Source organism: Hibiscus syriacus, unplaced genomic scaffold (assembly GCF_006381635.1).
Source record: "Hibiscus syriacus cultivar Baekdansim isolate YM2019G1 unplaced genomic scaffold, ASM638163v2 tig00116971_pilon, whole genome shotgun sequence".
In the NCBI taxonomy this organism is placed as follows: domain Eukaryota; kingdom Viridiplantae; phylum Streptophyta; class Magnoliopsida; order Malvales; family Malvaceae; genus Hibiscus; species Hibiscus syriacus.
Genome location: NW_024063495.1, coordinates 2,534,734 through 2,593,314, shown reverse-complemented (window position 1 = coordinate 2,593,314; position 58,581 = coordinate 2,534,734). Strand labels below are relative to the sequence as shown.

Below are 58,581 nucleotides of genomic sequence, written 5' to 3'. Positions count from 1 at the left end.
GCATAATCAATCCCAAAACTCAAATGAGTCCTCAATAATTCAAGGTTCTCTAAACCATATCCTAATGGGCATGTTTTGAAAACTATTAAATAATATTTGATAATCATAATATAGTTTTCATGAAAACAACATAATTAAATCAAAAATATTACTAATTTTCGAAATCAATATATTTTTTATTTTATGTATTTTATCAGTTAATTCAATTTAAGTGGTAAGTGTTATTTGAACATAATGTAAAGTAATAAAATACATGTATATAATTTTAAGGGTAAAATATATAAATAGTCCCCGAATTTTTAGGCACTTATATTTTGGTCATCTAACTTTTGAAATTTACAATACAATCATTGAACTTTTAGTTCATTTTCAAAATAGTCCATATCGTTATCTCCCACGTGACACATTAACTCCATTAAAACAACACCCCCACACGTCTTCTTCTTCTTCCTTCTTTCTTCTTTTTTATTTTTAATTTTTTATTTCTTATTTCTTTCTTCTTCATTCTTCCTTCTTCTTTCTTCTTTCCTCCTCCTCCTCCTCCTCATTCTTCTTGGAAAATAAATCTCTTGACTCTTCTGTAACAATGCTTGTAATCTCTTTGCATTGCTGCATCGAAGCCTTCATGACGATCGAGTAAGCCGTTACCTTCCATCGCCTTTCGACGAATTTGAAGATTCCGACCGACTACCGAGGTTAGCTATCGACATTACCAACATGCATGAAAATGGATAAGCTTGGAATAGTTTTAGAAGAGTATGTTCAGATAGAGAACGATTCATCCCGCTATGAAGAAAACTACGAAAATATGGACGCAAAATAGCACAACAGCTGCCTCCTTTCCACAGCCTCTTAAATTTGCGACGGTACCTGTTCATACGAGTAAAAAGGTTAGACGATTCATACGAGTAAACATTGATTATACCCGAAGTCGAGTTTATACCAGAAAGAACAGATGTTGGCATCGAGTGCTGAAGGAGTAGGACAAATCTAAACATACTGTCAACAGGAGGAAGGAAATCGATCGAGCTTATCAGCCAGCATTACGATTCCGAGTCCTGTCGGAGGCACCAAGACTAGGCGCTCAAAAATAATAACAGCAAGTGTTCTTACACCGATTCTTGAACTTCCAGGCCCATGTCCTGCAAATCAAACATGGTAAACCAGACCATGTCAAAATTCTTCCCTAAGAACATTATATGGATGCTTCAATGGCCCGGAAAATAAGCACGGAGACGTTTTACTTGTTGAAAGTTGGTGCAACTTGCACCGAAAGGTGCGATTCAATAATCAAGTTTGATTTTGTTGACATTTAGAAAGGGAAAAATACAAACTTTAGTCATTATAATTTAAGGTATTTACAAATTAGTCCTTAAACTTTAACTATAAATACTATAGCTCATTTAGCTTCAAAATCATCCCAAAACATTCTAGCTTTCTTACAATACTAGAGAGAATTTAAAGAGTTTCTTGAGAGTTATTTTCTCCTTTTTATCAAGAGAGAATTATCATTGTTTTCTCCTTGGTAGATTGAGAGAAGTTGTAATTCCTATTTTCTCATAGTGAAATTCTTCTACGGTTGCCTGTGGTTTTTACCCTATATTATTTAGGGGTTTTTGATAACTCTGTAAAAGGTCACATTTTTGTACCTTTTTACTTAAGTTATTGAATGTCTAAAAGACCATTTAGAATCATATAGATGCATTTAGAAGCATTTAGTTGCATGTGGTGGATTTCAGTTTGCCGTGGCATTTTATTTTTACAGCGGTGCTGCTTTATGGGAAAGGTACTTGTCTGATGATGTGCAGGTGTTGAAAGCAAGGAAAAGAGGATTTAAAATACCATGACATAATGATATTGCTGAGCTAAATAAAAATGCCAAGTTCGACTGGCATTTCGAAAGCGTACAAGGAGAAAGAAGATATTTTTTGCTAGCTGTCCCGAATTTTCTGCGTGCTCTGCCCTAGATACCCACCTCGAAGATATGGCGCTTCAACCACCGGTTCTGCTGGTGACGTTGCCTAGTCTGACCCTACAGATCTTGTCTGTCCTAGAGCGCCTGCAGCATGATTATGCCGGTCACGTGCTAGCTATCTAGGCTGAATCATTGCCTAGTCTGCTCGACTCCCAAGCAACTTAACCATGGTTTTGGGGTTTCCTATGATGGTTAACACCAAACCTTAGGATTTATTTTCCCCCTATAAATAGAGGAGGAAGCCATATGGAAGAGGACTTTTAGTTCCAGCCACATTTGATCTTAAAAAGTTAGAGAGAGAAAGTCTCATCTTTTTCCGTCAATCCCACTTGCCGTGGCATTTCTCCTTGACTAGCAGAAGGGAGTGGCGTTCTGAGCATCCGAGAGGAGCTAGTCCGCTGGTAGCAGCCCTTGGTGGCCGAGGAAGGCATTTGGCAGTGCACGTCGAAAGCTTTCTCTCCTCCCCTTAGTCCTTGCTTTTATATTTTGTTGTTGGGTTGTAAGGAACGAATGAATCTTGCTTTGTGCTTGTTGATTTCGAGCCCCACCATGAACTAATCCTATTTGGTGGGAGTTCGCATGGTTATTTAAGTTGTTATTTTAATGAATGGTTGTTGTTTCATGCTCTATTCTGTTTTGTTTATGATGCTTAAAGCCTTGAGGTTGTAGGAGCTACGAGAGTAGCCTTTCCTTAGGAGGGTTCATGAGGTTTGAGAGAATGCCTTGGCAATTTATCTTTAGTCTTCGAGAGAAGCTAGGGAGGAACTACATAAACAACGGGTTCTAAATAGTAACTAGGCCAAATCCACCTTAGAGATAAGGATAGGATTTCATTCGACTAAAAGGAGTTGTGTATAAACGATAGGTTAGATGTTAATGCTGCCACAAAAAGGTATTGTCGAGACATATTCTATTAGCTGTGTCAATAGGATCACTGCTTGGGCTTACGCCAATCGGTTTTGCCAGTGCATCTTTAGTTTGTCGATTCCCTTACTAGAGATTGCATAGGGCACATCAGTAGACTCTGTCGGGCAGGGTAAGCATAGAAGAAGCACCATTCAGAGAAATAAACTTAAGTTTTCCTTGTGTCTCCCATCACTCATTTCCATTGCTGCTTGTCTTGTGAGAAAGCTAAAGTCCTATATATATTAAATCTAATATTTGCATTTTTATTTTGCCTTGACATTTCCATTTGTTTTCACGTATCACAATTTAATTTGCCACGACATATCCATCTGCTACCACACTATCACCACTCTATTTCCACTACGTCCATTCCATTTTGCCACTGCATTCTCATCTGTATATACCATAACTAACTTTACTTAGGTGACAAAGTAAAGTGCCTTGACAAACCTATTTGATTTCCCCAATTCCCTGTGGAGACGATACTCTACTTATCACTTTATTACTTGTTCGATTGTGTATACTTGCACACATATCCGCATCATATTTTAGTACTCACAAACAGCGGACAATTTTCCACGTAAATTTTGTGTCTCTTTTATCTTAATTTTTATTTTCTCAAATTATCAGTTGTGATTTTGCTCTATCCGATAGCCGTCTTCCGCAACAATTGGTATCAGAGCTAGATTTGAGTGTGTATTATCTACTTATTGTCTTTGTGGTTGCCACCTAAAGATGGATCCTCCAACATAAGAAAGTAAGAATGTATTACCCATTCTTTGAAGGTTCCAGAGAACTATTCACGATAGTGAAATAGTGGAAGCTATCCGTAATATAAGCTATGGCAACGAAATTTGATATTGAAAAATTCAATGGGAGAAATTTCTCATTGTGGAAATTGAAGATGAAGGCTATCCCGAGAAAAGACAGTTGTCTAGCAGCTATCAGTGAAAGGCCGATAGATTTCACAGATGACAACAAATGGAACGAGATGGACGGGAATGCTATGGCAAACTTTTATCTAGCATTAGCAGATGAAGTATTGTCAAGCATCGAGGAGAAGAAGACAACTAAGGAGATATGAGATCATCTCACCAAATTGTACAAGGCCACATCGTTAAACAATAAAATTTTCCTTAAGAAGAAATTGTATATTCTCCGGATGTCAGAATCTACTTCAGTGATGGAACACTTAAACACACTGAACACGTTATTTTCTCAGCTTACATCCTTAAGATGTACAATAAGAGAACAAGAACATGCTGAACTTCTACTTCAAAGTCTGCCTGATTCGTATGATCAACTCATCATCAACTTGACAAACAATAATGTCACCAATCTAGTCTTCGATGACATTGCAGTTGTTGTTCTACAAGAAGAAAATCAGCGCAAGAACAAGGAATACAAACAAGTAAATCTGCAACAAGCAGAAGCGTTGACAATGATGAGAGGGATATCAACAGAACGTGACCAAAACAGCAGTCACAAACATCGTAGATCAAAATCGAGAAGCAAGAAGAATTTAAAGTGCTACAACTGTGGAAAGAAGGGTAACTTGAAGAAGGATTGTTGGAGTCTAAATAAAAACTCCAATCCATAAGGCAATACCGCAAACACTTCAGATGATAGAGATACTCTATGTTGTGAAGCGTTAACCACCGTGGAAGGAAGAAAGAGATATGCAGATATATGGCTCATTGATTCGGGAGCAACATATCACATGGCCTCAAGAAGAGAATGGTTTCATCATTATGAACCTGTCTCAGGATGATATGTGTATAGTTGCAATGATCATGCCTTAGAGATCATTGGCGTTGGAACCATCAAATTGAATATGTACGATGGAACAATTAAAGTTGTTCGAGATGTGCGGTACGTGAAAGGTCTGAAGAAAAATTTATTATCCTACGGATTGTTGGATAATAATGCAAGCAAGATTGAAACACAAAAAGGAATCATGAAGGTGTTCCGTGGAGCGCTTGTGGTGCTGAAAGGCAAAAAGATAGCAACAAACTTGTATATACTAAAGGGAGAGACTTTGCTAGAAGCAGAAGCCTTTGTTGCCTCATGTAGTTCAGATTCTGCAATGCTATGACATCAAAAACTTGGACACATGTCACAACAAGGAATGAAAGTTCTTGTGGAGCAAAAGCTACTTTTGAGCTTAACGAATGTATCACTTACTTTGTGTGAGCATTGCATAACAAGTAAACAACACCGGTTGAAATTCAACACATCAAATTCCAGAGGCAATAGTGTTCTAGAATTGGTTCACTCTGACATATGGCAAGCACCAGTTACATCTCTAGACGGAGCAAAGTACTTTGTCTCATTTATTGATGACTACTCCAGGAGATATTGGGTGTACCCTATTAAGAAGAAGTCAGATGTGTTTTCAACTTTAAAAAACTTCAAAGTGCGGGTGGAACTTGATTCTGGAAATAAGATCAAGTGTTTCAGAATAGATAATGGAGGAGAATACACAAGCGAAGAATTTGATGACTTTTGCAGGAAAGAATGCATCAAAAGACAGTTCACAGTGGCAAACACTCCTCAACAAAATGGAGTGGCAGAGCGAATGAACAGAACTTTGTTAGAAAGAACAAGAGCAATATTGAGGGATGCAGGCCTAGAAAAATCATTCCGGGCAGAAGCAGTCAATACCGCCTGTTATTTGGTGAATCGAGCTCCATCAACTACAATAGAGCTAAAGACACCAATGAAGATGTGGACTGTAAAACCAGCTGATTATTCAAACCTCCATGTATTTGGAAGTATTGTGTACGTAATGTACAACTCCCAAGAAATCTCAAAGCTGGATCGAAAATCTAGGAAATGCAAATTCTTGGGGTATGCTGATGGAGTCAAGGGGTATCACTTGTGGGATCCCACTGCCTGCAAAGTGATCACCAGCAGGGATGTTATCTTTGTAGAAGATAAACTACAAAGAAAAGAAGACGATGATAGCGCTGAAAAGTCAGAGACTACACAGATACATGTGGAAAAGGAGGTTGAATAATGAGATTCTTCTAAAGTAGAACCATCACATGATGAACAAGAACCAAAGAGTTCTGAAGCACCGACAACTCATCAATCAGATAGTGTGAGAAGACGTCCCAATTGGCACTCAGATTATGTTATAGAAGGTAATATTGCATAATGCCTTTTAACAGAGGACGGTGAGCCATCAACATACCAGGAGGCAATAAACAACTCAAATGCTTCATTATGGATGATGGCGATGCAATAAGAAATTGAAGCCCTTCATAAAAATAATACATGTGACCTTGTGCCACTACCATAAGGAAGGAAGCCAATTGGAAACAAATGGATCTTCAAAATCAAACGAAATTGTGCTGATCAAGTTGAGAGGTATCGTGCAAGACTGGTGGTCAAAGGATATGCTCAAAAAGAAGGTATTGATTTCAATGAAATTTTTTCTCATGTGGTTCGACTAACAATGGTTTGAGTAGTTTTGGCAATGTGTGCTACATTGAACTTACATCTAGAGCAGTTAGATGTTAAAACAGCTTTTCTTCATGGAAATCTTGAAGAAGAGATTTACATGCTCCAGCCTGAAGGTTTTGGAAAAAAAAAAGAAAATAAGAACTTGGTTTGCAGGTTGAACAAATCTTTGTACGGTCTAAAGCAGGCGCCAAAGTGTTGGTATAAGAGATTTGATTCCTTCATTATGTGCATTGGATACAACAGACTTAATGCAGACCCTTGTGCTTATTTCAAGAGGTCTGATGATAACGATTTTGTTATATTGCTGTTGTATGTGGATGACATGTTAGTTGCAGGACCCAACAAAGATCATATTGAAGAATTGAAGGCACAACTGGCTAGGGAATTTGAAATGGATGACTTGGGATCAACAAACAAGATTCTAGGGATGCAAATTCATCGAGACAGAAGTAATAGGAAGATTTGGCTTTCACAAAAGAATTACTTGAAGAAAATCTTGTCACGATTCAACATGTAAGATTGTAAGCCAATTTCTACCCCTCTTCCTATTAACTTCAAATTATCCTCCAGTATAAGTCCTAACAGTGAAAAAGAAAGGATGGAGATGTCTCGAGTACCGTATGCATCAGCGGTGGGAAGTTTAATGTTTGCAATGATATGCACAAGACCAGACATTGCACAAGCAGTGGGAATGGTTAGTCGGTACATGGTGAATCCAGGCAAAGAGCATTGGAATACATTAAATAGGATCCTGAGATACATCAAAGGGACCTCAAATGTTGCATTATGTTACGGAGGATCAAACTTACTAATCAATGTGTATGTAGATTCTGACTATGCAGGGGATTTGGATAAAAGCAAATATACTACAAGATATGTGTTCAAAATTGCTGGTAGAGCTGTAAGCTGGGTTTCAAAATTGTAGTCAGTTGTGGCTACGTCCACAATAGAGGCAGAATATGTAGCAGCTACACAAGCCAGTAAAAAAGCAATTTGGTTGAAGATGCTATTGGAGGAGCTTGGGCACAATCAAGAGTATGTCTCTATGTTTTGTGATAGTCAAAACGCCTTGCATTTAGCAAGGAATCCATCATTTCATTCAAGGACAAAGCACATATGAGTTCAATACTATTTCATTCGTGAAAAGGTGGAAGAAGGGACGGTAGATATGCAGAAGATCCATACCAAAGACAACATAGCAGATTTCATGACGAAGCACTGATAAATTTACTTGGAGTCGATCCTCTTGTGGCCTATCAGAGACATAAGCAACATGATGGTACAATGTAGAAAGAATTGTGTGAAGATATGATTGTTCCAATCAAATCTTCAAGTGGGAGATTGTTGAAAGTTGGTACAACTTGCACCGAAAGTTGCAAGTATTAATGCACCGAAAGGTGCACTTCAATAATCAAGCTTGATTTTGTTGACATTTCGAAAAGGAAAAATACAAACTTTAGTCATTATAATTTAGGGTATTTATAAATTAGTCCTTAAACTTCAACTATAAATACACTAGCTCATTTAACTTCAAAATCATCCCAAAGCATTCTAGCTTTCTTATAATACTAGAGAGAATTTAGAGAGTTTCTTGAGAGTTGTTTTCTCCTTTTTTATCAAGAGAGAATTATCTTTGTTTTCTCCTTGGTAGATTGAGAGAAGTTGTAATTCCTATTTTCTCATAGTGAAATTCTTCTACCGTTGCCAGTGGTTTTTACCCTATATTATTTAGGGGTTTTCCACATAAATTTTATGTCTCTTTTATCTTCATTTTTATTTTCTCAAATTATCAGTTGCGATTTTGCTCTATCCGATAGCCGTCTTCCGCAACATTACTTGTCATCAACAAGGTTGCCTCATAATGCCAACAAAATGCATGGGATCATGGCTTCCCTGTTAACATGAAACATCATTAACAAATCACAAATTCGAATGCCAAGATACAAACATTAATCGAAAGCATCATTTTAGGCCTACAGAACAAGAAGCAAATTGTGTTCAATGAGACCATGCAAAATATACCCAAGAATAATGCAACTATCTGTGAAGAAATAAAGCGGAGCATCACTTGTAAATATTAATCTCTTTAGAAATGGAACCACGCCGAGAACCATGGCTAGGATCTGCAGAAAGTGCGCAACTACGATTCGTTACGATAGGGAAGAAAAAACAATATTCGGTTCACCTAAATAGATATGGAATAAACTAAAGACACTGAAACTTACTGAAGCAATAATAGGGGGTTGAAGAATTTTCTTTAGTTTTAACTTCTCATAAATAAGTACTAGAAAATCTTTAATCTACACAACAAATCACTGATATTCAATCAGAAATAAGATAATTGTAGAGCAAATACTGAGCAAATTCAAATAAACATTATCCTAACCTTTCCCTTAGTATTCTAATCATCTGAATCTGTCAGTACATCCGCTTGCTAAAGCAATGGAGCATACTCAGAAAAGGCATCCATCTGAGGCATCTTACAGGGAAGACTTGCTTCTTCAAGGTCAAAGGTTCCTTCCACAGGAGGAACAAACATACGAAATATGTATGTATATAGAATTATTGCGCCGACCTGGTATATATTGTCGATCAGATCTCATTCATACAAAGCCTATTACATAAAGAAACTAAGGGTACCATGTTTCCATAAAAGGTAAAAATCCAGAGGATCAGTTTGAAAAGGAAAACTTCAGTGCAACAAAGATCATTCATAACAATCAAAATAACAAAATAAAGTACCGAAACTAAATCCGTCGCATAAGATCAATCGATTAAAGTAAACATACCCATTGTCCGAATGAAACATATGATGTTCCCTGAGTGCTACATGTGTCCAAGTCACCAAAAGGATTGGATGCATTCCTACATAATGCTACAATCAGAACAAGTGGTACATTCCCAATGTTCCCTTCATCGAGTGTCGAATAATTCATCATATCAAGAATGGTTAATTGATAACATATACAAAAATGCACAAAGCTTTAGCAAATCATACACTAACTGCATACAAATTCAGAATAGTACATATAAAGTGAAAAGAGAAAGAAGAAGGAAGAAGGAAGAAGGAAGAAGAAAGAAGAAAGAAAGAAGAAAGGAGAAGGGAGAAGGGAGAAGGATAAAGAAAGAAAGAAAGAAGGAAGAAGAAGAAGAAGACCCGGGGTGTTGTTTTAACGGAGTTAATGTACCACGTCAGCAAAAGCTGACGGGAGGTAACAGCAGGGACTATTTTGAAAATGAATTAAAAATTCAATAATTGTATTGCAAGTTTCAAAAGGACGGGTAATCAAAATGCAAGTGCCCTAAAAATTCGGGGACTATTTATATACTTTACCCTAGTTTTAAACATATTCTGTATATGTTGCATGAATACTTTGAATATGATTTTTTCTAAATGACTTTTTTTAAAATTTTAATATATTACAGTATTTTAATATATAGGATTTAAATTATTAATATAATAAATATAATATATATTATATTTAAATTCACATTTAATACTCACATTAATATTAAACTAGTAAAAAGAATTAACAATTGCAACGATGCTGAAATTTCATATTTTTTTTTGTGAAAGTGATTTTAATTATTTTATTAAAGTATTTTTTTTAATTTATAGATTAAATTTTATATTTAGTATATATTTTTTGATAATGGACGTTAGAGAGTAGGATTTATATAATACTTTCTGCACGCAACCGCAGAGGATCTTTTATTTTCTTGGTCTTTTAAACCTTTCTATTCTCTTCATGCCTGTCTCTCTGTTGTTCCAAACTCTCCGGTCAGTTCATTTACTTTTCAAAGGCTTTTTTTTTTTAAAATTTTTCAATTTCTAATAACCCTTCATTCCAAAAAATTTATCTTCATCTTCATTCATTTCATTTTAGAACTCATTTTCATAGTCAATTGGTACTAAATTAGGTAAGTTTGAGATTTTTGTTTTTTTTGGGTTTGAATGATTAGTTCGATTTGAGATCGTAGCGAAATAGCCAGAAATCAAGTAGTTTTCTTAGTATTAGCTCTAGTTTTTTTTATTTTAATATATATTTTTTCACAAATTTATTATTGAACCTTTTAGATCTCAGGAACAAAGAGGAAAGCTGAATTTTGTGATCTAGATTTAGGAGACTTCTTATATTCATATGTCATCGATTGTTTGCTTCAATGTAATTGACTTTTCATCCATAGGGAGTTGATTTCTCTTTCGATTTGAATGTACCTATTGGTTATTTCCACAATTTGTTCACGTAAATTGGAAATTTGATTCTTTCCCCTTTTTGGGTTTAATTTTGTTTTAGCAGGTTATTTTCAGGAAGTTTTTAGTTAGTAGTTCCATTCCTAGCGCATGGAATCACCAGGTGATCAGATCTTGCATTTATTTTCTTTGGGTTAACTATTGTTTTTAATGTTTGGTTAAGTTTAGTTTACTGCTTTATCTGATTATATCCGGTTATACTTGTAGGTGGTGGCTCAAGAAGCACATCTGTTGTTGTGGTTACATTGGATACGGGTGAAGTTTATATTGTTGTTACCTTGTCTACTAGGAGTGACACACAGGTTATTTATGTCGATCCAACAACTGGGGTGCTCCGCTATCATGGGAAGTTTGGTCTTGATGTTTTTAGGTCTGAAAATGAAGCATTGGATAATGTTACCAATGGATCACCCTGGTTGTGTAAGAGTAAAATTCATGCCAGGGCAATATTGGGTTATGCCACCTTGGGAAGCTATGGGTTACTTCTTGTTGCTACAAAGTTAGTTGCTACCGTTCCCCATTTGCCTGGTGGGGGATGTGTGTTTACAGTCGGAGAGTCAATGGATCAAACTACCACTTCAAAATCCTCAACCCCAGGATAAAGGAGAAATAAAGAACATACAAGAATTAACCGAGCTCGACATTGATGGGAAGCACTACTTCTGTGAGACAAGAGATATAACCCGTCCTTCTCCGAGTCGCATGCCCCTGCTCAGTCCTGATGATGAATTTGTTTGGAATGGATGGCTTTCAATGCCATTTAAAAACATTGGGTTGACACAACATTGTGTCATTCTTCTGCAGGTATTTTCAATTTAATGCTCATCCCATTTTTTTTGATGAAATTTCTTTATAGATAGAAGAATTGCTGGTTTACTATCCTTTTGCGGTATTAAAATGTTCTACTTGTGCTTGGCATGATGTTGACTGTTTTTCTATGACATTCTCCTCATGTTTATGCTTGTTGTTGTATCCTGTATGCACATAGAGGTATTGCATGAATTTGATATTTTAATTCTTCTTTCTTACCTGCCATTTTTGTATAGGGGTTTGCAGAAAGTCGAAGTTTTGGTAGTTCAGGTCAGGTAGAAGGGATTGTTGCTCTCATAGCTCGTCGAAGTAGGCTGCATCCTGGTACTCGATACTTGGCTAGGGGTATAAATTCATGTTTTAGCACAGGTAAGATAATCTATGTCTGTCTTCATCTTTAGTTTTTTTTTTGCATGTTACTTTGATGGGATTATTGTTTCTTCCCTCACAATTACTTAGATACGGTTACAAACCCATTTTTTATTATAGCTACTCTTTTCATTTTTTGTTTTAATTTTTCGTTCACATTTTTTCCTTTTCAATTCAATGCCTTGTGGTGAATTGACTTTTCTATATTTCTGATGAGAGGTGATTGAAAATAGCTTATGGTGCATGGTTATATTGTTTCTTTAAGCTACAGTGATGACTGGTCTTTCACTTAAGAGTTAAGATACATGTGTATTAGGTGGCATGGGAGGTGGTTTTAGAGTTTTACTATGAGTTTGGTGCAGCATAATTGGTTTGACAATTTCTTGATGACACTTTGCTTAATCTCTGCTAAAGTATTTTGAGCAACCAGAATGAAAACAATGAATTTATTTAAGATGTGTACCCTGAATTGATTTAGATTCAAAATAAGTAATCGAACCTTTTTCAAGTGTTTCCACCTACTATTGCACGTCATGTCATGTAGATGCAAGTTTCTTTATTCTCTTTTAAATTATTATTATTTATTTCATTTTGCATCAATATCCATTTTGTCCTGGCTTTCATTACACTGTTTGTTATTGCATGCATTTTCTTGTAACTTATAAAGAACATTTATATTCACAGGGAATGAAGTAGAGTGTGAACAACTTGTATGGGTGCCTAAAAGGGCAGGTCAAAGTGTACCTTTTAATACATACATTTGGCGAAGGGGCACAATTCCAATCTGGTGGGGCGCTGAACTAAAGATGACTGCTGCTGAAGCAGAAATTTATGTTTCTGATCTTGAACCTTATAGAGGAAGTTCACAGTATTACCAGAGATTAAATAATCGATACGATTCTCGTAACTTAGATGTTGGTGTTGGGCAAAATCAGAAGCCGAAGCCTTTTGTTCCAATTGTATGTGTCAACTTGCTTAGAAACGGAGAAGGAAAATCTGAGTGCATTTTAGTTCACCATTTTGCGGAATCATTAAACCATATTAAATCCACCGGAAAACTTCCTTTTACTCGAATTCATTTAATAAATTATGACTGGCATGCCCGGATAAAGCTACAAGGTGAACAAGAAACAATTGAGGAATTGTGGAAACTTCTAAAAGATCACACTCTGGCTATAGGCATTTCTGTAGGCGATTATTTGCCTTCGCGACAGCGACTTAAGGATTGCAGTGGTGAAACCATCTACAATGATGACTTTGAAGGGGCCTTCTGCTTAAGATCCCATCAAAATGGCGTGTTACGTTTCAATTGTGCAGATTCTTTGGATAGAACCAATGCTGCTAGTTTCTTTGGGGCACTGCAAGTGTTCGTTGAGCAGTGTAGGCGGCTTGGGATATCTCTCGATAGTGATCTGACATATGGTTACCAGGCAGTTAATAACTATGGTGGGTATTCTGCTCCACTCCCACCTGGCTGGGAGAAACGATCAGATCAAGTAACAGGGAAAACTTATTATATTGATCACAATACAAGGACCACAACATGGAATCATCCATGCCCAGATAAACCATGGAAGAGATTTGACATGACATTTGACGAGTTCAAGAGATCAACGATTTTATCTCCTGTATCTCAGCTAGCAGATATCTTCCTGCTTGCTGGTGATATCCATGCAACACTGTACACGGGTTCCAAAGCCATGCATAGCCAAATCCTAAGCATATTTAATGAAGAAACAGGAAAGTTCAAACAGTTTTCTGCTGCACAAAATCTGAAAATCACGCTTGAGAGGAGATATAAAAATGCACTTGTGGATAGTTCCCGTCAAAAGCAGTTAGAGATGTTCCTTGGAATAAGGCTTATCAAGCATCTCCCATCTGTTCCAGTTCAACCTCTGCATGTATGTAATTCCAGTGTCTCTAGATTTAAGATTTTTTACTATGGACTCTGGCTTGGTAGTAAATATTTGATTTCCCTCAACCTTTTTTTTGACTTTAAATGTTCTTGTGTTTTAGACAATTTAGCATTAAATTTCATATGAAAAAGAAACTCTCTCAAACAAATTGAACCTGACCTTGGATGGTAAACAATGTTGCTGAAGCTGAACACATGCTTTCTTGTGGCTACTTCAGGTGATGGTTATAAGAAGACCATAAAAAGTTAGTAAATGGATCAGTATTGATTCTTAATACATATACTGTTGAAAACACATGAGTTTGTTATTTGGATAACCATGACACATTCTTTGGATGGTTTAATTTTTGACTTATTTATTGGAATTTTTGTTTTAAGTTAACATTCTTTTTCCACACAAGGGTGTATATTCTTGTCTAAAAACAGTACTTAATTTGAAAAGTATAGTTGATTTTGCTTTTTATATGTATCAGTCTACATACTCTTATAATACTGTTCGTCACAGGTACTTTCTCGACCATCTGGGTTCCTTCTGAAGCCTATAGGCAGTATGTTCCCAACCTCCAATGGTGGAGCTAGTCTACTGAGTATCAAGAAAAAGGATCTAATCTGGGTACTAATGGTTTTCTCTTCATCATTTAGGAAAACCATATTAACTTAGCAATTGTTCATTGCCCTTCTCTATTTTGTTTTATTTAATATTTGTTGGAATGCATGCATCTACCCGTTTCTTGCAGGTTTGTCCCCAAGCTGCGGATGTTGTTGAATTATTTATCTATCTTGGAGAACCCTGCCATGTTTGTCAGCTGCTACTCACAATTTCCCATGGTGCTGATGATTCAATTATCCTTCAACTGTTGATGTAAGGACAGGCCGTAACCTAGATGGGCTTAAACTGGTTGTCGAGGTTTGTTCTTTCATATCGTCTCTTTCCTTAGGTTGTGAGGTGTAAGCCAGTTTCTCTTATGTGATTGTAGTTAATCTGTCTAGCTTGAACTTTTTATGGAACTTTTTCGTTTTGCTTGGTAGGGTGGAAAGAAAATTGAGAATACGAGAAAATGGGAGGAGAAAAGTGAAAAGATAGAGAACATATCTTTATTTACACTGGGGTGCTTGGTAGGAAAGATGGAAATCTGAAAAGAAAAAGTAACTTTCTTTCCACCCTTTGCTTGATAGAGATGAAAAATGAGACAAGAAAATGAAAATTACATTTATATTACCATTATATCCTTTATAAATTAAAATCAAAAGATAAATTTTAAAAAGGATGGATATTCTTGTAAATATGCATTCTACATCTCTCTCATCTTATCTTATTATTCCAATTTGGAATGATTTTTTTTATGCATTAGGGTAATCCTTCCTACTTTCGTTAGTCTTACTTTTCATTCCTACCAAGCACACCCACCCTTCTCTTTCTATCCTTCTAGTTTCCCACAAACATATCCTTAAATTCCTCTCTCTAAGCTTCCCCCTAAAATAGCATGGTTTTTCCATCTGTGCTGGTTTATTTGAGTTTGAGTAGTCTCCTAATCCTATTTTGGATTGTATCAACAGGGAGCTTCCATACCCCAGTGTGGAAATGGGACAAATCTTCTGATTCCTTTATCAGGTCCAATTAGCACCGAGGACATGGCTGTTACTGGAGCTGGAGCACGCTTTCATGAGCAAGTTACATCTTCTCTGTCATTATTGTATGATTTTGAAGAACTAGAGGGAGAATTGGACTTTCTCACTCGTGTAGTGGCACTTACTTTTTATCCTGCTGAATCTGGAAGTCCTATGACTCTAGGAGAGGTAAAGGCATTTGTCAGAAATTGTTGCTCGACTATTCTGTATATCTTTTATCCAAATTTGCCTCTCTATTGATCAATTATCGTGTAGGAATAAGTTTCATGTGCTTTATTGAGTATTCAAAGTAGAGGCTTAGTGATAGAAAGAAATACGGAACCACCAGAAAGAGATTGTATGGTGATTACTTTTTCTTTCTCTCCTCTCTCTGTATCTTTATTTTTGTATTTTTTCATTGGGGGGGGGTGTTGGAGAGAAATTAGTGCTGTTAAAGTAAGGTATAAGAAGTTCTCTCTTCTCAGAAATGTGTTGCCTGATTTACTGTCTTTCTTTTATTCTAAATTTGCCTTTTTGCTGCACCATTAATGTGTTACGCTGGGCTAGGCGTCATGGGCATGTAATGGTTATTTGAAGTAGAAGTTTCGTGATAGATGAGTAAAAGGAAGAAATAGATTGCATGTTATTAGTTTTGCTCTGTATTATTATTATTTTTATGTGAGATCTGAAGGAGGTTGTAGGGAAATTAGAGCTGTTAAGGAGTAAGATCATTCAGGTAAAGCAACTGTGTTATTGTGGTAATGGATAATAGCTTTATACTTTTCTTAAACATGGGAAATGCGGTTAAATATACTGTGTCATTTTCTTCTCTTAGATACAATGTTTCTCTCCATTCATCTGCAATTGCTTTGACAATTTTCAATATTAAGTCTAATTTCCTTTCCTACCCATTTTTTTATTTTGTTTCAGCCTTCATTTTATTTTGATTTACACAGTGGGGTTTTCTAATTCTGCCAAATGATTCTATAAGTATTAAAAAATTTTATAGGTAGAAATCCTTGGAGTTTCTCTCCCCTGGAATGGTGTATTTGCTAATGAAGGTACTGGTGCTAGACTAAATGAGCTTGCAAATAAGTCTCATAAGGACAGCAACTCTTTTTTTTCTGGTTCGGACACAAACCATTTTCTGGCACTTCTCTATCCAATCATGCTGTGTCAACATCACCAAAACAGGATTCTGCAAATGATTTGGTTGATCTATTAACTGGAGGTGACATTCTCTCTGAATCTGTTTCTGCGCCAGTTACAGAAAATGTTACTTATGGGGGAGGTGACTTGCTTGATTTTCTGGACGAATCTGTTGTGGACTATCATGGTCCTGAAACTGATCATAAATCTACACCACAGGATGAAAGTACTCAGGATAGTGGTACACAGAAATACATAAACTGTGTAAAACTTCTGGCAGGGCCACTAATGGTATGTTATTACTTCGTACTTGTATGTCTCTTCTACCTCACATGTTTGGGGAAAACTAATGAAGTCCTAATCAGTCTCTCCATTGATTACTCTCGTCCTCCAGGAGTTGTTTTCCGGGTATTTCTACAATAAGGAACTTAAAATAAGGGAAATCACATAAAATGCTATCAAATTACATAAATTGTTACAACTTTGTAACATTTTTGTCTAATTATACAAAATCTTACAAATTGGGTACTATTTTGTGTAATTACATAAACATTGGAGAGCTTTAACAATTTATTTAATTTGATAACATTTTGTGTAATTGAATATAAAAAAAAAGTTACAAAGTTTTAACAACTTATGTAATTTTCTCTTAAATTTATTTACCTTATATTAAGGTCCTTATGCTAGAATTTCCCATTGTTTTCCCATGAGTCAATTGAACTGAATGCTACTTATGATTCCTTGTTGTCTTCATATATAATATTTTTAGCTTTTGTTTTACATTTCTTGATCAGGTGATTACTTCTTTTATTATTATGAGTTTACAGATGCTTCTTTATTTTTCATCATCATATGTAACAAATAGAAGATAAATAGGAATTGGTCATAGAAAGAGCGTCCAGGGATGGTATTCTCAGTGGTATCGAATCTGTAGTGTTACTGGTGTACATTCTTATTTGCTCACTGGCTTTTTAGTTCAAATTATACATGTATGCTTATGAGGGAGTGAGAATTTAGAGATTTCTATTTGTTCTCGGATTTTTTTTATATCTTTTACAGGATCTCTAAAGCCTCCTTTATTCAATGTGAATTTGCTATTTTTGTTGTTCCTCCCCTGTCCCCATCCCCAGCAATCTTTTGCCCAATTAAAATCCTAGAATATCTCGCTTTCTGTGAGAGATATTCTGAACATTTTATTGTTATAGGTAATTTGAACTTTTCCTAACTTTTTAGCATTTAGCTAAAAGCTCCAAACTTGTCCAAAGTATAACCCTTCTAATACCAAAATTGAGAATAAATTCCTGGGAACATTATGACGAGCAGAAGATGATATATCTAAGGGCTTCAGTTCTCATGTTAATCTGGATTGCAGCGTCTCGTCTTGATTAAGGAGAAAAATGTTATGACTATCTGCCTATTCTTCTTATTTTCTCTGGAAAATGCTTACCACATTGACTTTTGGATTTTTCCCCCCCTTTGTGGGCATGGCATCATCTGAATGCATGTAAGGGCTATGGAGAATATATATTTCTACTCGTTACAGGAGGTTGCAATAGATAAATATAAAAAATTTTAGGTGGTAAGTTCCAACCTGATAGAGCATTGAACATGGCCATTTGATTTAATCAATTTTGCAGGACAGAAGGCTAAACTACCTTGAAGCAATGAAGCTGGAAATTGAACGCCTTCGTCTGAATCTTTCTGCAGCTGAAAGAGATAGAGCTTTGTTGTGTATTGGAATTGATCCGGCAACTGTAAATCCAAATTTTTTGCTTGATGAATCATACGTAGGAAGACTATGCAAGGTGGCAAGCACCCTTGCATTGCTTGGGCAAGTTGCTCTTGAGGATAAGATTAATGGTTCTATTGGTCTTGGGAAGATTGAGGATAATGTTATAGATTACTGGAACATCAGTGGAATTGGGGAGAGCTGTTCTGGTGGCAAGTGTGAAGTGCGGGCTGAGACTAAGGCAACTCTATCTGATTCCTCATTATTGTCATCTACAGAAGGTTCGAAATCTTTCTTCTTTTGTTCTCAATGTCGGAGAAAGGCTTGTCGAGTTTGTTCTGCTGGGAGAGGAGCCCTTCTTCTGCCAAATTATACAAGGGAGGCGACAAATTACAATGGCTTGTCTAGTCAGGGTGGATCAAGTTATAGTAGCCAAGTTGATCTCACTACAAACCGCTCAGTGGCACTGGACAGTGTTATTTGCAAAAAGTGCTGTCATGAGATAATTCTTGATGCATTGCTCTTGGACTATGTTAAGGTCTTGATCAGCTCACGAAGAAAAGCCCGTGCTGATAGTGCAGCATATAAAGCTCTGGATGAGGTTACAGGATCTTCATTCCTAGATAGCCTTTCTAAAAGGAGTCAGTCCTCTGGTAATCAGAGAGCTGTTAAACTTTTGAAACAATTACTTATCAGAGAAGAATCACTAGCAGAGTTTCCCTTTGCCAGCTTTCTACATTCGGTATATAATCTTGGCTTCTATTTTAAAATATTGATTACATTGTTTTTTATTGATGCTATGTCTGGATTACTTGAATGGTTATATGAAATATGTGGTTTACTAGGTATTGGCATGATAAGAGTCTGCTACTAGTTGTCCTTTTAAGTTTAGCCTAGATCAATAAGGATATGAGGATTCTATCTTCTTCAACTGCTTTATGCTTCTTGTCTACCATCAACATTCCAAGCTATGAAACACATTGTATCTTTGTCATATGCTAATGACCTGTTTCCTTATTAAAAATGTGAACCTATTTGTACTTCTTTATGAGGTTAATGATGTATTTGATACTTGAACTATATAGTCAAATGTTCTATTTGATACCTTAAGTAAAAAAATGCATGATTAGGTGCCTGAACTTAGATGAAGCATATTTCACATTCATGAAGTGTGATGCTTCTCCAACGGCCAAAAAACCCTGACAGCTGGTACATTTTGATAGGCTATTGGTGACATGCCAGGCTTCCTTCTAATGGGGTTAGAGAAATGTGAAATGTGTTTAAGCCAAAGTAAATTAGTGTGCCCTAATTGTTCATTTTCAAACTTTAGGTACCAAAATATCATACATATGACTATAATTGGGTTATCAAATGTGTTTACATATTTTTTATAAGTGATTGGTCTTTCTTCTTGGCAGCTGAATCAATTAGAAAACCTGTTCTTTTTCCTCGAAAGATTAGGAATGCATATTAAATGCATTGCCCCAATTCCCTATCGTTATTTGTGTTTTGTAGGAAAACAACTTTTAAAATGAGCATATTAAGTGCTTTGTCAAATTGAATGTGGATGCAGCTACAAGTTGTGATTGGAAGAGCAGTGGAGTTGCGGGTATTCTAAGAGATGAGGAAGGTTTTCTCTTACGCTCTTTTAAGGAGGCTACTGGTCCGGGTCCACCTATTTTGATGGAATTAAAGGTTGTTCAGAAGGGATTATATTTCTTTGATTTAGTGAGAGGAGGTATTAAGGGTCGGTTGATTATAGAATCAGATTGTAAAATGGTAGTAGAATGGGTTAAGAATGGAACTTTGTGTCCTCATCTATATGCCTTTATTGTCAGGGATATAGCGTTTAAGCTTAAAGGAATGGAGGGTGTTATTAGATGGGTCCCTAGGACAGTCAATATAGAGGCTGATGGGTTGGCTAAGTCTGGTATTGGCTAATTTCAGTGTGTTTTAAGGGTATTTTATTTTGGGTTCTTAGGATTGTTTGTAAGGGTTTTATCTTGATGTTGTAAATCTTATGTATCTTCTATTAATGAAGTATAAGGCACTCTTTTCCTCCTTCCTCTAATTAAGGAATTCATTCTGAGTTCCTTAATCATGAAGGGGTTTTTTAACGAGGCCTTCAATTCCTATAAAAAAAAATGAGCATATGATATTATTACTAAATTCAGTATATGGGGGAAAATGATAAACCAAAACTTCTATGCTTTTTACCAATTTCAATCTTATCTAGTGTTTCTAATAATAGACATGTCTAGAAAGTCAGGTTGGTCATATGGAAAAAGTGCGACTCTTCATTGTCTGTAAAGGATGATTAAGGAATGTCTTTTCGTACTGCTATGTAATCTTCATGCTACAAGTTTTACTCTTCATAATTTTTGTTGGGAAAAATACACTTGAGATGCTTTGATTTAGTGTTATTGCATCTAATCACCTACAATGAAACTGTAGGTTGAGACAGCCACAGATTCAGCACCACTTCTGTCGTTGCTCACTCCACTTTATTCTGGATCGCCACATTCATATTGGAAGGCTCCCCCTGATACTACCTCTGTGGAATTTGTTATTGTTCTTGGCACACTTTCAGATGTCAGTGGAGTAGTATTGCTTGTTAGTCCATGTGGTTATTCTGAAGCTGATGCTCCCATTGTAAGTATACCCATCTTCCTGCTTAATTATCTTATTAAAGTAAATTGGCAAAGCCTATCGGTGTCAGTGGCTTTATGAATGTATCATTCTTAGAAGCAACTTTACGTTAATATCTCAATTTTGCATCAGTCGCATATAGCAAATGTTGAACGTCTGTTGTAGTTTTAAGTTAGTGTATATTCCTGGTTATGTTTTACTTTAGAATATGTTGTACTTTAGTTACACAAAGATCCCTTTTGACGTGCTTCTAAACCAAAACATGTTTCTTGATGTCATTGCAGTATAAAAATAATACATTAGAATGTTTGGCTTCTACTCCATGACAGTTATGTTGCTCAGGCTCAGGCTCAGGCATAGTTACGTGTCCAACATGGATGTTTTCTCTCTACATATTTTTTAATTTTTTTCTTTACACTTGGGAAGTTAAATCTCAGCAACCATGACACCTTTCCTTGTATAGATGTTTGGCATGGTAGAACTTCATGAAAATGAAGAGTTGGGCAGTTTAGCTTAACAGAAATAAAACAACTGATTTAGAATGGAACCCAGTTTTGTTAACTAATGATTAATGAATGCTTCCAAGATGAAACTACAACAAGCTTCAAGCAGTGAATATTTAAACTACAACAAATAAATTTGCAAACCTACTATGAAATAACAGAATGTTAGCTTTAAATGATTAGGAATTAATAAAAAGTTATCAAAACCCGAATCAGCTCTTAGATCATCATTTTTTTCCTCCAAGCGCCAGGTTTTCACTATCATCGTGTTGACTCTATCGCCAGCTATCTTCTGTAATTTCTTAAAATACTGCAAACATCTTATTTGAGTGAGAATTGTAGCAGTGGAACTTGCCTTCATGTCATGAATCTCGCTAGCCAGATAAGCACACTAGGATAGTCTTGGAACATCTGTAACTAGTGCTTTCCCATTAAGATCAACTCCCTAGCTGCCTTTGAATGCCATTCAACTAAATCTGCTTTGAGAAGCTGCAAAATGACAATAAATGAGCTCTAGTCTCTGCAATCATCACAAAAAACAATTAGCATTAATAAGAGATAAATGTATCAATTAATCTCCCCAACCCAATGCTTTGATAAAATAAAGATCAGTGGTCCTCAACTTAGTTTCCTCCAGCCTCGGCTATGATAATGGGAAGGTTGAATCTGTCACAAGGAAATGTTCTTAGAAATTTCTATATTAATCATGCTGTCTTGTGCCATCAGCCTAGTGTGATATGGATATATTTTGTAAGACCCATGTATGCCTCCCTATTATGTCTCTATGTTATCTGTGTTCTTTCTTTGAATTTTAGCGAATTAGTACTTATGCGGTACTTTAGAATGTCTCCGACAGACTACTAAATTAAGTGTACTAGTATTGATTGGATATATTTGCTTGTCGTGTTACATAATTATGAATATTGTTTGGATATGTCTTAATACTTGAGATGTATTTATTACGCACTTGTTACTTCTGCAATTAATACTATATTCTTTGATATTGTTTAGCTACAGAAGTGTATTTATTACGCACTTGTTACTTCTGCAATTAAGTGTACTAGTATTGATTGGATATATTTGCTTGTCGTGTTACATAATTATGAATATTGTTTGGATATGTCTTAATACTTGAGATGTATTTATTACGCACTTGTTACTTCTGCAATTAATACTATATTCTTTGATATTGTTTAGCTACAGAAGTTAATATTCTTGTATTAATCATGCACTATCATTCGTGTGTTTTTTGTATTATCCTTTCTGTATCATGTTGTTTCATTGCTCCGTGCATCATAGGTCTCGAGTGTCTTTTCTTCTTGTCTGGCAATTTTATTTCAGGTTTCATTTCTGCCAAAAAAGGTAGTCTTATAACTTTTCTCAATGTTATGATTTTTTAACAGTTTCTCCTGTTATTGCACAGGTGCAAATCTGGGTAAGCAATAAAATAGACGGGGAAGAAAAGTGCTGTGTTGGAAAATGGGATGTCCAGTCCCTGATATCCTCGTCACCAGAATTTTATGGACCTGAAAAGCCAACCAGAGAAGATAAGTTGCCTCGCAATATAAAATTTACTTTCAAAAATCCTGTCCGATGTCGCATTGTTTGGATAACATTGCGCCTTCAGCGGCCTGGTTCAAGCTCTGTAAATTTTGGTAAAGACTTCAATTTATTGTCTCTGGACGAAAACGAAAATCCCTTTGCAGAAACTCGACGGGTCTCTTTTGGAGGACCAATTGAAAGTAAACCATGCCTTCATGCCAAACGAATAGTGATAGCTGGATGCCCTGTGAAAAAAGAGATGGAGCTTATATCGTCAGAAAGCTCTGAGCAGAGAAATTGGCTGGACAGACCTCCGCAATTAAATAGATTCAAGGTAATTGTTATGCTTCGATGCACTGTTTATGCGTTGTTCCACCATTTGGCTCCATGTTCATGCTGTGTGTGCATTTCCTCGTTAACCCCGGTTTGCTTTCAGGTTCCAATTGAGGCAGAGAGGCTGATGGATTACGATCTGATCTTAGAGCAGTATCTGCCTCCATCTTCACCATTTCTTTCTGGATTCCGGCTGGATGCTTTTCATGCAATAAAACCTCGAATTACCCACTCACCATCTTCAGATGCAGATATATGGGATACATCAGTATTTTTAGAAGATAGATATATCTCTCTCTGCTGTTCTGTACATTCAAGTTTCCGCACTCCAGGTATCTGTTAGATCCGCCTTCAATGTACCATTTTTTAATTGTAACCAGGATAATTATGGTGGTAGAATTACAATGTGGCAACAACATAATGAAATTAGTACTGAACCCTAATAACAGATTTTGAAGAGACAAGGACAGAAGCATGACTTTGTTTGCTTTGCCCCCCTTTTATCGCCTTGATGGGACAGTTGTTTTACACCTCCTTTAACTTTTATAAGCCAATATATTCTCTTTCCTTTCTAGAGAAATGCACACTAGTGAAATGGGACACCGGAAACGTTCCTTTGTGTCTGAATCTACCGAGTTATAATATTTCTAGTAAGTTCTAGACTGCTAATACTACATTGTAAACCCTATTCTTCTCTGATTCTGGTAGCAGCCAGTAGGTTCAAATTATGAGTCAAATACTCTATTATAATTGGTTAACGATAGTGGCTGCGGTATTAATAAAGTAGACTGATTAATGATGATTACCCTCTCACACACTAACGAGTCTTGTTGCCGCTACTTATTCTTGCTCATATTTATTTAGCATTTTCTGTGGTACCGAGAACCCAGTCCCATTTCATCAGGTTTCCGTTTCATATTTATTCATCAGTTTTGGCTACTTTTTGTAATTATACCTTTGCGTGTCATTCAGGATTAGATTTTATCTCTACTTAATAATTTCCAGGGAAACTTACTAGAATAATAATATTACAGGAAGGAATAGGATCGAACATGGTGACTATTGCAGAATACAGATTGCCAGAGACCAAACCAGGAACAGCTTTGTACGTCGATTTCCCTAGACAGATACAAACTCGAAGAATCTCTTTCAAACTTCTGGGAGATGTTGCAGCATTTACGGACAAGCTGCCCGAGCAGGATGATGCTAGTTTTAGAGCTCCTGTTGTTGCTGCAGGCTTGTCTCTGTCAAATAGAATCAAGTTGTATTACTATGCCGATCCTTATGAACTTGGCAAGTGGGCTAGCCTTTCTGCAGTTTGACATTACACTAACCAAGGTGAAAAAATGCGTTGAAGATTGGTTTTTTGTTTTCGATGTGCTTGCTTCCGTATTCATATATATATGTGTTGTATATTAGTATAGAAATTAACAATTTCACATCTATTGATGTAACGAATGGTACGAGCCTTGAGAATTTTAATTTCTGTATCTTCCTGGATGAATTTGTTGAGAACACAGACCTTAGCCTTCTTTAGAGAGTATATTAAGAAAGGACTTGGGACTGATAAAATCGTGTACAAGAAAGTCGATGCTGCTGTAAGTGCCGACCAAATCGCTAACAAGTCCGAAAATGGAGCCTCCTAAGCAGCACACGAGGTCGGTTTTTTGCACTTTATGACCTATATCACCCAGAACTCCACTTTTTTAAAGGAATATTTGTTCTCGATATGTGTGTGTGTATATATATATATATATCGTGTTCATGTTTCGTATTGCAGATTCAAGTTGAAGAAGCTGATAAATGAGGAAAGGAAATCTAAGTTGATTGAACGATTAAACATCTATAATGCTGCTTGATTCCGAGGAAGAAGATGACTAAATATCGAATGCCGATTTCAATTCAAAATGGCTCTAAAATAATTATTTATGCAAGTTTTCAGTTTTGTATTTGTAGACACTCATTTTCGCTCAGAGTTATTATTATTATTTTTATATATTATATATACATATAAGTATATAGTAATACGTTGTGAAAAGGTTTTTGACAAAATATAATATATAATTTTCAGAAAACGTTTTTTTTTTGAAAATTTTATATAATTTTTGAAAATATTTTTAAATATATATAATATATAGTTTTGAAAACATTTTGAAAACATTTATATATTATATAGTTTTTAAAACAATTTGAAAACTTATATAGTATATAGTTTTTTTAAATATTTTTGAAAAATGATATAATATATAGTTTTAAAAATCATTTTTTGGAAAATTATATAATATATAATTTTAAAAACATTTTTTTTGAAAAAAACATATATAATATTTTAAAATAATTTTTGAAATATATATATTATATATTTTAGAATATATATTATTGCCATTACTCTTATTATTATTATTTTTATTTATTACTAATTCTTTTTACTTTTGTTTCTTTTTTTTCAGTCCATATTCAAATAAAGGTCCAGCAGTGAACCCAACCGGGCAAGCCTGATCCAGCAGGCTCGGACTGGGTGGGCCTGAACCAGTCTGAACCCTTTAGGGTTCTCACAGAGCACTAAGTAGTGGCGTCGCATGGGACAAATGTGGAGTCCACGGACATGGTCAAACAGGGAGTAACCGGCGAAACGGCCGGCGAAGAACGAGGCTCACAACGGTCCACAACAAATGACCCCGGAATAACCGGGATCACCCCAGAAATAGCCGGAAACAGCCCCTAATGGGGCTATATAAAGACCCCCGGAGAACCATGAACGGGGGGAGGATAGAAACAGAGAGCCAAAAACCGAGACCACAATATCGGTCAACACAGTAGATCATCGATACAGAGAACCCAAACAATACCAACAACGATACACCGACCATCATTAGTAAACAACCAAGAACCATCAGGCCAACAAGCCACACACGAAGCCATCACAAAACCAAACACCGAAAAATCAACAGAGCAACGAACAGAGAATCGTCATATAAATCATCAACGGTCAGACCCAAGACGGTCAACAGAACCGAGAAACACTACTATATCAAAACCGAAACCACAAAGCAACAATAAACCAAAACAAAATCATCAACAAATACGAGCCAAAGGCCGAAGCCCCTCAATAAACGAACCAAAACAAGCACGGAAAGAAACATAAAGCAGAGGCTTCAACCGAAAAGCCACCGGAAGGTAAACGGTCACCGACGAAAAAGGTAAAACCCAAGACTTTCGGGTTAGATCTACACCCGATTCGCAAGGTTTTTGGGGTTTTGGACTTCGGGTTAGTATTTAGGGTGAAAAGAGGGTTGTGTTGGTGAAATAAAATTTTTTCGGCAGCCACGGTCGGCGGCCGGAGAAGCGGCGGTACGGTGGAGAGATGTCCTCGAGCGGTTGTCGGGCTTTAGCCGGTTTAAGATAAGGGGAGAGGGTTTTTGAAGAAGATTAGTTTTTTTTTTTGTTTTTGGGTGAATATTGAAGATTTTTTGGGTTTTAGCCTATTTATAATGGAGGGACTAAGTTGTAATTACAGGATAGTTAAATCCTTTCCGTGATCCCTGCGAGTTTGAGTCGCAATTCATTTCAGTCACCACATTCAATTTGGCCGCTGGATTTTTAATTGTTTCGATTTGGTCCTCATTTATATTTTACATTTTTTGCAATTTGATCCCTGAATTCTTATTTTATTCATTATTATTATCATGCTTTTTAATTATTATTAGTATTTTTTCTTTTCTCATATTGTTTTCATTTTTACTTTTAAAATAATTTTTTATATTTAATACTCCTTTATTATTTACTTATTTATTTAATTAATTTTAATTTTACTTCTTTGGTATATTTAATTTTTCATTTATTATAATTTCTTTTCCTTTGGTTTATTTTTTAGCACTATTTTTTTATCTTTTCATTTTTATTTATTTATTCTTTCTATCTAACATTTTTTGTCCTTTTCAGTAAAATCTCAATTAATCAGAGGTAAGCAATTCGAGTCGGATTTCTAAATTTCAATTTAAAATTTGCAATTTTCGCAATTAAAAACAACTGATAAATTAATTGGTACCGAGAGGGCGGTTCAAGGGGTGCTAATCCTTCATTAACCGTAACCGACTCCCGAACCCGACACGTTTCTGGTACAACGCAGATCAGGTAAGATGGTGTCTGACCCACCTAAATTCGTTTTAAAATGGTCGGTGGCGACTCTAACCCAGTTCAATTCAAGTCGAAGCCCAATTCCGGGCCCAACCGAAAGACGGTTCCGACAACTTGGCGACTCTGCTGGGGACGTAAGTGAGTCAGGCCAAAATTAATTTTCGGTTGTCTTTTTTAGCGAAAGTTATAAATTTAAATTTTAATTTATTTTTTCGATTCTAATTATTTATCTTTGATTATTTTTCAAATAAATAGTTGTACTGATGTTTTTTAATGATTTCAGATTTTTTCAAAATTGTCATCTCTAAGCTCTAAACCCGAGCTCCGAACCCATTTTAAGTGGGGGTGAAAGCGACGCATTCGTGTGAATTTATTCACCGCATATGCCTAGCAAGTAGCCTTCGGGATTCATATACCTTACGTCTTCGTGTGAATTTATTCACCGCACAGACATAAGGGAATGTGTCCTCTCGAGTTTAACTTAGTCCATGCAAGCTTGTAATGGGCTTAGGACTAAGGGTCGGGCAAGCCCAAGAGGGCACCGGCAATGAGAACTCGAGTACCTTTTTAGAACCTAAACCGAGAGAGTACAGGGAATTAGAGCCCACCCCAAGACCTCATTCCAAACCCTAGGATGCTTTGTTTCCTGTTTTATTTTCTGTTCAAAGCATGCAAACTAGACAAATATGCGGTTAGGATTTGTTTGAAATTAGCATGCGGGATAGAGATCATGTCCGGGTAGGAATTAAAGCATGAGGGGTAGATATCATGTGGGGTAGGATTTTTCATTTTTTTTATTGTTTTGATTTACCTCACTAACCCTTTTATTTTTTGTTCTCTTTTATTTTGTGTTCATCGTTTGCATCATTTAAAACGATGTGTTGATCCACCAAAAATGTGTTTGTTAAACATGAATAATCTGTATTAATGGACAAAGGGGTTATAATACAAAGAGATAAAAAACTCAGAAGTCCAACCATGGTCAAAGAATACTCAAAGGCAAAGTTGCAGGGGCAATACGAGGAAAAGGTCACTGACCCGGTCACTCCTTTGAAAACTACAAGAACAAGATGGTGAAACCCTAGCTGAGCTGGATGCCATTACTGACGAATTCAAGAAGCAAGCTTCGGATAGTTTCTCTCGATGGAGGGCTCCAATGACACTTTCGTTAGAAACAAGCTCGGTAGAAAGTGAAAGTCGGAGATGCAGTCCTTCGAGATCTTTTTTGGGGCAAGCATCTCATTATTTGCACATTTTAGCCAAAGGAGCCGGAATGGTTCGACAGGATATTCAACTAGTGAAAAAGACGAATCAACTTGTCAGAAGCTGTACAGGATTTGTACCATCAAAAAGAGTTTTTTATCTCTTCAGACGTAACACTTTTGTCACCAATAAGGGTTATTCAGAATAACAGGCACATTTTTTGGATCAATGCCTCGAACATTTCATGCATCATATATTTAGACATTTTGCATTTCTTATTTTCTTTGCATTTTGTTATTTTCTTTGCATTCACATTAACTAACATAAACATGTCTCATCAAAGGGAACAAATACTGGATACACCGCATTGGACACACCCCATCCACATAACACTCATTTGAAGAAGAAGAGGATGGAAGCCAGAATTACACAAATCGAGGAGAATATGTTAAAACTACAGAAGGAGCTAGAAGACAAGATAAACCAGAACAGTCGAAATACTCTGGAAACAATCACAAAGAACCAAGAGTCCTTGGTTGATCAGATCGTTGCCAAGTTAGTTGGCCTACAACAGACCAGTGCGCCCGGGGCAGGTTCACCGGAAGGGGTAACTATACAACCTACCCCGCAAGTGGTTATCTCACCTGAAATCCTACCAGAACTTCGAGGGGACTCATCTGCTGCAAAAACAAAGCCCTTGTCCTCTGTATTTAACCCTAGGAACAATCCGTGTTATTACCATGTACCGGATTTGGACGAAGAGGAAAAAGCGAGGAAGATGGAGGAAAAAATCAAACAATTGGAGGACCAAATGAATATAGTCAAAGGAGACCGTGACTACCATGAAATCGACGCAACGGAACTTAGTCTAGTCCCGGACTTGGTTCTTCCCCCGAAATTTAAGTCCCCGGAGTTCGAGAAGTTTGACGGGAATAGTTGCCCATCCGCTCACATCACCATGTTCTGCCGAAAGATGACAGGATATGGAGGAAACGACCAACTCCTGATCCACTACTTTCAGGATAGTCTGTCGGGCTCAGCCATTCGGTGGTACAACCAGCTAAGCCGATCAAATATCAAGACCTGGAAGGACCTGGCCAAGTCATTTCTGGAACAATACAAGCATAACAATGACATAAGGCCAGACCGAGTTATGCTACAAAACATGGAAAAGAAGCATAACGAGAGTTTCAGGCAGTACGCACAAAAATGGAGGGACTTGGCTGTGCAAGTTCATCCACCGTTAGATGAAAAGGAAACCCGGAAACTTTTCGTACAGACTCTGAAGGCTCCATACTTCGGGCATCTGGTGGCGATCACATCAGGAAGCTTTTCAGACTTGGTTATGGCCGGAGAAATGATTGAGTCGGCCATAAAGCAAGGCAAGATTAAGGATGGGGAAGCCAGTAAGAATCCTCCTATGAGGGAGAGGGATGGAGAGGTTAACAACATCAAACACTCTAGCAAAGGTGTTACAATCTCCAGCCCAAAATCAACTGCAGCAGTACCGTTAGGTACTTCTAAACAAGATTCCAGGAGGGAAAGGGAACATTTCGACCCAATTCCCATGACCTACAAAGAGCTTTACCAGCAACTTCTTGACACCCATGTGGTGTCACCATATCCAGTAGAACCCATGAAGCCCCCATACCCCAAGTGGTATGATGAGAATGCGTATTGTGAATATCACGGCGGAGTCCCAGGGCACACAATTGAGAACTGTTACGCATTCAAGAGGGTTGTACAAAAGATGCGTAACCAGAACTGGATCGACTTCAACAACTTGGGGGCATCCAAGTGAGGAATATCATTTCATCATTTGAGGCATTCTGTTTGACTTTGTTTTTCTTCCATTTTTTCTCAAGTTTTTGTAAAGACATTTTAATCAAATTTATGGTACTTTAAAAGATGTTAAGCAATGGATCATATTTGCAAATTTGCAATTCTTTGCATATCATTTGAATTAAGAAACTCTGTAAACGGTTCAAAGTTACGAATTTTTGACGAAGTAACATGATTTAAAACAAGGACTTTGACCTTATCCAGAATATACCCTCGAACGCCATACCCTTTTCTTGCAAACAACCAATATAGCCTTTTTCTCTCATGAGATAATAACAGGGCTTGGTATTTAGATGTACATAGGTGCGGACAACACGGGGCATCATTTGCATATGACAATTACTATGTTTTTTATTTAAGACGTTCAGTGATGATAATGATCTTCACAGATGGAATAGTCGAGTAAGTGAATCTAGTTTAGGTCAGTTGCTTGAAAATTGAACTCTAAAGATGAAATTTTTGACTTTCAACAAATACCTAGGCTATAACAGGTTCTTCTTGACAATCTTAAGAAATTAAATCTGTAAAGCTGAGCTATTCCACTAAGGCAATTGGTTATAGATGAAACTTGAAAGCCCTGGCCTTATGAGTAGATTACGTTCAAACCATGACATTGCTCGGACACTTGGCAATTCGGTGTTTGCTCCACTGCTCTTGTCAGGCCGAAGACGCTGTGATGAGATGAACCCTTCAGTTAACTTGATAAGAGTGATTATAATATTAAGCTGTCCCTCTAAAGCAATTGGTTAAATGCCCCGACTTTATGGATTCGGCTAACCAGATAATGACAAGTTAAATCAAATTTATCTAAGTAAGAAATTTTCGGTAAAATGGACTAAGGGAGTTAAGGAACACCTGTTATAGTCAACTACACACAAGCACTCAAGAATTTCATTTTTAGACCGATGTTTCTACACTACCTTTGTTAGAGGAGCCTACAAAACTTGAACAAATGAAAGATTTCGGAGAACCGAAATAGAAGGCCTAGTAGTTGATAATGCTAGTTGCGTCATTTTGTCCGCATCCAACCAAAATGTCAAAACATGTTCAATGACCAAGAAAAATGACATTTTTTTTTCTTTTTGCCAGAACCTTAGAAAATAGGAGGCCAACCTAAAGCCAACTCATCCATTTGAACATTTGTCAAAGATTTGTAACTCTGAAATCATAAAAAGTGCTATTGATTCCTTTGATATACTTTGAACTCATGTTTACAATTTGATTCAATTACGACCAATATTTTACAGAATTGTTTTATCATTTTCCTTCCTAAAACAAGAAAAAGGAGAAACATTTTCAAACAGAACAGTCTCAGATTTGAAAGGTCTATAAAGCCAAAGCCCGAGAAGCAAATGGGGCACGATCGATTCCATGAACCTAATTGGCAGGCAAAATACGGGACTCCAGTCCAAGAGATAAAACATAATTCATTCATGTTGCATGCATCTTAGACATACTTAGGTGCATCACATTCATCATTTTAGCATACATTTTTTACAGCCCTTTTAGTCAGGTTTCAATTCTATTTCAAGATATACTCGATTTGCAAGTGCTTTTAAGGAACGATGGTGGTTGCTTAACTCGGCAGTGAGAAGCTACACCTCAACCGACTTGACATATTTACAGATCTCAGAACCAATTTTAGATAGGTTCGAGAACCAATTCAGATCAAATTCAGTTCAACTCAACTCAACAATGAGCAACATATTTCCAGTTTATGTCTTCAAGCCAGATTTCAATTCCACAACGGAAGACATTCGGCTGTCAGAATTCATCAGTGTGCTTTCCCGTAAGAGGGGAGTCATCAAATGATCATCTTACTTGGTTCAGACTCGCTCAGAGGAACCGCCTGAAGAATCATGACCGGTTTCGACCCGTTAAGGGAAGCCATTTTTTTAAACAAACTATTTGCAGCATAGCTTAAGTCGAGAAGGGCTATCTGCCAAAGACCCCCGAGTTCGATCACACTCAGCTTCGAGGGCACATCATTTACAGCATAACTCAAGGCTATAAGGGTTATCTGTGACCAAAAGACCTTTGAGTTCGACTACGCTCAGCTCAACGGCACATCATTTACAGCATAGCTTAAGTCGAGAAGGGCTATCTGCCAAAGACCCCCGAGTTCGATTACACTCAGCTTCGAGGGCACATCATTTATAGCATAACTCAAGGCTATAAGGGTTATCTGCGACCAAAAGACATTTGAGTTCGACTACGCTCAGCTCAACGGCACATCATTTGCAGCATAGCTTAAGTCGAGAAGGGCTATCTGCCAAAGACCCCCGAGTTCGATTACACTCAGTTTCGAGGGCACATCATTTGAAGCATAACTTAAGTCGAGAAGGGTTATCTGCCAACCAAAGACCTTTGAGTTCGACTACGCTCAGCTCCAAGGCCCATCATTTGCAGCATAGCTTAAGTTGAGAAGGGCTATCTGCCAAAGACCCCCGAGTTCGATTACACTCAGTTTCGAGGGCACATCATTTGCAGCATAACTTAAGTCGAGAAGGGTTATCTGCCAACCAAAGACCTTTGAGTTCGACTACGCTCAGCTCCAAGGCATATCATTTGCAGCATAGCTTAAGTCGAGAAGGGCTATCTGCCAAAGACCCCCGAGTTCGATTACACTCAGTTTCGAGGGCACATCATTTGCAGCATAACTTAAGTCGAGAAGGGTTATCTGCCAACCAAAGACCTTTGAGTTCGACTACGCTCAGCTCCAAGGCATATCATTTACAGCATAGCTTAAGTCGAGAAGGGTTATCTGCCAAAGACCCCCGAGTTCGATTACACTCAGCTTTGAGGGCACATCATTTGCAGCATAACTTAAGTCGAGAAGGGTTATCTGCCAACCAAATACCTTTGAGTTCGACTACGCTCAGCTCCAAGGCCCATCATTTGCAGCATAGCTTAAGTCGAGAAGGGTTATCTGCCAAAGACCCCCGAGTTCGATTACACTCAGCTCAACGACACATCATTTGCAGCATAGCTTAATTCGAGAAGGGCTATCTGCCAAAGACCCCCCAAGTTCGATTACACTCAGCTTTGAGGGCACATTATTTACAGCATAACTCAAGGCTAGAAGGGTTATCTATCACCAAAAGACCTTCGAGTTCGATTATATTCAACTTAGAGGCAAATCAAGCTTACAAGCTCAAGGCAAGAAGGGTCATCTGTAAATAAAATTGTCGAGTTTGATTCCATTCAGCTCGATGACACATCACACTATTGTCCGGTTACAATCGAGGTTTTCAAGTCGAGAAGAAGACCCGGGTTAACCGTGCCTTAGTGACAAGAAACCGTTTTCTGGCAGCGTAGCTTAAGTCGAGAAAAACTATCTGTCAACGAAGACCTTTCGAGTTCGATTTCATTCAGCTCGAGGGCCTGCCAACCACACGGTTGAATTAAAGAATTACTTTCCAGTCGAATTTTTAACAAAGGTCTTTAAACCGAGGAGAAGACCGAGGTTGACTACAATTGGGCAACAAGAAGATGTATCCCGATTCAAATATCGAATTACGGTTTCAATTCCATATCATTTCAAGATGGACTCGACTTCGCGACGGAGGAGCCATCCGCAACCCAATTCGACAGGGAGTTATTCTATTTAATCTTCAACTCCACCAGACGAAAATCTGCGTCTTTTTATCTTTGTCCTATTTTTCGTTCCACGAAAAAGAACAAAGAGGGGCAACTGTAGACACTCATTTTCGCTCAAAGTTATTATTATTATTTTTATATATTATATATACATATAAGTATATAGTAATACGTTGTGAAAAGGTTTTGACAAAATATAATATATAATTTTCAGAAAACGTTTTTTTTTAAAATTTTATATAATTTTTGAAAATATTTTTAAATATATATAATATATAGTTTTGAAAACATTTTGAAAACATTTATATATTATATAGTTTTTAAAACAATTTGAAAACTTATATAGTATAGTTTTTTAAATATTTTGAAAAATGATATAAATATAGTTTTAAAAATCATTTTTTGGAAAATATAATATATAATTTTAAAAACATTTTTTTTGAAAAAAACATATAATATTTTAAAATAATTTTTGAAATATATATATTATATATTTTAGAATATATATTATTGCCATTACTCTTATTATTATTATTTTTATTTATTACTAATTCTTTTTACTTTTGTTTCTTTTTTTTCAGTCCATATTCAAATAAAGGTCCAGCAGTGAACCCAACCGGGCAAGCCTGATCCAGCAGGCCCGGACTGGGTGGGCCTGAACCAGTCTGAACCCTTTAGGGTTCTCACAGAGCACTAAGCAGTGGCGCCACATGGGACAAATGTGGAGTCCACGGACATGGTCAAACAGGGAGTAACCGGCGAAACGGCCGGCGAAGAACGAGGCTCACAACGGTCCACAACAAATGACCCCGGAATAACCGGGATCACCCCAGAAATAGCCGGAAACAGCCCCTAATGGGGCTATATAAAGACCCCCCGGAGAACCATGAACGGGGGGAGGATAGAAACAGAGAGCCAAAAACCGAGACCACAATATCGGTCAACACAGTAGATCATCGATACAGAGAACCCAAACAGTACCAACAACGATACACCGACCATCATTAGTAAACAACCAAGAACCATCAGGCCAACAAGCCACACACGAAGCCATCACAAAACCAAACACCGAAAAATCAACAGAGCAACGAACAGAGAATCGTCATATAAATCATCAACGGTCAGACCCAAGACGGTCAACAGAACCGAGAAACACTACTATATCAAAACCGAAACCACAAAGCAACAATAAACCAAAACAAAATCATCAACAAATACGAGCCAAAGGCCGAAGCCCCTCAATAAACGAACCAAAACAAGCACGGAAAGAAACATAAAGCAGAGGCTTCAACCGAAAAGCCACCGGAAGGTAAACGGTCACCGACGAAAAAGGTAAAACCCAAGACTTTCGGGTTAGATCTACACCGATTCGTAAGGTTTTTGGGGTTTTGGACTTTGGGTTAGTATTTAGGGTGAAAAGAGGGTTGTGTTGGTGAAATAAAAATTTTTCGGAGCCACGGTCGGCGGCCGGAGAAGCGGCGGTACGGTGGAGAGATGTCCTCGAGCTTTTGCCGGGCTTTAGCCGGTTTAAGATAGGGGGAGAGGGTTTTTGAAGAAGATTAGTTTTTTTTGTTTTTGGGTGAATATTGAAGATTTTTTGGGTTTTAGCCTATTTATAATGGAGGGACTAAGTTGTAATTACAGGATAGTTAAATCCTTTCCGTGATCCCTGCGAGTTTGAGTCGCAATTCATTTCAGTCACCACATTCAATTTGGCCGCTGGATTTTTAATTGTTTCGATTTGGTCCTCATTTATATTTTACATTTTTTGCAATTTGATCCCTGAATTCTTATTTTATTCATTATTATTATCATGCTTTTTAATTATTATTAGTATTTTTTCTTTTCTCATATTGTTTTCATTTTTACTTTTAAAATAATTTTTTATATTTAATACTCCTTTATTATTTACTTATTTATTTAATTAATTTTAATTTTACTTTCTTTGGTATATTTAATTTTTCATTTATTATTATTTTCTTTTCCTTTGGTTTATTTTTTAGCACTATTTTTTTATCTTTTCATTTTTATTTATTTATTCTTTCTATCTAACATTTTTTGTCCTTTTCAGTAAAATCTCAATTAATCAGAGGTAAGCAATTCGAGTCGGATTTCTAAATTTCAATTTAAATTTGCAATTTTCGCAATTAAAAACAACTGATAAATTAATTGGTACCGAGAGGGCGGTTCAAGGGTGCTAATCCTTCATTAACCATAACCGACTCCTGAACCCGACACGTTTCTGGTACAATGCAGATCAGGTAAGATGGTGTCCGACCCACCTAAATTCGTTTTAAAATGGTCGGTGGCGACTCTAACCCAGTTCAATTCAAGTCGAAGCCCAATTCCGGGCCCAACCGAAAGACGGTTCCGACAGTATTCAATTGAGATTTCAGTTTAATAGCTTTGGGACTGGGATTGAATTTGTGTGCCCCCATTATCATTTTATATCTTTTTCTCTCGATATTAATTTGTAGCAACATGTTCGATTAATTCGGGCTCGGGTGCGAGGTTGTTTGTTGGTATGTACCCGATAAAGATTAGTTCAATTCTTTTATGTATTCAAAATGTTTTATACATCAAACACGAGTATCAGACATGAATACTTAAAGAAAGAAAGGAAAAAAAAGATATTATAACATAATGTATAGTATAAAAGTATAAAAGAAATTATTAGGGAAAAAAAATTACTTATTAAAAAAATAAAATTATAAAAGTATACAAACTCCATAAAGTTTGATAAAAAATAGTATTCGCCCTTGTCTGAAAAATACTACTTGCTCTTAAAGTGCTGCTTTTGATCTTCCTATTTACTTTTGGGTTTATGCATAGTATAAAATTACGATAGTAACATAATGTAACGGTCACATTATAACAGTTTTTTTTTCAAGGTTTCTACCATACCACAAACTACATCCATAACATAAAACATGGTTATTTTTAAGAAATAAATCATATCTCAACGTTCGCAACGTATGTAATCATGATACCGTAACCGCCACGACAATCGCAAGCGTAATTTAGTATTATGAGTTTATGAGGTTCCACTGGGTGGATTAATGTTACATTGGGCATTTCAATTGGTCGTCGTCTTGGTTCTTCCATTACAATTAATTACCCACCTGGTGCAGCAGACATGGCTCTTATCTCCGGTTACGTGTTGCCGTTGATATCCTACTACCTTTGAGGAGGTGTGTCGCTCTCGGACGGCGGGCAAACGGTTACCCCGCTTGTGTTTGTTGAAGTATAACCGTTTCGACATTTTGTTTCTCTTGTGGCCGTATTGGTCATACCCAATTTGCATGTAGCCACACCCAGATGAGGGACATTCTTCTAATCTTCCAACACCATTTATTAAAAAAATATTTTATTAATTAAGGTTTGTTCAAGTAGTAAAGAACTTGATATTGCTTAAATAAGTCTCAAGCTCGAGGTTTGTGTATACGCTAGGAGAGTCACCTACTAAAATTAAATAAACGACATGGATTGATCCGGATTAATTAGGACGAAGCCTTAAAAATTCGGAACGAAGAAAATATATTTTGATTTTTATACTTATTTAAACTCAAAAATAATCTCAACTTAAAATAAGAGAATCCAAACTTATTCAAACTCATGATCATAAATTTAAATTACGTTGCAGTCATACTTTGAGTTGTATTGTGCGTCAATAGTGGATATTATTGTAGTCATTGCAGATATCGCTATTGTGAAATAATTTTTTTAGGACGATACATTTATCGTTATGTAATGATTGTTATTCTGATAGCATACCACTATTTAAATCCATACTCATGATGAATTGATCCAAAAATCCAAATCTTGAATATGAGCCCGAAATGACTCTAATACAAAATTTACCTGAATTAAAATACTCCAAAAATTTTAAGACTTGAATTAATCCAATCCGAACCAAACAACCCACCCAATTAAGATAACTGCCTATATATACATGAGAGGTTTAAGGGTTGCAGTTAAAAAAACTTCTCGAGTTTAAGGAGAATACGTTTCAAGATTCACAGTTTTGAGGCAGATTGCAATGTCCGCCGTGTTTTCCTTCCTCTCCATCCCGACTTGGCCGTAATTCCCGAAGAAGACGTTCGATTTTTCCTCTCCGGCGAGTCGTGATTTTAGGTTAATGGCGAAGCCGAAGCGAATAACGATTACTTTGGAATGTACCAGTTGTGTTCGAGGCGGCCCTAAGACTAATAAGGAACCAAGGGGAGTTTCCAGGTACACTACTGAAAAAAATCGACTCAACAAGACTGGTTGTCGACTTGCCGATCCCTTGAAATTGAAGAAATTCTGTCCCTATTGTCACCAACTTACGGTTCACGGCGAGATAAAGAAGAAGAAGAAGCAGATGAGGAAAAGGAAATAGATGCTTCCACGTCAAAAATTAAGCAAGGTTTGATCCTTATCCAACATCAAATTCACATCTCTCTTCTCCATTTCTTCAATTTTCTTGTGCAATTCTCTTTCGTATTCCATCTTCATCTTTGTCTGTGATCTTGATCCATTGTTGTATTGAAACATCATTTTCAACTTTAAACGATCATCAAGTATATAACCAAAGTCGAAAAATACAATCCTGATCATTGTTCAATGAAATAACGGCGTACACTCGATCGAATGAGGGCGTTGATGGGTGGTCTTTAAAAATTTCAAATTCTCTTTTAGATATTTTTTTATATATTCTTTTATCAATAATCCGTTTTCTTAATTCGACTCTTAAATATATTTCTCTTATTATAAAATTTTATATCCTAACCGGTTCACAACAACCACAGTTCAATAAGTAAACACAACAACATCCCGGACGGTGAGAATGGTTGCAAAACGAATCCGACAATCTCTTAGACAATGCAATCGAGTTTCACATCACTCAATCTGCAAAAGCTCACATTCTACTAGTCAAATAGAATTATCCACCACTATATATATATTAGCTTTACATTTATATCCTTGCATGGTATTATAAAAAAAATCTTTTATCAGTTAACATTATTTCCTGCACTTTTTTTCACGTCCTCTTCCTCTATGAAAAAAGGATATCCATAAACTCAGCCAGTTTCTTCACGCACGGCTTCGTATCTTCCATTAAAACTTGATATTTGAGAACAAAACCTTGTACGGCTGAAAGTTGAAGGGTTAGGGTTTTAACGTCGGCTCTTGCTCTGGTGGTTGTTCGGTCGGGTGGAGGTACGTTCGGCGTGAGAAAATTTTGGGTTTTTTAAAATTATAATTTTAAGCTTTTTATTTTAAATAACATTTTCATTATATAAATGTAACAACCATTACAATCGAAATACTTAAAATGATAATATTTCCGAAAAAAATTAGATAAACTAAATGAGAAAAAATTATAGTTTGAAAACTTTTTTATATTAGGCCTAATTTGAATTATCTATTTGATTCGATATAAAATATTATAATATTATTACGTTGGCTTTCTCCAATTTAAGGATGGAAGAACAACGCTACAACTAAAAAGAAAAGCAAAACATCCCCAAGGGAAGTGTGATTGATTTTAAATTTAATAATTAATCCAACAACCTAATTTTTTGAATTCCAATAATGGAAAAATCTAATCGGCTCCATTTAATGAGATGAGTCAGCAAACATCATCGTTAAAACATACATTAATTTATTTTTGATATATTTTAGGGTTTATGTCTAGGCTTGAATTATCTTTTTTATTTATTAGAGTTTTAATTCGAATTATTTTATATTTTATATATTTTTAGATAAAGATTTTAGTAAAATCATGTGTTTGAGAGTAAAATAAATAAATTAAGATCAAAATCAATTACTAACAATGACTTTGTTAAATTGATTAGTGGTGTAATTTAACATAGCGTTCGACAAATTGTTTGTATAACATTCATTTATTAAACTAAATAAATAAGTACGAACAAAATTTTTATGTTCATTTAATAAACGAACGGGCACAAATAGATGTGTACGATTCGTTTTATGTTAAAAAAAACAAGCTCGTTTATTGACTCTTTTATAAACTTATTTATTGGCTCGTTATAAGCTTGTTTACTCGATTCTCCTTTTCCTTTTATTTTTTATATTTTAAATATTGGTGAAGATATGAACTAAATTGAGCATAAAGTAAACTTTAGAGTTCAAAGTGTGAAGCTTAAGGAAATTAATGACTAGGAGTGTAATTTCACCATCTTTTTGGCTTGCAAATAAAAAGGTGAAAAGAAAGTGTTGATTGTCGAATATTAAAATGACGTGTGGTTCAAATTGTATTTATATTCCAAAATCGAGATATTAAATTAAAAAAATAAAAAAACTTGTTGTCAAAAAGAGGAATGGAATATTCATATATATTCTACAATAGTTTAGAAGCGTGTTTTTTAAATTTGAAAAAAAATAAACTTAAAATAAAAGAATAAGAAAATCATAAACCAAATCATAAAATCGTCAAATTATTTAAGTAAATATTTTATTTTTTTGGTTAATTCAAAATTTTCAAACTCAAATTTGACTTGGATAAATCAAAATTTAAGAAAATATTTTAACTTTTACGAATCAAATAGAATTTTACCCATCCCTCCTATATACTTCAACAACAACTATACCAATCAATTTGTTTGTTACTTATTATAATCACCTAACATTACTTTCAAATACACATTATTGTATTCATCCATCATTACACCACTATGACTTTGTCTTCCGTGTGGAGGAGCAGGTAGTCAAATAAGGAAAAAGGTCAAAGAAATGGTGACATGAGTTGGCCACAATCTAAAAATATTTTTGAGAGTAGACACATATATATTAATAACACAGAATTTTTAACGGGTGGGTATAAATATAATTTCAGGATGAGCACAATCAGTAAAATATGTAATTAATCGAAGAAAACTCGAGTTTCAGGGTAAACACAAATAAAATTTCAAGGTGAGAATCATCAATAAAATATGTAACTAATCGAAGAAAATTTGGATTTCAGGGTGGGCACGTGTCCACCCTCATCCCTCATTGGATCCGCTATCGACTGGAGTTGAGAAGGATGAGTAGTTTTATTGTGCGACAATCTAATTTAAGGTTATTTTAAGAATATTTTTAATCTAAAATGATATCATATTTAATCTTAAAGATTATATAAATTTATAACATTTTCGATTGTAATTAAAAAATTATTATATAAATTTGTAACATTTTCGATTGTACTTAAAAAGTTATATAGGGATTTATGGTTTATAATAAAAATATTATGAAGAATGTAATTTTAGGTTACAATCGATTTTTATTATTTTTTAATCTTATATTAAGAAATTGTATTTTAGAATAATTGTTGCTGGTTGGCACCTGAAATTGCTTTAATTACATGGGGTTGTTTTCGGCTATTAAAAATACCTTCAATTGCTTCACATGGCACAGCCTGGGGACAACCTTCTTCTGCTTTACTTTTTTGTGCTTTTTTAATTATTTAGGCCCCAAATTTAAATTCTTATTTTACTTTTATATGTAAGTTATGAATTTGATTTTTATATTTTAATTTGATCAATTTAACTCATTATAATTTAATCATATTTGTATATTGTTTAGGTCAAGACTAGGGACGATAATAGGACTAGATGGGTCAGATTTTTTATTTATTTGAATTTGACCCGAGAATTATACCCTTCATCAGAAATCTGACCCAACTTCGATTGAGAGAAGCTTCACATGATCTAAAATTTGATCTAAATTTCATGATAAAAACTGAACTTACCCGAAATATATAAAGGGATGAATATTATAGTTATTATCCTTTAATATATAGTCTATATGATTATTCTCAGCTCATGTTAGATTTTTTATCATAAATTTGAACCAAACCTAACCCGACTTATCCAAATCTGAATCTAAAAAAATGACTCTATAGGATTGAGTCGAGTCAAAATTTATTGCATTCAAATTAAATTTTCATCCCAGTCAAGACTGAAATTCTAAAACTCAAAAAATAAATTAATTGAAATTGAATAAATTAAAACATAAAAACTAAATCTATATCCTAAGTATAACAAAGGGACTAATGACAAATTTTGACCAATTAACAAATGAACAGCGCCACAAAAAGAAAATGGAAGCTGTCAAAAAGTGGGGTGAAACCTGCAAAAAGTTCATAGTATCATCACTCTCACTCTCATGCGGCCATTGCCATCAACTTTTTTCATTCTCTTTCTTTTCTTCAATCTTTCTAGGAAAAAAGAACACAGGGTTTTCTAATAGCATCCGAGGATTCAGATAATGAAAAAGATCAAAATCCCACAATTTATTCTCTCTGTTTACAGTGTTCTTCTGGTTCAGTTGGTGAATCATGGAAGCTGCGATTTGGGCTCCATTCACGTTGGCCACAAGTTAAGCCTTGCGGTTCCGTCGTTGTACATCGACGGGTTCGTCGGCAGAGCGTTCTTGATGGACGATGGCGATCGAGTGGAACCATATTTTAGAGTTGCATTGAGCGCTGAAGCTAGCAAAGGGAAATACTCATGCTCCTTGGAAGTGTTCTTGGGAGATATCGAAGTATGGAATTCTGGGCATTATTCCCAGTTTTACACCGCTGATTCATGTGTTCTTGAGCTCAGCCAAGATGGTGATTTGCGGTTGATGGGTCCTAAAAGTCGAGTCGGGTGGCGGACCGGAACATTTGGACAAGGTGTGGAGGTAAAACTTAAAATGTACATCCTATGATTCTTAGAATTATGTTTTCATTTAGTATAATGTTTAATATAGGTACAACATTTATTAAAATTGTCATTTAATCATTTTTTGCAATCATACAATAGCATTATATGTAGTATTGATGTGTCACATTCCATGTGATCTATACTGATGACATGGTATGTGTTACATCAACGATTGTTAGTCAATTAACATGAGATATTTTGATCAAAAATTGAAACACCATAGACTAAAATACTCTAAAAATATAATATATGCCAAAGTGATTATTTATACAAACATTAGAGGTAGTTTTGTAATTATGCTTTTAGCATTTTAGTCGTTAATATTTAATTTTTGATCAAAATGGATCTTATTAAATGAAAATCGTGAGTTGACTAACGATCAATATATGTTACTAACGTGACATTTTCACATATATTACATTGTTTGTGTCATGTATTGTATCATCCAAAATAATGGTGTAGCATGTACCATATTATTCAAAGTAATGATGCGACACATATTGTATGTAATGTCATCATCTTGGATGATATGGCATGTATCATGTCACCTAAGAAGATGATGTAATACATATCATGTCATTCAAGATGATGATATAACATACGTCACATCATCAATATGATGATTTAACATGTAATATATCAACAATTATGTACATGTAAGAATGTCATGTCAGTAACATACATTGATTGTTAATAAACTAACGATTTTCATCTAATAGGGATAATTTTGATAAAAAATTGACTCATTAAGGTTAAAATAATATAAAAATAAATAAAAACGAAATGATCATTCGAATAAACGTTTGAGGCTAATTTTGATATTATATTTTTTAATTTTTCTCGAAATATTCGAGATATTGATGGTTTTTTTTTTGAATTTATCCCGCTGGTGCAGATGTTACAAATCCTAAAGACTGGTAATCTAGTTCTCGTGGATGGTTTGAACCAGATAAAATGGCAGAGTTTCAATTTCCCAACTAATGTAATCCTCTGGGGACAAAGACTAGATGTATCCACTCGGTTAACTTCTTTCCCAAGAAACTCATCTTCCTCGTACACATTTGAAATCCAACACAACAAGATTGCTCTCTACCTCAATTCTGGTAAGTTTAAGTACTCTTACTGGGAATTTAAGCCTCCCAAGAACCAAAACGTCTCGTTTGTTGAATTGGGTTCGAAAGGGTTAGTGTTATTCGATGATGAACGTTACCAAATCGCACAGATTCCGTCACGGAGATCGATTCGGTCCCCGAGCTTGAGGCTTTTAGCACTGGGGAATGAGACAGGGAACTTAGGACTCTACTTTTACTCACCTAAAACAAAACAATTTGAAGCCTCATTTCAAGCTATCAACTCCACTTGTGACCTTCCTTTAGCTTGTAAACCTTATGGGATATGTACATCCCATGCTTGGTCCTGCATTCAGCTTACAACGAAGGAAAAAGACATGGATTCGAGTTCGACACGGTTCTGCAACGGAGCTCGAGTCGAGATGCTCGAATTAAACGGTGTAAATACAATTCTCAAAGATGCTCCCAAAAGGGTTATTGTCAGCAAGACAGCTTGTGCTAATTTGTGCCTTGATGACTGTAAATGTGTTGCTGCATTGTATTCATCCGATAACAGGTCCGAAAACTTTCGAGAATGCTCGCTTTACGAGCTCGTTGCGGGGATTAAACAGGTTGAATCGGGGACCGGAGTGAGTTATATGATCAAGGTTCCGAAAGGAACGCGGTACGATCATAGTGTGAGGACATGGGTGTTGATTGTGGTGGGAGTTGTTGATGGTTTAGTCATCATACTGATTCTGGGAGGGATTTCTTATTATTTGATTCAGAAAAGAAGAAAGTTACTAGGCACTAACAATAACAATACTTGACATCAGGTGATTGCTGAAAATTTTTCATTGGAAACTCCAAAATACAGTGTAATTCTTGTGTCAAAGGATAAACTTGTAAAGATTTACACCTTGAATTCGGACGATTTTTTGGGAATGATTTTGCAAACTCCAAAATCTTTTGTTAATAGTTGGCAATGCATGCACAACCTATACATGCAACTATTCGAGCCTAAGAGTACAAGACCTTAAGGGGGTATTTGGTTCAAGGATTGTATCCCACATTCCCATGTTTGGTTAGCCGGGAATCTCTTTCCCGGTAATGTTTTATTACCAATAGTAGATTTTTTGGGGTATATTACCGGGAATGTCATTACCTCCCTTCCCTTAGGTATTGTAACATTACCGGCGTTTTGGACTAAAATGCCCTTAAATTTTTATTTTTTTTCAAAAATATCATTCTTCTGTCATTGAATAATAAAAATTCTACGAATGTTAAATTACAAATTTATCCTTAAATTATTTTAGATTTACAAAAAAAAAATCTATAATTAAAATTTTATATGAAGTTCAGGGGTTAAAAAAATTTTACCCTTTCATTAAACCTTTTTTATATTTTTAATTTTGTAAAAAAATTATATAAATATTATGAATTTAATTTTTTAAAGAAAAATATATAAATATTTTACAATTTGTAATATTATACAAATATATAATAAGGACAATTTAGTCAAATATACATTCCAATAATCTTTTATTCCTTTAACCAAACACGGTAATCTTACATTCCTGCTAAACCAACCAAACACAAAATACAACATTCCCAGTAATCCTATTCCCTGATAATCTTTTATTCCCACTGGTAATCTTACATTCCGTGAACCAAACGCACCCTAAGGGACAACAACATTCCCTTTAACCATTGAGGTCATTCAATGAGTTCTATTACATTTTTTTTCACGTTATTTGAACTCAGTTTATGTATATGAATAAAACGAGTATACATATGTGATAAATATTTAATGGATCACTGTATTTTATGAAATTGGATGATTTTATCACTTAAAGGCTAAAAGTTTTTAATTCCACTTATTTCTTTTTGGTATAATTATCGATACTCGATTTATTAATCAACTGATTTGGATCAGATACCACTTTCATAGCTTAGAAATTGAAGTTTTGGAAACAATTGCCAAGATCAACCATGTTCAGCCCATTAATAACTCCAAAGTCCAATCCAGCATGAAGTTTTCAAAATTCCAGTTCATTTGAATTTCTTTTAACAAAGATCTATTGAAAAATAATTAAATAATGAGCTACTTATCATTTACTATAAAAATATAAATAATTTATATTTTTTTTTTGAAAAAAATAGCATATCTAAGAAAAGTTATACTTCAACGTTGAAGATATGAGCTCACAAAAAATTGTTTAATATATAATTTGATTTTATTTGAAATATAAAAATAAAGTCTACAGTATAGTTTTTGTATATTCAATATTTGGAATATATCAACTTTTATATTTTAAATCTTCATAATTTAATCATATTCTCCACATCTTATTTGAATCAATATAAAACTTAAAATTAATTAAATAAATAATAATAATAATAATAATAAATAATTTACAACTTACCTATAATATACATTTTGATAACAAAAACTGACCTGACAAGAAAAAGGCACTTAGGCCTCTTGAAATTAACAAAATAATATATAAATGAAATAAATATTGGAAAGAATGCAATATTGATTAGAATAGAAACTTGATCTCCATGTGGCCGTGTTACACAATTAGTATTGTCACAATTAGTATTGTAATTATCATTTGTGTTCTATTTTGATCACTCAACTATTATATTTTTTAAATTATATTTAATATTACGTTTTTGTTTCATTTTGGTTGCCTACTGTTAAAAAATTAACATAACTGCAAACGTGGTAATTTTTATTTTTTAAAAAAACTTCTCAATGATGAAGTGACATTACCTTATGGTGACACGTCAATGTCATCGTTAAATTTTTAACAGTGAGTGACCAAAATGAAACCAAAACATAATGTTAGATATGCTTTTGAAACAAAAATAAGTGCGTGACCAAATAGAACAAGAGTAATAGTTGAGATACTAAATGTATAGTTTACCCTTTAAGTTTAGGGTAAAGTATAGTAATGGTCACTGAACATTTCTGAAGCTTGCATTTAGGTCCCCCAACTTTTAAAACTTGCAATACAGTCCCCAAACATTTATTTCATTTGCAATATGGTCCCCCAACTTAAACCACCGTTAGAAAATTAGGATAAATTATATAAACGGTCATTGAAATTTTAGGCACTTAAATTTAGGTCCCCCAACTTTTAAAACTTGCAAAACAATCCTCAATTTCATTCTAAACCCCAATTTCCAAAGTAATTCAATTTCATTCTAAACCCTAAATTCCAAAATTCAATTAAATTCTAAACCCCAAATTCTAAATACTTCAATTTAAGGTTTAGAAAATAAATTTATTATTATTTCAAATAAACACATATTGATAATATATAATTTATAAAAATTCATAATATTATTTTACCAGGTCATATTGAACCTAGATCCACCTATTTATAATAACATTTCAATAGAAAGACGTTTCAAAATATTTTAAAAATATATATTATTTTTTACTAAACACGTGACTTTATGGAATTATGAAAGTGGCGTTGTCTTGATGGAATAATTTTTGTCAATGCGTTAAGTGAGTTTGTAAAACATTTGACAGAAAAATATAAACACGTGACAAGGTTGGCCTCTTTGATGGCTGCAACTTTTTTTCTTATTTGTCCTCCTGCATTCTTTTGACATCCTTAATTCACATAGGTTATGCATGGAGTAGATCGGGATATTGTGTGGCTTCAGCGGGACTTTGGCATATATATATGCAATCTCTTTGACACTGGACAGGTTTGTATTGTCAACTTGTCACTTCTCTTAACTTGAGGATTTAATTTGATAATTTTCTGTTAAACTCTTAGTGTTTCTATGAAGCTATTTATTGGGGTTATTAGCACTTATTGATAAATTAGGGAGAAGGAAATTGGTATCTCAGACTATACATGACAACTCTGGACTTGTGGTATAGTAACACAAATTTTGGATGATTAAGAAGATGCTAATCTCATTGGAACTCATTGAAGATGTTAAATATATTATAGGCTTGGGAATGTTACTGCTTACTGCATATTAAAGAGCCTAATTACTGTACTTTAAATGCCATTGTCTTTATGGAAATGCTTAGGCATAGTTTTGAGTGCAATTAGATATACATGAATTACTTGCCTGAATTGAAGTGAAAATTTGTGTCGGATACCTACCAATTTGTTGACTTATGCTTTCATTGTTTTACGTCTCCTAATTGCTTTGCTTTTATTATATGTTTTGTGATGACATATATGCTAGAGAAGACACACACTATTTGCTGTACATTTATGATTTAATGAGAATCAAATTGCTATAAATACCTATGGAACCTGAACAGTGTGATGCTCCTTTGGTAGAGGTACGAAGCTATGAATCATAATTCACATTATTTCTACATTCACCATAGTTTGTCATATCATAGTGCTGACCCTTCTTGGAGATGAGAAGCTAAGGGATTTCAATAGTCTTTAATCATAGTTAAATCATGGAAGTGTTGTGCTCCTTTACATATTCCTCTGGCTTTTGACATTCTATTTGTTCAAGCTTCAATGCATAATCTACAGCTGAGGCTATGTATTCAAAATGTTTAATGCATGTGTAATTTTGTTGATTTCCCCCCTTGAAATTAGCTTCTTGGTCATTGGTTCTCCTCTTTTTCAAATAAATTTACATGGATGTATGAATTGAGAACTTTATTGCTTTCCGGTATTTATTTTGACCGTTATCTTACTGGCAAAGGTTTTCCTACTAGCAGGTCTACAAGCGTAGTTCTGTATGCATGCAACTATATTTTTCTGTCAAATGTTTTACAAACTCACTTAACGCATTGACAAAAATTATTCCATCAAGACAACGCCACTTTCATAATTCCATAAAGTCACGTGTTTAGTAAAAAATAATATATATTTTTAAATATTTTGAAACGTCTTTCTATTGAAATGTATTATAAATAGGTGGATCTAGGTTCAATATGACCTGGTAAAATAATATTAGAATTTTTATAAATTATATATATATCAATATGTGTTTATTTGAAATAATTAATAAATTTATTTTCTAAACCTTAAATTGAAGTATTTTAGAATTTGGGGTTTAGAATTTAATTGAATTATTTGGAATTTAGGGTTTAGAATGAAATTGAATTACTTTGGAAATTGGGGTTTAGAATAAAATTGAGGACTTTTGCAAGTTTTAAAAGTTAGGGGACCTAAATTCAAGTGCTTGAAAAGTTCAATGACCGTTTATATATTTACCCTAATTTCTAACGGTGGTTTAAGTTGGGGGACCATATTGCAAACGGAATAAATGGGGACTGTATTGCAAGTTTTAAAGTTGGGGGACCTAAATGCAAGCTTCAGAAATGTTCAGTGACCTTTACTATACTTTACCCTTAAGTTTATTGAATATTTAGAAAAAACTGTTGAATAAAATTAGGTTTGCAATGAGAGAGAGAGTGCGTATATGCTGAGTTTGATAAAGACCTTCGCTTACCTATCAATTATCAATACAATTATAATAAAAATCAGTTGGTTGGTGTAGTGAGATAATTCACTAGATTTCTTAATAAAGTTAAAGGTTAAATACTAACATTTACGAATAAAGTAACTGAGTTGAAAAAATCGCTTTATAATAAACTTCTGCAAAACCTAATCTGATTTAATCAATCAATAAATCAGATATAATAATTAATTCAAAAAAATGTCAATACATTTATAGAAGTTATTGGATAAATTATTAAAAACGTATTTACAAAAACAAATATTGAATAAATTTTGGATTTATTTCAATTATTGCCAAATGACGTATTGTTACTAATTTAGTATTTTTTTTAATTAATAAAACGAATGCATGTGCTCAATGCTCAAGCCCACTTGGAATTGGAAAATAAAACTCCCTTAAATACAAGACAAACCTATTTAATTAAGTTATAGAATAATTTAGGATTGTATTGTTGTTAAGGAAATGTGATTAAAACATCAAACTCTAATTTATGCTCAACATCCCTACATATACGGTACTCGAATTCGAAACCTCAAATATAATAACCCAAGTTTTTAATGATTAAAGAGCGAAATATGCCCAAGTTTTTAACCACAAAATAGAAAGAATCAAAGCTTAATTAGGACCGTGTCTTTTATTCTACCGTTGTCCCCCCCTTAAACGTGTAATTATAAATTTAACCCTTAAAATCTATACTTTTATCAATATAACCATTGTTCCTTTCTAATTTAAATTTGACGTAAATTGCTTTGGTTTTAACAAAACTTATTAAATCTAATATTTAATATGTTCAGTTCACAAAATATTGTAACAAATACTAATATCGTTTCGATAATGAAGTACATATAGACTACCACAGTGAATTATCACGTCAGGCAGGGACGGAACTAGAATATTAACTCAAGGGAGACAAATGTAATTAATAATAAAGACTGGGAGAGAATCATGCTAAGCTAAAATTAGGAGGTTTAAATAGGTATGTTTTCATATATATTTTTTGATAATAAAAAAACAGGGGCAGTGACACCTCGGACAAAGCATAATTTCGTCTCACGTCAGTATTTCTATTAAAAGCACAACAATTAAATTTTAAAAAATAAATATTGAGGGTTAAGTTCAATTTATAAAGAGGTTAATACTAAATTGGTTTAGGTGAATTCTTCCATGTTTTAGAAAATAAATTATTCCCTGCTTCATTTTTTTGGGTACAATTCCCTACTTCAATGATTGGGAATAGATTGCATAATTCTTAAATAACTTGCAATGGTGGAATCGAATAAGATCCCATGTTTTATTCTTCAAGCAATAACATTGCCCTTTTTGTTTTGATCACGAACATCATCTTTGATTTAAGTAAATTATGGTCTCGGTCCTTCTATCATGTTTAAATTGATTTATATTACATCCAAAGAATCAACAAATTGTTACAAGACAAGAGTACTATGAAAAAAGCTAGATACTCAATCTCGTATACATCAAACTATATTAAAATAAATAATAATTAATTGAATTAATTCTATCTATATTCTTTCGTATAGCCCTAATTCTAATGATCTCACCAATAAAATTTGAAATCGGGTTAGTGTTCCTACTAATTTTCTCAAAAAAAATCTTTTATTTCTCTTTTCCCAAATAAAATAGGTGAAAATGCTCTAAATAGATTTGAGGATAGATGAAATCCCCCAAGCAAATTTGAGGATTGAAGTAATACGAGATTTACCTCTCAAATGTCTAACAACTCAATTACCTTCTTAGTGATGTAAAGTCTTCTTCGATTAGTTATATTTTTATGATGATACTTATATTAAAATTTTATTTATATTTATTTCATTAAAAATTTGTGTTATTAAAATATATGTGTCTTTCCTCAAATATATTTCTTTGTCCGTCATCATCCTTGTTCATTCTATGCAAACACCGTCCTCCCCGATCACATTTAGTAGTACTCTGTCAAATGCACCGCAATAATGTACACTTAAGATGATTTTAGTCTTAGTAAGCCTGAGAAAATTCACCTAAAAAATGAAAATGATAAAAACTATATAATTTTATATTGCTGCGCTGCTCGACCGGCGGTTCTCGGCTTACAACAATAGTTCTCCAATAATTATTCTGAAACATTCATGTTACCGGTTCATATATGATATCGACAAGTTTCGGCCTGAGCTTTTCTTCCCAAATATCACCCGTCGGACCAGTGTTAATCTCCCGCCGCCGTATCTCCACCACCACTAATTCTCTGTCACTGATGAACAATCACGGTGAGGTAATCTTGACATTCCAAATACACCCCTGTCTCCTTCCTTTTCCTCGCCTTCACCTTCTCGATTCTCCGGAACTCTTCTTCAATTCTCAGTATTATCCTTTCCGGTTTGTCCTCCGAAACAAACTGCTCTCTCCGAACGAAAAGTCAGCCCTCGTTGAACAAACCGGAGAGGTCGAAACCAGTTGAGAATGGGATTATGTCGATGGCGTTTAAGCAGTCGGTGCCGGTTATGCTCTGGTTACTGTCTCCTTTCAATTCGAAATCCTCGGCGTGGAATTCGATCTCTTTGTAACCTTTCTTGAACCAAGGATCATTGATGATTTCATCGACGGTGATCCTTTTTTCAGGATTGATGTCTAAAAATCGGGATAGGAATCGTCGGAGATCGGGAGACGTCCATTTCGGGAACCGGAATTCGCCTTTATAAATACGACGGTACATCGCCATTAGATTGGGCTCGTTGAACGGAAGATATCCGGCGTGGAGAACATACAAAACGATGCCGCATGACCAGACGTCAATTTTGGCGCCGTCATATCCTTTCTTCGCTAGAATCTCCGGTGCCACGTACGCGGGTGTACCGCATAGTGTATGGAGGAGGCCGTCTGGTTGGATCTGATCCGTGACGGCGCTGAGTCCGAAATCCGTTATTTTCAAGTTCCAATTCTCGTCGAGGAGGAGATTCTCCGGTTTCAAATCACGGGCGTAAACGCCTCTCGAGTGGCAGAACCTGACGGCGGAGATCAATTGCTGGAAATACCGACGGCTGAGATCTTCACTGAAACGACCCCTCGAAATCCTCGTGAACAACTCTCCGCCTTTGGCGAATTCCATGACGAAATAATCTTCGTCTTGGTAGCCAACACCTCGATGAGCTTGACGATGTTCGGGTGGCGCAACCGGCGCATGATAGCGATCTCCCTCTTTACCTGCGCCATCAACCCGCCTTTGAAAACTTTCTTCTTGCTGACGGCCTTGATCGCCACTCTCTGCCCGGTGTCGACGTTGCGCGCGTGATAGACTTTTGCGAAAGCCCCACATCCAAGCAGCTTCCCGATCTCATATTTCCTGAACAGCGTTATCTCAGATGAGATTTCCAGCAACTCACTTGCTCCACTGGAGCTAGCCGTGTCTTCAACCTCAGGCATTTCTTTTCAATTCAGAGACTGAAACTTTTTGTCCCTTACAGCTTCAACAAAAACCCATCAAGGAAATGGAAATTTGATTTTCTTCAAGCAGGAAGGCATCGTTTAAAGCTATTTATCCATGGCGGAATCACTCGGTTGTCTTTTATGGTGACGTAGTCATAGTTTTGAATATTCTTAAGGACTAAAATAATAATAATAATCTTTTTTAATAGAAAATAATAATAAACTTATATAGTTTTATCATATGCTTAACTTTTACATTATACTTTCAAATACTTAACGTTTAATGTATATTTTCAAATTTGAAGGGACTATTGTTGCAATTTCACCATAATAATTGAGTTCTTGAGAATTTCATCTATTTTATTATGTGATAACGTGCAATGTTTTTTTATGGTCCCAAGTGTGATAAATGTTCATATATATATAGTAGTTTTATGATGTACGTTCTAACTTTATAAATTTTTTATATAAATAGAAGAAGTTAGTTTTATTAAAATTTATAATTAAACGTAAATTAAATGTATAATGTAACATAAGAAACTAGCACTTATGATCATATATTGATCATGCAAGAAAAAAAGTTAAAAATTCAATCAAAAAAACTCAAAAAATAGTTATAAAAAGATCTGGTTGCATCGGTAAACGAATTACAATAGGAGATTAAACTACTAAAAGACCATTGACAATCACAATCAGAATGAAACATCGTGAGAAAACTATATCTGAATGTAAATCACATGTCTAAATCCAATCCAATCCAAATGTCCAAAATAAAAAAGATCAGTATGATAACGAATAAACGTCATCTAGATAACCCTAATAAAATTAAACAAAAATATAAGCTTTTAAAATTGATATAACAATAAATTTACTTCTTAAATTTTATACATTATATTAATTTAATCTTAAATAAAAGATAACTCAAATCTTTACCAATTTAATCCTAATTATATAAAAGTCCAAACAAACTATCAAACCCCAGTGCACTAAACAAACTCTAATTTCCTCATCCATCTGAATTTCAAATCAACAATATAACGAAAAAAAATAAACAATATATCCGGTTACACTAATTTCTAAATTTCTGTAAAGTATGTGATTTTAAATTTGGACAAACTAAAGTAAATAGTCTACCTTTTTAGTTTTCATAAAGTAGGTGTATGGAATTTGTAATTAGACCCTTTTTTTTGTTGTTGTTGCAATTTTTAATACATTTAATGATCGTGTTATCGTATAATGAATTAAAATTCACGTAAATTAAAATAATCTGACATGCTTTTTTATTATAAATTTTACATAATTAATATTTTAAAAATTATATTCTCATATATTACGAATTAATTATTTATTTTACGGGTAAAGTATACAATAATTCATCGATTATAGAGTTTTTAAGTTCATTGACTATTAAAAGTTATAAAATGATCCTCTGACTATAGGACACTATTTTGATTATGTCTACTGGCACCTCTGTTGCTTTTAAGTATTGGTTCGACGACATAATATTTTAATTACTAGCTCGTTGGTATATGGTAAACAGAAAATAGATTCACAAGATACAACTTAAATGAATTTGGGATCATATTTTATCATATCTCAGTCAACATGTTTACATCTAGCTCAGACAGTCGCTAATTTTTTAAAGGAAAAAGACGAGTTTGGAATATATGAATAGTCAAATGCCTATATTGTAACTTTTAATAGTCGATAGACTCAATAAAATAGTTTCCTATAGTTGGAGACCATTTTTGTAGTTTATCCTTATTTTATTTATTTCTTCTTAGCTTAAAGATTTTTGTCTTGGGGATGACGTGAAGACAAGTTGTCCCACATGTCACGGTTCATTCCATGCGAATATATATTAGTCGTCGCTAAAGGATTCGTTCACTCAACTTATACTCTCTCTAATTTGTTTTATTTCAAATGATTTATTTTTCCAATTTCTAACTTTAAAGGAATATTTACATTTTTTAGGCTTTATAAATAGTTTATTTTTAAAATAAATGTATAATCATACGCATAATTTTTCGTACTTTTATATAATCTTAAAAAAACAATTAAAAAATCTATGTAAGAATTAAACTCACGTTTAATATAATTTTTATATAAATTATTTACGACCCTATTTTGCTCATTATACTTTAAATATTTTCAATTTCTTCATTGAACTTAATACATTTGAATGTTTTTGTCACTCTGTCGTTAAATAGTTAAAAACGTTAAAATGGTTGTTTCATAGATGCAAAACGACGTCGTTTTAGTGAAATTTTTTATTTTTTTAAAACGACGTCATTTTTAACGCCATTAACTATTTACCAGCGGAGTGACTAAAATAGGAGAGAGAGTAAAGTTCAATGACCAAAACAACCCAATGTATTAAGTTTAGTGAGGAAATTAAAATCTTTTAAAGTTCAGTGAGCAAAATAGGAGAGATGGTAAAGTTTATTGATGAAATTTGTAATTTACCCTTTAAAATATCTATTATGATATATGTACTTTAGAAAATATTTAATATAATATTTATAATTTATCAAAATATTTAATGTGATACTTATATTTTTTATAAGACTTTAATTTTATATTTAATTCCTAAACTATTATTTTTGTCCCATTTTTTGGTACCTAAACTTCATTTGTTTCAAAATTATACCTAACGTTAATCTTTTGTTTTGTTTTGGTACATCGTTGTTAAAAAACTTAACGATACTGCTATATGTGGTACTTTTATATGTAAATTACATCATTCATCCCTCAACTATCTTCTCACTCCTATTTTGATAATCAAAGTTTAAGTTTTTAATTTAATTACTTAACTTTCAAATTACTCCTAATTTAATCACTATAACTTTCAATTTTATTTTTTATTATAATTATATACTAATAAAATAAAATAAAAAAATTCATTTCACAAAAATTATTAATAAAATAAGTAAAACATGAGCAATTTAAAGTTGAGTAGTTAAATTGAAATTTTTTAAACTTTAGTGACCATAATATGAGTGGGAAAATAGTTGAGTAATGAATGATGTAATCTACCCATTAAAAATGCCACGTACAACACTTCCGTTAAAATTTTAACGGCTAGATACCAAAACGAAATAAAAAGTAAACGTAAGGTATGTTTTTGAAACAAATGAAAGTTTAGGTATCAAAACAGAATAAAAATAATAATTTAAGTAATAAACTTGTAGTTTGCGCTTAAGTTTAATTGTCATTTTGGAGTTTCATGGAAGAGTAAAAATTTATGCTTAACATGAATCAAGGGAGCACAATGATTAGAGGAATAATTATTATGTCTAGAGGTTTTAGGTTTGAGTATGATATCTGCAGAGTTGTTTGAACATTTAATATCAAATTATTGAGAGTATTTCGAACAAATACTATATTATAATCACCTATATTAATCGAAAAAATTTGGGCCGAAAGTTAGGCCATTGGCTCCTCAAGGGAGTATCTCAGTCATTTGAAATTGAACGCTCATACCACTGGCATTCATGGTGCTTAAACCCAATGCCTCAAGAAATAACAATCATTCATTTATCACTGATGTCGCTTGGTTCATGCCGAAACGATTTATTTTATTAATATCAATACGAGAGACTTAATATTTCTGTAAATTTTACATAAGTTTATAGGACGAAAAAGTTTATCTATATCAAATATGATATATTAATTTATATATTTTGAAATAGTGATTGACAACATGTATTCACGATTTCTATATTTACCATGACAGATCTAAAAATATTTTTGAAGATGATCACACGTATATATTAATAATAATAAAATTTAGGTAAAAGAATAACTTTTGACCATATTGTAGACCTAATTTAGGATTTAATGTTTAGGGTTTAAGATTTAGAGGTTATGAGGTTATGATTTAAGGTTTAGAGGTTATGAGGTTATGGTTTAAGGTTTAAGGTTATCAATTTAGTGTTTTAAGTTAGGAATAGGGTATAGAATGACGCAATCAAACAACTAGAGGGTTAAATTGATACGAAAATACGATAGGAATGAAAATGATAAATTGCGTCTACTACAAAGATAAAATTAGCCTTCAGCCTTATTATAAATGTACACAAATAAAATTTGAGATTACCACAATCAATATGTGGATAGTATCCATCTTCATTAAAGTGTGTATCCGTCGCTGTATGTTTGACTTGACGACTAATGAAGTTTTTAATTTATATTACCTTTGGTCTTATTTTCTAATGTACTGAAATATAATCCATTCTCTTTCCTTTATAAGATTTTATAAAATCTTGAAAACTACCCCATTCGAAACAAACAAGAAAGAAACCCTAATAAACACCGCCTATCAATTACCTAACTTTGCTAGAAACAGGACCGGTCCAATGAATTTTAATGTACTGGACGAAATAATAATTTTATATCCCTACACTTGTACCGTATAATAGACAAAACATAAATAATTTTTTTAAAACAAAAATGTATTGGGCCGCCCTCAAACATGCATCGGACATCAGACTATCTCAGTTTTTTTCTACTAATTGTAAGAATCTTATTAAGCTTGACACTAAAATTAATGCCCCTCAAACATGTTGCTCTGGGTTAAGGCTCATCTGACACATGTATTGGGCCGGGCCGGGCTAGAAGCATAATAATTTATTCGTTATCTCTGGTTGTTGCCATTGGTGGTTTGATTCGTTTGGGATATGCTTTCGAATCAGCATTACTAACTATGGGATTCTGAGAATCTTCCTCTTTCTTGGGACTTTCCTCGAACAACTACAGGGCATGGGCGAAACTGATAACTCTTTCTCTGCACTCATTATGATGGCAAAACTGCCACATACTGTGATGGAAAAGAATTCCATGTAGGGTGTGAAGAGAATTATTATCTGATATAACGTAGTTGTTGCATTACTCGTTAGAGGACTTTTGGATGATACAAAATCTTCTAAAAGACGTCCGGATGACACAATGTCTTTCTCTAATTGAATACTCACTTAAAATTTTATAATGTTACAATATGTGTCAGAGACACCCTCGTTTGGGCATCTTTCAAAAGATATTATGTCATTCGAATGTCTTTTGACAAATACTATAACAATCATACTAGATCGAAAATAATTATGATGAAACCCTAGATAGAAGTTTCTTTATCCATCATATTATTAAAAAAATGCCCATTATTGATTATATATTAGCAATGTAAATGCACAAGTTTACAGCAACAAAAAACAAGGATATTTCATCTGTATACTGCTTTTCATAATTCACTGAATATTTTCTCCCCACCTTTTATTATTTTCTTTTGAAGAAAATATTCATTGCTTGAGATTGAATCGGTAGCACGTGGGGTAGACATGGGCAAGGGATCCCTGCTGCTAATTATAAATAAGAACGGATACATATTTTTATATTAGAAGATGAATTTATAAAATTGTAGGAGTAAACTTATAGAATTTTAAAAGATGATAATATATTAAAAATATATATAATATAGGAGAATTTAAAATTTGAAGAGAGACAATTATTTCACCCGCCTTCTTCGATTTATCAGTGATTATTAAACTTTTAGATTCGTAATTTTGTGGAGGTTGGACACTGACTATCAAATTCCGGGTTCAACAGGTTAGATCTCATCTAACAAAATATCTTTTAAATCAAACAAAGTTGGGATCATTGGAACTTATTTTATTATACGTTTTTATATAAATTCTTTTAATAATTATATAATCCCATGATATATATTATGTTAAATAAATTCCAACATATCTTATAAAAATTATACAAATCATTTGGATAAAAATGTCATCCTTTATCATTATAATCCATTCTTAAATTCATGAGATTCTATATTTGTGCCCCACTTTTATTTTTAATTGATTTTTGGTACATGTCACCAATATCAAAAGTCAAATGAATTTCGGTTGAACTTTTGAGTAACGAGACGATTATAATGTATTAATTTTATTTGGACTAATTTCATATAT

General features: G+C 34.5%; 2 protein-coding genes and 2 pseudogenes across 2 annotated transcripts; 2 read left to right on the top strand and 2 right to left on the bottom strand.

The window, feature by feature from the left end:
• Positions 1 to 748: 748 nt before the first annotated feature.
• LOC120192120 lies at positions 749 to 9,285 on the bottom strand (annotated as a pseudogene).
• A 775-nt stretch (positions 9,286 to 10,060) lies between these two features.
• LOC120191684 (probable phosphoinositide phosphatase SAC9) lies at positions 10,061 to 24,754 on the top strand. Its single transcript, XM_039194599.1, is given in 18 exon segments — positions 10,061 to 10,130; positions 10,648 to 10,707; positions 10,812 to 11,154; positions 11,156 to 11,408; positions 11,651 to 11,783; positions 12,468 to 13,684; positions 14,204 to 14,311; positions 14,436 to 14,535; positions 14,538 to 14,605; positions 15,256 to 15,495; positions 16,316 to 16,454; positions 16,457 to 16,746; positions 18,093 to 18,926; positions 20,639 to 20,836; positions 22,760 to 23,212; positions 23,315 to 23,506; positions 23,508 to 23,543; positions 24,246 to 24,754. Coding segments are annotated over 17 exon segments (4,905 nt in total). The 5' UTR covers positions 10,061 to 10,130; positions 10,648 to 10,694; the 3' UTR covers positions 24,534 to 24,754.
• A 17,353-nt stretch (positions 24,755 to 42,107) lies between these two features.
• On the top strand, positions 42,108 to 44,620 carry LOC120191697 (EP1-like glycoprotein 3). Its single transcript, XM_039194611.1, has 2 exons — positions 42,108 to 42,663; positions 43,582 to 44,620. Exons 1-2 carry the CDS (start codon positions 42,247 to 42,249, stop codon positions 44,563 to 44,565), a joined length of 1,401 nt encoding a protein of 466 aa, XP_039050542.1. The 5' UTR covers positions 42,108 to 42,246; the 3' UTR covers positions 44,566 to 44,620.
• Positions 44,621 to 51,271: 6,651 nt separating this feature from the next.
• Positions 51,272 to 52,678, bottom strand: LOC120191698 (annotated as a pseudogene).
• Positions 52,679 to 58,581: the final 5,903 nt, after the last annotated feature.

Coding starts and splice junctions, on each gene's coding strand:
- LOC120191697 (XM_039194611.1), top strand. CDS start 42,247: ATGAAAAAGATCAAAATCCCACAATTTATTCTCTCTGTTTACAGTGTT. Junction 42,664..43,581: donor CATTTGGACAAGGTGTGGAG/GTAAAACTTAAA, acceptor CCGCTGGTGCAG/ATGTTACAAATCCTAAAGAC.